Source organism: Schistocerca cancellata, chromosome 7 (assembly GCF_023864275.1).
Source record: "Schistocerca cancellata isolate TAMUIC-IGC-003103 chromosome 7, iqSchCanc2.1, whole genome shotgun sequence".
Taxonomy (NCBI): Eukaryota; Metazoa; Arthropoda; class Insecta; order Orthoptera; family Acrididae; genus Schistocerca; species Schistocerca cancellata.
Genome location: NC_064632.1, coordinates 122,610,360 through 122,682,448, shown reverse-complemented (window position 1 = coordinate 122,682,448; position 72,089 = coordinate 122,610,360). Strand labels below are relative to the sequence as shown.

Sequence of the window (72,089 nt, the reverse complement as noted above, 5' to 3'; positions counted from 1 at the left end):
TGGTGGGACCTGTGTCCTTTGCTAGGATATGACTTAGAGCCTGTGCCAGTCACCTCCTGAACCGTCAGAGGTACTGCTTATATCATCACAGTCACAAAGAGTGACGCGTGTGTGTACATAATTGTCTTGAGTCGGCCGTCTAAACATTTGACATATTCTGACATGCAGTCATGGCACAGAGTCAAATTGGTTTAGCCGGCCGCGGTGGTCTAGTGGTTCTAGGCGCGCAGTCCGGAACCGCGGGACTGCTACGGTCGCAGGTTCGAATCCTGCCTCGGGCATTGATGTGTGTGATGTCCTTAGGTTAGTTAGGTTTAATTAGTTCTAAGTTCTAGGCGACTGATAACCTCAGATGTTAAGTCGCATAGTGCTCAGAGCCATTTGAACCATTTGAACCAAATTGGTTTGGCAGACCAACAAACAGGTCCACCTGCGCACTGGAATCAGAGGCTCTTAGGGAAGTACCTGCATTCTGAATGAACCAAACACGAGACCACGTACTTGCATTTTTCGGGAACGCGTATTTAATAACAGATTGCCGCCGTTCATGACTTCAGTCGTCGAACGTATCTCGGTGTGCCGCCTTGACCAGCAGGATGGTAAAGTATTCGCTGCTGCAACGTAGGGCTATAATATATACTTCTCAGCACCCTGTTCTTTCGAACCATATTTTTCTTTTTTTGGTATGGTAGAATATAGATGATTGGTGGTGGCGTAGTTTGATGCCATAACCTGGATTCACGTGTATGAAGTGAGATAGTGAGTAGTGTTCTGGTTAGTGTCGTGTGTCGATCCCCAGAAGATCACTTTGTCCACCATAGAGCCCATTTTAGTAAGGCTTTTGTTAAATAAATATTTTTTGTATGATGTTTCTTTAATAATTTTGTTGTTTTCTCATGTTTAAGATCAATAAATCTATTGTGAATTAGACTAAAACTCTTCCCTGAGTTCTGATTAAAGTTCCTTCGCATTTTTTTGGCAGTCTAGATCTGAAACATGAGTAGCTTTTTCACTTGGTGTCCACTGGGTGGATGTTTACTTCATTAACAATAATCGTCTTTCACCTGTAAGAGGAAAACGCAGTGCCGAAGCTGTAAAACTCGTACAGTGGATCAATGGAAGAATGTTATTTGGTTGGCTGAGTCGTGCTTCACATTCTTTCCAACTTTTGGCCGAGTTTATGTCCTAACATGGCGTTGGCACTGTGATGGTTTGGGCAGCCATATAGTGGCTTTCCATGGGGCCCATGGGTAGATCGCATTACCGCCAAGGTTTGTGAGACCATTTTGGGTGATCCGGTCCATCAGATGATACAATATTTGATCCCCGTCCGCAGCTCGTGGTCGTGCGGTAGCGTTCTCGCTTCCCGCGCCCGGGTTCGATTCCCGGCGGGGTCAGGGATTTTCTCTGCCTCATGATGACTGGGTGTTGTGTGATGTCCTTAGGTTAGTTAGATTTAAGTAGTTCTAAGTTCTAGGGGACTGATGACCATAGATGTTAAGTCCCATAGTGCTCAGAGCCATTTGATCCCCACTGGTGATGCTGTGTTCCAAGACAACGGGGCTCCTGTTCACTAGACTGGTTTTATGAGCACGAGGATGAATTGTGGCATCTCCTCTGGCCACCACAATCGCCAGACCCCAGTCTTACTGTTCCTTTGAGGTGTACTTTGGATAGTAGGGTGCGTATTACAGTTCAGCTCCATCATCGTTGCCTGAACTTGCTACTATTTTACAGGATGAATGGTACAAGATTCCCTTGAAAACCACACAGGAGCTGCCTTTATCCATATCGAGACTACTGGAAGCTCTTCTGGATGCCAACGGTTTTCCTCCACCGTATCGGGCATCTAAATGTGTTGTATTTGTGGTGCTTCCATATTTTTGTCCACGACTTGTATCGGTTGTCTTTACTCCGCAAGCCGCCTTACGGTGTCTGGCGGAGGGTATTTCTGCTACTACATTCACGAATGGTACATGGAAAGAACGGCTGCAACTTCCGTATGCGCTCTAACTTACCTCATTTTGTCGCCGCAATCATTTCTCGAGACGTGTGTGGGAGAAAGAAGCACGTTTTCCGACTCTTCCTAGAACGTGGGCTCTCGGAACCTCTACAGTATAGGTCTCAGATCACATGTTCAGATGTGTGTGAAATCTTCTGGGACTTAACTGCCAAGGTCATCAGTCCCTAAGCTTACACACAACTTAACCTAAATTATCCTGAGGACAAACACACACACACACACACACACACACACACACACACACACACCCATGCCCGAGGGAGGACTCGAACCTCCGCCGGGACCAGCTGCACAGTCCATGACTGCAGTGCCTTTGACCGCTCGGCTAGTAAAGGTCTCCATGATGCGAACGCCTCCCTTGTAGCGCCTGACACTGTAGCTTGTTTAGCGTCTCCGTAACGCTCTCTCACTGACTAAACGATCCCGCAACGAAACGCGCCGCTGTTCATTGAATATTTTCTCTCTCTAGGATTATAGACAATTTCAAGGGTTACCGGCCCTGTAACATTCCCATGGGGTACTCCCAACAGAATTTTACATCTTTCTGTTTTGTTTCGCTAAGAATGTAAAGGAAGAAACTCCTGAAAAAAAAAATAACACCTGTCTCCTGGACTGGGTTGGAGCGATGGGCCTGCACCCCATGCACTTGCTTTCAGTCCCAAACAGAGGCTTCTGATAGAAAGCATTAAGAGACTAAGATGGCAAAGGTACATATAGGAAGCATCTAACAAGACCAGGTGACTGGGACAAAATAGGCTTGAGGTCGAAAACGGCTAATTCCTAGGGGAAAAGGCCAAAGAAGGTGGAGGAGGAGGAGGAGGAGGAGGAGGAGGACGTGATGATTCATGCTGTCCCTCTTCAACTTTACGTGACAGCAGTTTGTGCTACTTCTGCGAATTCTAATGACCGGCTGTACTAGCGTCGATTAAAATGCAAGATAACAGAGGGTCCTATGATCACGGTCAAAGTTTAATCACGATTGTCTCCACGCTGCACCAACGTTAAACACCAGTTAGCAAAACGCGTTCAGCTAACTGGGAATTTGACTGCGGTTATCTCTGTGTGTTACAAAGGAAAGCACCCGTTATAAATGCAAAGATAATGATAACACTTGTCTGTGGTACTTACACACGCTTTCTAGTTTGTTATCGTAATGTATTATTGCTGCGCATTGGAGAAGAAAAAAAGAGTCCTATTTTCTCCAAATTTGAAACGGATACCCTTTTAGAAGCGGTCGGCTGTAATCTGAAAATTTAAGAATGCGCGAAAAAAAAAAAAAAAATACGGGTTGGTGTAGTGTTAAGAAGAGGTGGGATTCGTCGATGGCTTGAACAGTAAGTAATACTGTATAACGATCTGATACACATACTAGAAGATATCCGTTAACTCAACTGAATCATCAACACATTTTCAGTTTCGAATCAAGTATACGTAAACTATAGAGTCTAATGTCAGTTTGCGCAAGCATAATATCCATATTTCTGTTGTTGCATTGATTATCGTCACTGAAGTGATGCACTTCATTACACAGATTTCAAAATCGAGATTCGTTTCCTAATTTCATTTGAATGGGAGAGTTTTTCGAAGTTGCTCATCGTCACTGGAAAAGATATTTACCGGTAAGATACAAACATGAGTCAGTCCACAAAACTAAGAGATTTATCGACGTTTCGTAACAACAAAAACTTCCAGTGTGTAAATTTTGTTTACTTTTTGACATAGACTTAGTTACGTTAAGGTTTCCGGCCACTATGGTAACATTCCAAACGTTCGCCTTTGCAACAAGAATTGCGGCAAATACGTTATTTATAATAAATAATATTGATTGTTGGATGTAACACTTCCAGTAAATTAAGAAGGAAGACATAGAATCCTTATAAAACGAAAGGAGGAACCAAAGTATTTGGAAGGAAGTGGACACGAACGTCCTACTTTTCTCTTCATAGCTCACGCTGCTATTAATTGTTTTTCAAACAATACTTAACACTATCACGTAATCATATCACATACCAGAATGAACCAGAGAACAGTTAGGCTATGGGTTCAAAATGACAAATTGTATCAAAACGACGCGCTTTTGAAAGATAATCATTGTCCCGCAACATTCAAATCCACTGTACCAATGACTCTGGGAGGAAATCCATACAGTACGCTGATCCCTCTATCACGGAGTGTAATTCTGCTCGAGAAGCAAACTGTATTTATTGTGGAGACATTGTTGCTATGATCTCCGATACATCACTGGTGATTCTTTGCGCTGTTTTACTATGTACATGAACACTGTCACTAGTCACTATGTTAAATTCACCAGTTCCGTATGCCCTTAATGACATTAGAAATCTGTGCATGGCCGAGAGAGGGTTGTTCTGATAAGTAGGAAATTCCGACCTCCCATTGATTTGACGTAATAGCCACGATAAATTTTCTTTAGAAAGACAAAATCTCTCTCCAAATTTCCTGTCCCCATAATCTTCGAAAGGCTTTCCCCTTTTCACAAGTCTAAAACATCAAAACGCGCCGCCGCCTTAATACGGTACGTCTTTATTTTGATCACGATCAGTTCAAGATAAACGAGCCTTCGATCTCGGTGAACTTGGTTATCAGCTCCCTCGTTTAACTTTAATCGAGGTTGGTGCAGGGTTAAATGCCGACATAACCGCTGTTAGCTTTTAATAGTCGTTACGCTATTGGCCCTCAGATGCTGACTATTGAGATTGTCTTGATGGTCGTCTGCAAGTATGGGGTGACATGAGGGGCCCACTTTTTTTTTACTCACTTTTACTCGCTGGTGTTGTCTGTATGGCTTTGAAGCAAAACAAAAAATATTACTGAACTCTCATACACAATGGATAACCATAAATCCTATGGAATATAATAAGTTTCTGTGTCACGTAGAATATTTAGTTGTTGCGGCGTGAGACACTCGAAATTGATCAACTCCTTTACATAAAAATGACGATATTAGAGATTCGTCTTCCTGGGTAAATTTCTGCGAACAACTACGTTTGTCTTACATAATTCCATCTCATTTCTAAAGGACACACTGGCGTGTAGGTACCCCAACCGATCAAATAGTGACTTCCGAAACAAGACACGATGATATGAGCGCTTTATAGTACAGTAGTGAGCCTTCCATTTGAATAATTTTAAGGAAATTTAATTTGTACTAGAAGGAGATCGCTAACAAAACCATCGTTCGATATGTTTCTAAGTACTGCTTGTCAATTCCAGTTTAGGTTAAAACAAATATTCAAAGAAAAGCTGCGCAATATCGCCACAGAGTTTAATCAATTCCGTAACATATGCTGCTAATTACTTGTTCTGGATCACGCATAGTCTTGCTACTAAAATTTTTACAACCCACGTCCTAAGAAGAGTCAAGCAATACGTCGTTTTCTCCTACAAATACGTCGCAAGTTGACCATAATTGCAAAATAGGATAAAACAGAGGTTTTACAGTGTTTTTACAAAGCTCGTTAGCGAATGCAATACGAGAAATCAAAATAATTACGGTGTACGATATAACTCTTGCTACCACACTGCATTGCAAGTTGCGGATGAAATATAGATGGAGGAAAGAGAACGACAGAGTTACTCTGTATCAAGCTAATAATGCTACTTATTTACGAAGTAAATCGTTTAGGTAACTTATGTTCCAACAGTTTCTAAAAGCCTATTTCGATCTGCGTTTCTTGCCGAGCCGGAATATCGCAAGATACGGGGAGATCTAAGAACATCTGTTTGACTGGTGACTGATCTGTCCTCACGAGTTAGAAATTGTGTTCAGTATATCAGTTTCCCTGTTTTGAGGCAAATGCTCGAAATGTTAACGACAAAACGACGCTTGCCAGATATAGGGATACTTAGAAATCGAGATTGAATCTCAAGCCACCTGATTAGACTAAAAAGTTAGTTACTTCGTCATCCGGATCTAGCGCAACAAAACCAGAATTCATGATAGTAGAGTGGTGACAGCAAAGGTCTATGCAGAAATCCCAATACAAAATTCGGTTTGGAATTTTGAGACAGAGGAAGCCAAAACTTTCTTCAGGAGACAAAGGATAAACAGTTTCAGCAGATACTTATCTCTGTCTTTCGTCTACTTCATTTGCCGTGCTGTTACGAAATGTAAATTACCAACACCCAACTTTTTTATCTTAGGAAAATCCCTTAAACTGGCAGTCTCCCAAGATTTTCTTCAGCGCGTTACTGAAAAATTTTCCACCCGCAGTGTTTGCACGCGCTGCTTGTATGGACGCCCAGAATCTGCTACACTCCTGGGACGATAACATAAAGGCTAGACGTTGCTCCTTGTAACAGGAGATTAACGTACGTTGTCGAAATACCAGAACAGACCAATCAAAAACCGCCCGGATTGTAGTTTGGCTTATAAATTCTAATCTGTTGGTATAGTATATCAGACATTTGTTCACTAGACACCCGGCTCTCCAGTGCGTCTGATACTCTGCAAGTGGTTTCTACGTAGTTTCTGAAACCAATTCGATGTTTGCCGCATAGCTGTATCGTCTAGCTAGCGTTAGCCGGTTCGGCTGATTCGTCACAAGATCCAGTTTCCGTTCAGCGGCACTACAATTTCCCATTCGTCTCCGCCAATACTAGATACAGAAATGGGTGAAAGTCTAATAGTATTAGATTAGTGATAAAAGAATGGACTTTGCTAGAGCGATTGTGTACGCTTGTTTGGGGATAATGCTTCCTGGTGATAAGAAGTGAAAATAACACGTTAAGTAGGTCATACGGCGAGTGAATGGAATAGTCGAAACGTGTAACGCGTACTGAAGAGGACCATGTACAGGACTGTCATGAATGTCACGAAACTGCGTATCTGTAAGTTTCACAGTATTTATTTATTCATTATCAGTTCTAGTGACAATATTCACTTGAAAACACTGATTTGCCACTTTATATCGACCGAGGTCTACCGGAAGTGGTCGCGAGTTAACTAGTATAGTCCTGCGCAACTAGCGCTGTTTCGTGTTCAGTTACCCACGTGCTGTTGCGGTCAGCCACAATGTTGTAGCAAACTGACTTTTTTTTATAATAGTCGTAATGCAATAATTTAAGCCGTATGAAAACAAGATTTTCCGTTTCATATTATTCTTTATTGCCAAACGAACAGAAAATACTTCTAGTAATCGAGAAGGTGGAAGGTCTGAGACAGCTCGTAGCGCTGTTGCGCGTTTTCAACTGCGAAGTGTTAACGACTGCAGGCGAAAACAGTAACCGTCTACAGAGACACTGAGGTGTTGCCATAGAGACGTTTACAAAATCGCGTTACATCATTTGTTCAGGAAGTCCCGCGAAGCCGCCGCGCTAGCGCACTGTAACTGTCAGGGATCAACTTCGGCTGTTTCAACTGTAACTTATAACAGTGTACAGGGTGATCAGAAAGTGCCATTATCCCTTATCGCCTGCACACGTATTCATAGACGGCGCATTGTATTAATGTGGGATAATGGCGAGGACAACTCTGAGGTTGTGTGACTATTCGTTATTATTTATTCCGAAGTGTCTGTATGTAGTTCATCGTGTTCATAAAGCCGCGTACACACTGCCACTGGAAACATGTTTCTGCCGGAAACATTGTTTTCTGCGATGTTTCGCAAATGTTTCCGACTTTGTTTCTGGTCTCTGTTTCCGTCCACACTGGCGGCAAACATTTCTCGTGTGTTCACGCCGTCTGCAGTGCCCCTTGTGTTATTGTGTTCGTATCGTCTGCTGCTGCGTTATGTCTGGTGTCGAAGAAACAATAATGATATGTGGAGCTGCATTATTAATGCTAGAAGGTTTACACAAACAAAATGAAAGGCGTCCTCGTCGTTGGTGGAGAAAAACATTCTATAGGAGAACTGGCGGAAATAACCTGCTACATGAGCTGAGTATGGAAGACGGCTCCCAATAGTCGAAATGTGGTTAAGATTGAGTGCCTGTAGAGACTAGGCTTCCATCCAGGTGCAGTTGGTTGGTTAAAGGATTAAAGGGACCTTTGGCTCATGTACATCGTCCAAGAACTGCAGCAGCCGATAGCCGAACCAGTTCGAGTCATATGCAGTGTCTGCACCACTACCAGATGGTCTGCTGGCAATAATTTTCCTTTTCTCGCGCCTGTACGCAACCACGAGCGATCGTATTTTCTTCTCAACACTTCCCTTGTCCGTGCCAAAAGCTGCTGCAATTTTTGCAAGTGCATCGTGTTTTTAACGGTATTTTTGTAATCCTTGCTCCGGACGTTCCATAAACAATCCTCCTCCTGGTACATTGCAATTAAATCGACAATTTGTTGCCTTGACCACTCCATTATTCTACAAAAACAAAGCGAAAACGAAAACGACAGTAAACAGAACACCGCTAAAAAGTTGACGACACACACACACACACACACACACACACACACACATACGCTAGCGCCATGCAGCGGTGACAAGTGGTATCTAGCCGGAAACATTGTTTCCTTTGATCTGTACCGACACTGCTACGGATAGATGTTTCTGTGTTTCCAAACATGTTTCGAAACATGTTTCCAAATGGTGTCCACATCAAGCTACCGGAAACATGTTTTGAAAACATGTTTCAGTCTCAGTGTGTACGCGGGTTAACAGACTATGACTCTCCTCCATGTACAATGTGAAATTCTCAACGTTGCTGGCAGTAAATGCACGTCGAAAAGCATCCTTTAGTTCGTCGACTGCCTGATAACGTGTGGCAGCAACCTTCTGTGTAATGAACGCACATAATGCATTTTAGCAAGATAACAGATCAGGACTTCGAAGTGACCACTTTCCAAGTGCAGGCAAATGGACAGAATCACGTCGAGTCCATTGGTCAGGAAATACCTCTTCGAGTTATTTTCTAACGGAACTAGCATAATGGCCTGGTGCTCCATTCTGCTGGGATCGTACACGACCGAATAGTCCCCGATCTTGCAGATGTATTCACAGTAATTCACATTGCCGCCAAATAAATACAGAACTACGCAGTGGGTTGTAGTCACTGCATTCCAGATCATGTCGTGTGGTGTGTTGTGTTAAAGTTCTTCATAAAATGTGGATTTCCTTGACCCAAGAAATAAATGTTTTCGCTTTTGCGCTGCGACATATTGCACTCCCCTGAGTAAAAAATACTTCCCCTTGAAGGAAGAGTTGTAAAGACATCGAGCATTCTTCCACAAGCCTCATGCCGTTTTTGCCTGTCATTATCATTCAGTCCGAAGGTTTCAATGTCTTTAACTTTAAATCATTCTTCATATGTTTTTCTAATGTCCCAATTCCTGTGACCGCTTACGAATGGACTTTTTTAGCGGACGTTCGCCATGCGCTGCAGTCTTCACACACGTTTCCAGTTGTGTTGGTGATCGTCCTGAGCGAAACGTTTATGATCCGTTCCTCCATGGTGTAAGTGGTGTCATCAGCTACAATTTAGATGTATATCAGCGCCTGCAACAATGAGAAACAATACATTAACATCTATGTAATATAGGGGGGGGGGGTAAGGGGACTTTGCGATCACACTGTACGACGTATTCCTGTTTACGTAATGCATGGCTACTTGATTTAAAAAATACAAAATTCGTGGTTGTGTCGTCGGTCGGAGGGATTTTTTTCTGTAATTTGGACCGCTAACCGTATAGAATGCTTAGTTTACATTAAAAACCTCAAAGTTAATTGAATTAACATTCAATTTTAGCTTGTATGTCCGCTTGTGCCTTGATTGTGGAGACGCTCCTTTTCATTGTTCACCCGTCTGCGCGAATGGACAGAAGTATGGCATCAATTTTCTGAGTGTCGAATACTATTGTACCTAAGTCTAATTTGCTGTTCCCTTTGTGAAGCTACCTTTACTTGTCGAGAATACTATCACGAGCTAACGAAACGGCACAATAACTTCAATTTTCCTAACTGAGATAAGTGTAATATGCATCTTACTAACGCATCTTATATAGTACTGGAAAGATTACACACAAAGGGCTCATTAACCCCCTATAGAAAAATGATACAATGAATAGTATACTGATAGTTTAGGGGGGAAATGGTTCCGACTAGCAAAGAAAATGTTCTGTCGAGGTTGAGAAAAATGACATAACAGTGATAAAAGACGTGATCATACGAAAACCGTTAGAAATTGTCAAATAAACCGTATCCTGTGTACACCTTCGTCGGTATTTTAAAAGACAACGGGTGCTTCTGTTCGTTTTTCCTCCTTACCACTCCAAACGAACTGATTTGGGAATCAACTAAAAAAGTACCATTTCAACTACCTCTCGTTGCTAACTATGAAGGAGCGAGACACAGCCTAACAAAAGAAGCAACAGTGGAAGAATGGACAAAACTGTGTAATTTGAAAAGGATACTTAATGCAGAAGGATTTCTTAAAAAAAAAAAAAAAAGAACTGGAACACATGTTGGTCTTGAGAGAGGCGACTCCGACATTGTTTCATTCAGCTTTAGGAAGGACTTAAGATTTGTTACAAAATTTACGACCTCCCATACTCAATAAGGAGCGTGCAAGTATACAATATGTACGCTGATATTTTTCGAAGAGTCAACAATGTTTTGCTTACTGGTAATCTCTTGTCTTTCAGCGGTGGCGCGATTTCTGTCAAATCATTAACACCAGTAAGACGACTACCCCGTGGCAAATTTATATTATAATGTAGGCCAGAATGTCCGATAGCGAAAATTGAGTTGCTGAAACATTCCTCATTGCCACACTCTGCGTAAAACTGAAGCAACAAGGGCAGAATAGGAGTTTTGAAAAGTCACTTAAACTTTGGGTTTCCAAAAGCAATTAGGGAAGTCCGTTGGTGGGTCTGCCCCAAGAACGCACTGCCTTCCGTATCTGTGTTCACAGTAAAGCACTCGCCATGCTTCTTGCCACATGCAACTTCCCCAAGCTCGTCTGCAGTCGTTATCAAAAAAGTTGCAACGCCCTCTCCTGTGGGAATGCCACACGTTATTTCCTTGCTTATCGAGAGCTTACGGACAATGAGTACTTCACGAATCCGTTGCGAATAACACTTCACATATTACAAAATGTCGCACCAATGGACATTTTGCGGATAGGTGCACTCACACAAACTGCTGCGAAGCGATGCAGGAAATAACAGCAAACAGACTGTCTGCTATTTCATCATTAGCGGTTTCATCTATCTCGTAGTTATTATTATTGTCAACATCTTTGTATTCGCATCATGCGGTGTCATTTCTTGTCCTTGAGCTTCAGCTAGATTCTAACTTCCTCAGGAGTAGCTCCGCTGTTTAGGTGTTCGTGCAATATTTTCGGCGGGAGTGTACGGTTGCAGACTGTATCTCTATTCCATCGTAGAAACTGAGACAGAACCTACTTGAAGATGGTCAGTATTCTTCTCGGATCATCAGTTATGAGGAAGTAGAGCGAGATGGCTACGTGCCATGACTTGTGTATCTCGGTCCCTCTCACCTTTTTATGAGTCGCTTTTGCGATTAAGGTAAGCGTAAAATGCGACGGACCCAGCAAATATAAGGCAGCCCATGTTTTTTTCCGCTTGTAGTAAAATGTCAGCTATACACGCAACAATTCACTTAATGTTTGTTGGTCATAAAGTGTAGTTTGTGCCGTCCCATTGTTGCTGGTGTAGATCTGTGGCCGTTCCATTTTTTTGGAGCGCCTTGGTACTTTGCATAACTGCCGGCGAAAGCAGTAGCTGTTCCCCTTAAAATATTCGCTCTTCGCCAAGTTTATATATACAGCCTGATATTATGTGGTCTGTGCGTACTAAATATATGCCATGAAGTCGACACCATCTTTCATTATTTTCATGTTTACTCGTCCGTAGTATTTTATAAAGGATTCCGTACGATCAAACAAGTAGTCAAACTTTTCTACGTTTACCAATGTTTGACAGTTTACGGTGCTGTTCGACGTGTTCGTCAAAATCAGACCGTGTTTGTGAGAAATTTTGACTGATGGAAAGTTTGACAAGATAGCTGACGTTGTTTGTGTTTACGTTTCGCCGCATATGTTTAGTGAATAAGAGATTTATTACAATTTGTGTGACTGTATCGTGACTATCCACAACTATAGGGTACTACGACCAAGGCTAAAAGCAAAACAGCACTATCAGTTGCCAAATTAGTATACATGTCGGAAGGAAGAATTTAAGAAGAAAATCAATATTCTAGCACAACATGCAAGCGCTAGAGATACAAAATAATCGAAGTTCTCCGGTTCTGCCCCGGATGATACCGGCTAATGTTCCCATGTTGTGGTATTTAAACTCTCATTAGAAGACCAAGTACAAGAGGATAATTTTATTTTTCAATATGAAGACGAAGTAACTCTAAACGAGTTATAAAAAGTTTCACTGTCACTTCGCAGGTAATTGGCGTTACGAGTATAACATTTCCTTTGACAGGCTTTCCTGCGTGTCTTTCTCATTTGAAACCAATCCCTGGACCAGCATGTTGTTTTCTTATTATTATTTACACACAGTGCTAGAAATGCTTTAACCTCATTCGTAGCCGTTCCCACTGGTGTCAACTACAGTACACACGAACTATGTCTGCTTTAACGATGAAGCTGAATTGACAAACTTGTTAACAGAGATGTATTGAGATGTAGACGTAGAAACAGATGTAGATCTAGATCGTGCCAGTTTGTTTGACAAATCCGTCGATTGATAAGAGCGAATTTGACAAATAAATTGGTCGTGAACGGCGGCTTAAGGTAGATCTTGTACGCCTATTACGAGGGTATAAGTTCTCGGTGTCATTCACATCGTATTTACGACTCAGTCAAATGTTCAATTCTCCAGGTGGCACCAAACAAGACCATAAAGAGGTTTCTCTCTCTAGAGTTATTTCTGTCTTTATTGACACTCGTTTTTATTTTACCTAGTGCAAGTGAGTCAGATAATGTATTACAATTTATTAGCATTGCTTATGCTACAGATTTACAGCCTTTATCAAAATGTCTACGTAATATGTATTTTCGTGTTCCAGCCGCCTACTGCTCATGATTGTTCCTTTCTCTTCACATGTCCAAACCGAATCGGCCTGTTCTTTTCTACCCAGTCTAAGTAACCGCCTGTCATCTTCGGCCTCTCTTCTTTGATCGTCTGCTGTACATGGCCTCACCGCATGACTTAGCAAATTGTTCTCATTACATCTACCTCCTCCCTACGTAGTTTCACACTAGTTTCTCTTTACGCCAATCTCCTGTGTTTTAGAACGATACACAATAATAGCTCCAACAATTCTAAACGCCATTTCCAGAGTCAAATGGTTCAAATGGCTCTGAGCACTATGGGACTTAACTTCTGAAGTCATCAGTCCCCTAGAACTTAGAACTACTTAAACCTAACTAACCTAAGGACATCATACACTTCCATATCCGAGGCAGGATTCGAACCTGCGACCGTAGCGGTCGCGCGGTTCCAGACTGTAGCGCCTAGAACCGCTCGGCCACTCCGGCCGGCTTTCGAGTCGCCTTTTTTAAGTTTCATTTGAAGTTCTAGAACATGTGATTACACAGGTTACTGCTAAACAAAAGTATGTGCAATCACTTTGCAATCCCATTATACGACAGCTTTCTTAACCATATGAAGGTGAAAGGAAAAACGAATTGCAACATCACTTGTTGAACTGAAACTAGTTTATTCAAGACAGACAATTCTGAAGAATTATAGACACTTAAAACTGCTTCTGGTTTCTGTGAGAGTGGATTCAGAATTTGTCATCTTCATAAACTAATCAGTGTATAGAATGCAATATTTAGTATGAGGCTTCGATGACTCCCCGAATTCTTAAAAAAAAACCGTAAGATTCGCTTCACTTCAGGAATGCGCGTCTTGCCATAATGGTATAGCAGCATCATACGTCAGATCAATCCTGGTACCTTAAGCATTGTGAGATGTTCCGCTTCACGTCTAATATGTGCGGCTTTTACAAGAAGTCAAATATGATATGTTGACATCTAAAGCATTGGGGCCGATTTTGAATTGAATTATTTTCTAATGTTTCTTAAGCCCCACTTGGTACCGGTATACAAATTTGCTACAGCATTGTAAATCTGCATCAATATCACTAATCTCTGCAGCGTGCGACGAAGTCGCCGATATTATTATAGATGCAGTTGTCAGTTGGTTATATAAATTTTCTCTCTTTACATTCCGATTCTCCCGTATTCCGCAGTACCTTGGTTTTAAAAGTGCCACAGCGGCTTGTCAACTTATTTGTGAAAATGAAGTTGCGTGATTATTGCGCATGCCAGCCATTTTATTCTCTGGTAATTTATTCGTATTGATAAGAAACTCATTTTTAGAGTTCTTGTAGGACGTCTTTCAAGAGTTCATTGTAAGGAGAAACCACGACTTACGACTTCTAAAACAAACGTCGCAAAACTATGAACATTTTACTTACAGATAGGAAGCTCAGTTTTGTATTACACTGCCATGTATCAATTCTGTCTGCAAACGCATTAAAATTTGCTACTTCTTTCCTCCTTGACTGTTGCAGTGTGGTAGTTTCTCAGTAGTTGACATCAAATTTTCACATAATTCTGTATTATCGCGGAGGCCATTTATGATCGTCATTATTTGTTTTGATGTGCATTAACGCTAGGCTCTGTCCGTAGCTACTTCAGTCCTACCGCGGTACGGAATAGTTACGTTCTTCGTTCAGAGATGGCGCACGCATCAGCTCTCCGTCCGTCCGCGTACACAGTTTTCACGCTGCGGCCGAGAGATGGCAGCGGCGTTCACTGCAGCGTCGCGGAGAAACTACAGCACGGGAGTCGTTAACGAACTGTTGTTCATTTAAGTAATAATGTTTCCTTATAGTTTCTAAGCAATTGACACGTTACTTTATCACAACTGCATTATTCTTAAGCTAATAATAACTGAATTCGTGCACTAAAAGTTCCTTTCGTGTTTTTTTATTCTCTCATGATAACACGATTTTAATTCGCGCATGTTAAAATAATGCACAGTACATATCATCTAAAAACTTCTTCTAGTCACCATCGATTTATGGCGATGCTATATTTTACTTAAACAAACTTTAGAAATAACATGAAATGCAGAAGTTTTGTACGTGTAATAGCTTGAAAGGAATAACCGTACTCACCGGGTAACAGCGTTGCATTTGTTTGAAGCCTTGGGAATTTATGTCACCAAAATTGATAGATGACAAAACATTCGATAGTAATAATCTCCAAGTAATCTTCTTGCGAGGCAGTTAATTTCAAATTACGCGCCAAGAGCGTTTATTAATTGCCTGTTTGTGTCGCAATATGAATAGTATATACCTGATGACAGTGGAAATACCGATTATAAAATTCTCTGCGAAATGCCCTTGCCCTGAAGATTGCCACTTAGTGTTTCGGATTATGACGACAGTTCTGCAGCGAGCTGTCCGCGTAGCTCCGCCCATTGGTGGGATTTTCCCGTCCCCCCCTCCCCACCATCCTCAGTTCCCCCACTACGGCCGCCCGAGCGATCCATAGGCGCAGACGTACATGGCTATAGTCGAAAGGTCGTGCGAAGTCCCGAAGGTCGGAGAAAAATATCACGGACCTGCGGCGAGCTGCTCAGAGCATTACTGACTTCGGAAGGGAGCAGTAGTGTTGTTGGAGGACAGGAAAGTGTTTCGCTCACTTTGTGTACATTGTGACTTGAGAATGACCAGGCGTGCAGTAGCTTCGTAGTGTTTCTTTCTATGAAATTTCGGCTGTGCTACCTTATACATCCGTTTTCGTACATTTGTTCTGGAAGTGCTGCAACGAGATAGTGCCTGCTTTGTAGTGATACAGTGTGGAGAGGAGTTTAAGTGTGCTGTGCGTTTTCTTGGGATGCTTGCGCAGTGAATAGTAACGATGTGGCCGCAACAGCAACCGTCGTCTGGCCATACTGACAGAGCGGAATTGGTTTCAGATTGTGCTTCCGCTCGAGCCAAGGCGTATCCCCATGGAGTTCAGCCATCGACGGGTGTGGAACCTCATCTGTATTCGAGTGCAAAACGACAAGATGTGCTGTCCAGCAAAGAGCAGTCGTCTGCCGGTTGCATGAAGAACTACGGGGACAGCGGTGCTTGCCTCTACGATTCAGGCAGGACTGATTCAGGTTTTCTGTCGGGTGCGAATATAGTTTCTGAACAGTGTTTGTCGTCCGATGACATTTCGTGTTCGAGGAAGTTTACAGACAGTGCATTACAAGAGTCAGTTTCTGAGGACAGGTTAGAGGACAACTCAAAGAGCCGTATGAGACTGGACAAGGAAGATTCCATGAGGCTGGACAGTGGTGTTGACGTGAACGAGCAGTTCAGTAGTCTCAGTATAAGCCCTACGAACGATCTGAATTCTGGCCCTTCAAATGACCTGAACGCCCCGTTTTCTAAGTCTCGGAGTCGGGATTCGGCGGTGGCGACGACATTTACGAATATCTCGCCTCTGTCTCCGACGAGTAAAGTATCTCTCACGCAGCCGCAACAGAGTTCCGAACAGCTGCAACATCATCAGCAGCAGCAACCTGTTGCTGCACCTGCGTGGGAACTGTACTATCAACAGGATGAAGATGGCGACACGTAAGTTGTTTGAATGTAATTCTTTTTTTTTCCTAGCCGCTTAGTTTTGTTGTCATGTGTGTTGAAGGTGGGAAGATACTAACTGTAATTTTTTGGTTGCAGGCAACTTCATATTGCAATTATACAAGGCTTTATTGAAGTTGTGTACGCTCTCATCCAAATGGCACCTCACCCATGTTTCCTAGATATTGTAAACTACGAATGTCAGGTATGTTTCCCTTTTCTTTTTCGTTATTAGCTTTTAGACATTTTGTTTTAGTGTTCTGGCATTAAAGACTTCCTCTGTCTTGCGCCTCTGTAGGCTAGGTTATTGTGTGAATTAAAACGGTAGACTGGTCGTATTGTGTAAACAATGTTAAGATGGTGCTGCCGTTTTACTTTAAACAGGTTAAGAAGGTTAGGTGCATAGAACTAACGTCAAGCTTCCATCAGCAGTTGTTTTTATCCCAAATCAGTGGTATTAGTTACAATGTTTTACCATTTCTTTACAGTCGGCACTGCACCTGGCAGTGCTTACGAGACAGCCAAGGATAGTCCGGAGGCTTGTGGTCGCGGGCGCGACGGTGGATATTCGTGATCGTTCGGGAAACACTGCTCTGCATTTAGCGTGCCTCAATGGCGACATTGACTGTGTTCGCGCTCTTACTGAGCCTGTGACTGTGGCGGAAGAAACGATGGCAGGCCTCAGGTATCGCACGTACCAGCACCATGTTCCGCAGGACCTAGAAGAGAGAAACTACGATGGTGAGTACACAACACGCTCGTACCCCACTGCATATTTATCACATGTCGCATCTGTTTTGGAAGGGCCTATGGGAAATTGTGTAGTAGGTTTGTTCTTCCACGCCTTCGATTGGGTATGGCGTTCCTTTTTTTATTTCATTCTCACAACAGCATAATTGCTACATGTTTGTTTTGTGTTGTTGACATTAACTACCTCGACAGACTTCGACCTCATGGGGAAAAGCAATTTAGAATTCCAAAGAGCTGGAAAAGAGCTTAGTAGTACCTACTATTTTTGTTGATGTTGTTTGTGTTCATTGTTTACAACTATACTGTGATACTGCAACATCCCCTCCAGACCCTTCCCCCTTGCTCCTCCCTCCTGAAATTTTGATTGTGATGGCTGATCTGTAGAGTGGCCCGAGGCGTAGGTTAGGTTGAAAGGTATTTATGTGGTTGAGAACTGGAGAATCTACCGAATGTGAATGCCAAATACCGCTTGTGGTAATAGACTACCCCGTACTGAAGCCTCATGTTGACGTTCACACATATTCATTTGCACATTTCATCACAAAAATTAATATTGCCAGGTGAATTCAGTAATCGTATATTAGATAATGGGCAAGTGTCCGAAGATAATTTTGATGAACTTATATCGTACATAAACTACGAAATGTTTAAAGTAGTGGCCACTACGGAACTTTTAGCTGTGTGAACAGTTATTTCCACACCTGTTAATGTATTTCATACATTCTCTTACTTCCGTTTGCGTAGTTGACCAGTACATTTGTACTTTTTTCATATTGTGTGTATCAGTAACCGTTATCATCAGAGATGTTCTTAAAAAGTGTGGTGCAGCTCTGAAATATACGTAGAGAACCCTTTATTATTTTTTGATCATGCTATAGTGGATTAACTCGTGGGTGGAAATGAATCAGCACTGTGCAAATTGTTGACATGAGCCTCATTTGGTAGTAGGAGGATATATTGTTGGCCTTCCTTGCAATGAGAAATGATTCGTGCCATACCCGCCAATGAAGCTATTAATTCTGTATGTTGTGTACATTGTTGGCAGTTGTTCCCTGCAGTTTCAGCGTTTGAAACAGTAACAACCTCAGACCCATAGTGTTCTTTCCCTAATATTTTATTTATAGGCGTTCTTCCCTATTGTTATTATTATTTCGGCCATTGTTTATCATTCCAAACAGATGGATGCTAAACTGTAGTGTTTACCAGTTTAAACATTAGCTGGGAATACACATCAACTGTATGGCTAGCTGCAGTTAAGCAAGCCACGTGTAGGTAATAGATTGGAAAAAACAGCTTATTGTGAGTAGGCGTGTACTTCCCAGAGGTGAAATGACCGGTGCGTGAGTAACCGGGGGAACTGTGAAAGAGGCAGCACTCAACCCGAGTTCTTAGTACCGCACCAATGGTGCGTCGCCTTCCACAATGCCCGCCACTTCCTGCCCTTAGACGACCAAGAATGCAGGAACTCCCCAGTGGTCATTGGCAACAGTTATCTGTCTTTTGGTTGACTCAAAGGGGCCGGGCCGTTTCCAGCGGACGTCAGGGAATTCCAAATGCCCTGCACGTCAACTTGTTATTCCACTGCGGTTTTCCTTTGTTTCCAGGTCGACGATGGGTTTGTCCAACCTCGTCAAAAGTCTATCGAGCCTTGCTGTTATCTGATGTGAAATGGGGAAGTATCAGATAAGAAACTAATCGTGGAAATACACCTGATAATCAATTCATATTGCAGCAGTTTTGGTTTTCTGTAGCGACAAGGGCACTGAGTAGGATGTTAATCGTCTGTGCTGGGACCCACTCAAGTTGCGTGGATGCGGAAGCGTCCGTGGCACGTAACTCGAGTTACTATCTAGGCGGAGAGGCCCAGAGTGTTTTTTTACGGGGGCGCAGAGCTCGGCATTGCGTGGATAACCTAGTTGCTGCGCTGTTTCCCCCCAGCCAGGTTTTCCCGGCGAGCTCTCGCAAGCGGTCGTGTCGCCACGATGGTGCCTGGGCTCTTTCCACGGCCTGTGAGCTCGCTACAGCCTGACTCGCAAGTTGCGTTCCCAATATGCTCGCATGTCCTGGCCAGTGTTTCTGGGCAGTTGCATCATGTTTTGCTTGGCTTCCCGTTTATGTGATTGCAAAATGTGCTCTCCAACATGTAGCAGATTTTATTGTAAAAAGTACCGAATTACTTCCAGTTTATAACACGCTGCACATTGTTAAACAAGACAACGTTTACTTGTGTCGTTCCACAATATAGAATTTTCATTAGCGTGTTTGAAATTATAATCAGTCGACCCCCTCGTAAGTATTCCAAATGTCACATAATACCATACTTTTGCTTATTTCCTCTTTCAAACATTTTGGCATTCTTCGGCCTTCGCTTGACATGTTGTAAATAGTTATGGTCTTGAGTCTGAAGAGTGGTTTGATGGATCGTTGGTCGCTAATCTGTCTCGTGCAAGTCTCTTCATCTGGCTTCTCGTAACTTACACACATTTGAAACTGATTATTGCATTCATGCCTATTAATAGGTCTTCCTCCATTACGGAATTGACGATTCCCTGATGCCTCCGGATCCTATGTCAATCGAACCCTTCTCTCATTCAAGTTACCGCCTGTAAGTCGCTGACTACGACCCACTACTGTGTGCTCGTTTCTTTGTTGTATGTTTGTTAAGCGGTGAAGGCAATAGGCAAATTAGACGTAAAATTTCCGCTGCACCACATAATAGGTGTGACTGGGATGTCTTCTTTGGTGCGGAGGGACAGCAATTCACTGTCAATTCTTCCCAGCGAAATGATTTACTTAGTTATCGGTATTCAAAGGTAATAATACCAGCAGAAACTTCACGCTCGTTGCTTTGCTGAGTAATGTAATGCAGTATGCGGCAGTGGTATTGGTCGCCTGTGTCGGCTGCTGGAGCCGGCGTATTTCTGTCGCCAAGTTTGCATTGCGCTCCGCGACCTGGATACGAAGGCTGCGGAACAGGTTTCTGTCGCCGATACCGGCATGTTAGCTGGCTGTTACGGCGATGAGCCATTTTCGCCGTGCCACGAGTGCGGGAGAAGGCGGTCGGCTGGTAATTGACTGCGAAAGTGGTCTGACCCAGGGCTGCGCCGGTTGGTCCCGTTGCAGTGCGGGAATCCCCCGCCGCGTCCGAGGTTGCCGGCCACCCATCGGGTGCCCCCGGGCCGACGTGACGTGACGCAAAGTCAGCCAGGCCTCGCTGAAGCGAGGTCCTCGCCGCTTGCTTTTTACGTTCCGCCAGGCGGCGCCTGCTGGGGGGGATTCACTCAGCCATTTCTCGTCTTAGTTACGCGTGTCAAATCTCGTTGCTGAGCAGTACCACTTTGGTGTAGCCTTTGACTTACTGCTGGCAAATGATCAACTGAGCACTTCCCTCAGAAGAGATAATTGGTACTAATTTGTCTGTATTCCTGCAAGGCATCCAGTGCGCTTGAACCATGGCGGTTATAAGAGCAGTATAGATTTATTTACTTATTCACGCGGAAGGTAGGCATAGGCTTGGTATCTGTCCATTGTAGCTCCTTCCACCACTTTCCTGTTAAACTAATGAAGTCTGTTACGTGGATTATCTGAACAAATTCTACCATTTACCTACCTGGAAGTAAACAATTGGTCTTTCGTCTGCAGGACATGCTTGGATTTCAGTGTATTTTAGCTGACTTATAAGCCTAAGTTCTAACCCGTGGTCTAGGGGTAGCGTCTTTGATTCATAATCAAAACGTCTTCGGTCCCGGGTTCGATCCCCGCCACTGCCTAAATTTTGATAAATAATCAGCATTGGCGGCCGAAGACTTCCGGCATAAGAAGTCAGCCTCATTCTGCCAACGGCCTTGTCAAAGAGGGCGGAGGAGCGGATAGAGGTTCAGGGCACTCTTGTCCTAGGGGTGGGAAATTGCCCCTAAAGGCGGAAGAATCAGCAATGATCAACGAGATGAGGATGTCAATGGAAACCACTGCATTAACGACACGTAACGTGTATCCACAGGACATGTGGCCTGTAATTGAAGATGTCATGATGATCTCTCCATTGGCAAAAGATTCCGGAATAGTCCCCCATTCGGATCTACGGGAGGGGACTGCCAAGGGGGAGGTTACCATGAGAAAAAGATTGAATAATCAACGTAAGGATAACGTTCTACGAGTCGGGGCGTGGAATGTCAGAAGCTTGAACGTGGTAGGGAAACTAGAAAATCTGAAAAGGGAAATGCAAAGGCTCAATCTAGATATAGTTGGGGTCAGTGAAGTGAAGTGGAAGAAAGACAAGGATTTCTGGTCAGATGAGTATCGGGTAATATCAACAGCAGCAGAAAATGGTGTAACAGGTGTAGGATTCTTTATGAATAGGAAGGTAGGGCAGAGGGTGTGTCACTGTGAACAGTTCAGTGACCGGGTTGTTCTAATCAGAATCGAAAGCAGACCAACACCGACAACGATAGTTCAGGTATTCATGCCGACGTCGCAAGCTGAAGATGAACAGATAGAGAAAATGTATGAGGATATTGAAAGGATAATGCAGTATGTAATCTAATAGTCATGGGCGACTGGAATGCAGTTGTAAAGGAAGGAGTAGAAGAAAAGGTTACAGGAGAATATGGGCTTGGGACAAGGAATGAAAGAGGAGAAAGACTAATTGAGTTCTGTAACAAGTTTCAGCTAGTAATAGCGAATACGCTGTTCAAGAATCACAAAGAGGAGGAGGTATACTTGGAAAAGGCCGGGAGATACGGGAAGATTTCGATTAGATTACATCATGGTCAGACAGAGATTCCGAAATCAGATACTGGATTGTAAGGCGTACCCAGGTGCAGATATGGACAAAGATCACAATATAGTTGTGATGAAGAGTAGGCTGAAGTTAAAGACATTAGTCAGGAAGAATCAATACGCAAAGAAGTGGGATACGGAAGTACTAAGGAATGACGAGATACGTTTGAAGTTCTCTAACGCTATAGATACAGCAATAAGGAATAGCGCAGTAGGCAGTACAGTTGAAGAGGTATGGACATCTCTAAAAAGGGCCATCATAGAAGTTGGGAAGGAAAACAGGTAGAAGGAAGGTAGCTGCGAAGAAACCATGGATAACAGAAGTAGTACTTCAGTTGATTGATGAAAGGAGGAAGTACAGACATGTTCCGGGAAAATCAGAAATACAGAAATACAAGTCGCTGAGGGATGAAATAAATAGGAAGTGCAGGGAAGTTAAGACGAAATGGCTACAGGAAAGATGTGAAGATATCGAAAAAGATATGATTGTCGGAAGGACAGACTCAGCACACAGGAAAGTCAAAACAACCTTAAGCAACGGTGGTAACATTAAGAGTGCAACGGGAATTCCACTGTTAAATGCAGAGGAGAGAGCAGATAGGTGGAAAGGATACATTGAAAGCCTCTATGAGGGTGAAGATTTGTCTGATGTGATAGAAGAAGAAACAGGAGTCGATTTAGAAGAGATAGGGGATCCAGTATTAGAATCGGAATTTAAAAGAGCTTTGCAGGACGTACGGTCGAATAAGGCAGAAGGGATAGATAACATTCCATCAGAATTTCTAAAATCATTGGGGGAAGTGGCAACAAAACGACTATTCACGTTGGTGTGTAGAATGTATGAGTTTGGCGATATACCACGTGACTTTCGGAAAAGCATCATCCACACAATTCCGAAGACGGCAAGAGCTGACAAGTGCGAGAATTATCGCACAATCAGCTAACAGCTCATGCATCGAAACTGCTTACAAGAATAATATACAGAAGAATGGAAAAGAAAATTGAGAATGCGCTAGGTGACGATCAGTTTGGTTTTAGGAAAAGTAAAGGGACGAGAGAGGCAATTCTGACGTTACGACTAATAATGGAAGCAAGGCTAAAGAAAAATCAAGACACTTTCATAGGATTTGTCGACCTGGAAAAAGCGTTCGACAGTATAAAATGGTGCAAGCTGTTCGAGATTCTGAAAAAAGTAGGGGTAAGCTATAGGGAGACACGGGTCATATACAATATGTACAACAACCAAGAGGAATAATAAGAGTGGACGATCAAGAACGAAGTGCTCGTATTAAGAAGGGTGTAAGACAAGGCTGTAGCCTATCGCCCCTACTCTTCAATCTGTACATCGACGAAGCAATGATGGAAATAAAAGAAAGGTTCAGGAGTGGAATAAAAATACAAGGTGAAAGGATATCAATGATACGATTCGCTGATGACATTGCTATCCGGAGTGAAAGTGAAGAAGAATTAAATGATCTGCTGAACGGAATGAACAGTCTAATGAGTACACAGTATGGTTTGAGAGCAAATCGGAGAAAGACGAAGGTAATGAGAAGTAGTAGAAATGAGAACAGCGAGAAACTTATCAGGATTGATGGTCACGAAGTCCATGAAGTTAAGGAATTCTGCTACCTAGGCAGTAAAATAACCAATGACGGACGGAGCAGGGAGGACATCAAAAACAGACTCGCTATGGCAAAAAAGGAATTTCTGGCCAAGAGAAGTCTACTAATATCAAATACCGGCCTTAATTTGAGGAAGAAATTTCTGAGGATGTACGTCTGGAGTACAGCATTGTATGGTAGTGAAACATGGACTGTGGGAAAACCGGAACAGAAGAGAATCGAAGCATTTGAGATGTGGTTCTATAGACGAATGTTGAAAATTAGGTGGACTGATAAGGTAAGGAATGAGGAGGTTCTACGCAGAATCAGAGAGGAAAGGAATATGTGGAAAACACTGATAAGAAGGGACAGGATGATAGGACATCTGCTAAGACATGAGGGAATGACTTCCATGGTACTAGAGGGAGCTGTAGAGGGCAAAAACTGTAGATGAAGACAGAGATTGGAATACGTCAAGCAAATAATTGAGGACGTAGGTTGCAAGTGTTACTCTGAGATGAAGAGGTTAGCACAGGAAAGGAATGACCAAAAAAAATAATCCTAAGTTTTGGTCGCGTGATGAGCAATTGATGAGGGATCTTGACAGGCACTGAAAGTTGTTCGGTCAAAATTAAGACTGGCGGTTAACTGTGTCCATTCGATATCTGGTGCAGATTGATCATTTGATTGGCCATGTGACATGCAAGTACGCGTGGTTCCTTTTGTTCGCTCATCAGTACCTTCCAATGTTTCTATTGCCCGATATGAGTTTTATCACCTCTTCCTCAACTTAAGCGCAACTATTTTAAATGCTTCTTCGTCTCAGTAAAACTGTACACTGTGCGGCTGGTCCCGACGGCGATTCGACTCCCTGGGGCATGGTTGTGTGGGTTTGTCAAAATAAATGGTTCAAATGGCTCTGAGCACTATGGGACTTAACTTCTGAGGTCATCAGCCCCTAGAACTTAGAACTACTAAAACCTAACTAACCTAAGGACATCACACAATCCATGCCCGAGGCAGGATTCGAACCAGCGACCGTAGCAGTCGAGCGGTTCCGGACTGTAGCGCCTAGAACCGCTTGGCCAGCCCGGCCGGCGTGTGTTTGTCCTTAGGATAATTTAGGTTAAGTAGTGTGTAAGCTTAGGGACTGATGACCTTAGCAGTTAAGGCCCATAAGATTTCACACACATTTTTGAAAACTGCACTCGCTCGTCTTCTTTCCTTCGATAGTTATATGGAAGTCGTAGTACCCTAGTAATTAGAACCTGCAATAACGCCATCATTGCACAACATATTAATGGATACTGAACACCTTTCCTGCAAGCCGCACAAGAACACCCATACGATAGTTTGTTAGGAGGAGGGGCAAGACCTGGGGCATGGTGTGTAATACTGACTTTTCAGTCATTTTCTTGAAGAAAATCACTTGACTGCACTATATTTTTTTTTCCTTTCCCTGAGAGCTACGGGTGGGGGGGGGGGGGGGGTGTCGGCTTGGCCCCCGTTGTTTGCTTTATGGGCGCCCTTGATTAGCCACTTCCCCCAAAAAAATGTCAGCAACATGCTTCTAAACAGTGTTCGTAGCTCCGTACTGGCGGAAAGTCTCCAAAAAATTTGAGGATAGTGGCTTGTAACAGTTCTACTACGGATGAGAAAAGGTAGTCTTGGGCACGACCCTCTTTCTTCCTTCCCACTGCGAGGTCTTATAAGAAATGCACAACTTCAGCAGAGTTGCTACGTAATGCAGATCTTTACCAGGCAGGGATAGAAACTTAATTCTACGCAGGGGAAACGCCTGGGCGATACAGAAATCTGAAATTGGAAGCAGCCAACACTGTGGACGTACGCAGTGTCGGCGCTGGCGCGGCGTTGCTCGCCCACGTGGCAGGGCGGCAATGACGCAAGCGTCGGGAATGCGCGTGTTTACAATACAATGGGCCGCGGCGCGCTGCTCCAAGTATCGACCGGTGGCCCGAGACGGGCTGGCTGGGGAGGCGAGGCGTCTCCAGCCTGCGGCGTGTGCCGCATCCGGCTGCGGCCGTTCACCCCCTCTGCGGCACACCCTGCTGCCTCCATATTGTCCAGCCTCGCTTGCTTCCTTCGACCACGGCGTACCCGCCATCCGAGCTGTCACAACACGGTTTCGTATGCACGTGTGAATTTCCTATATCCTGTACGATTCTACCTCCTGAATTTCTTCAGACAGATGCTGACCTGGTACTTCTGTCTTGGGAGAGGAGAAGGGGCGGCACGGGAGAGAACGATTTGATTTCCAACGTTCGGGCTCTCGCTGGGTGCAAAACCTGAGCGACTCCAGATTGCTTGCAATGGGGGTGCAGTGGAGAATATATGCAAAACACTTGAAAGGAGACCCGTGTTACCGATCTGGTAGTTATGCGGTTAACACTAGCAATACCAAGGCATTATCCGTGTGCACACCCCTAATTTTTTAAAAATACGCTAATTGTTGAATTATATTAACATCGAAATTTTTAGAGATGTGCTGATGTGAAAGTAGAGTCCAGAACCTGAAAATACATTTCAGCTCACGCATAGCAGTATCAGTGCACTTTCAGTAACATATACTCCGACTTTATGATCATCACAAAAATTTGAAAAATTGAAATTTCGTTTATTGTTGTTGACTTTCACTGTCAAAATACTTTAGAGATACTGGTTTGTAAGAAAGAACCTGAACCTGGAACTACTGAATATGACATTCATTGGAGGAAGTGACATCTGCTACTGAGACATAGTGTTGAATTAAATATAACTGAAAAATTAAAAACACACATTGAATCTGGTAGAAGAATTAAAAACACTCTTTTTTCAAAATCTTATTATCTAAAGTAGCTGACCAGAATTCAATTTCGAAAGGTGGGTAAAGAAACCCCCCCTGTTTTACGCGGGTTCACTATAACTCGAGCTGAATGTGTTGCACTAAACCGCTAGTTAACTATAACTCGTGCTGAATGTGTTGCACTGGCATGAAATATCTTTATTATTTTCTGATAGCTGATAATGTTCGTATGTTTAAACGCATATAGAAGGGTGTCACATTTCTAAATGTTCTCGTGGACGTATTGTGAGTTCCAAATTTTGAATGCTGTGAGAGTGTCACCGTATTATACGGTTTATAAGTATACAGGCGTTTGCTATATTTGTACTGAGCATTGCCTGCTATGTTTATGGTGGAATTGTGCTATTGACGCTGACATTTTGGAGTTTTGCTCTAGCTAATTCTGTGTTCCATGTCATCAAGTTGTTAAGGCGTTTGCATAGACAATTCAGAAAATCTGTACACCGTGAATTAAATAGAAAACTAGACAGCGAAAGAATTTGTAGGTAATTTGTTTTATTCGTGGCATCTGCTTGATTTCACAAACACTTCACACAAGCGAGAGTGTATTTACGACGGTACAGTTGCCTATAACGGTTGAGGGCAACAACAGTTTACAGACGTCTCCCATACCAGCAACCAAACAGCTCCTTTTACGATTAGTGTTCGTTGTGAGTTTTGTTTCTCTGTGTGGCGAGTGTACTTTTGCCATAGAATGTGGAAAAGAGAGACTAGATAAGCTTATTATATCCCAGCAAAGCACGTTACTGCGTGGATATTTACAATGCAGTTGCACAAGTGTTGCCAACACATCCATGCTGCACGAGCAAAACTACCAATCGTCGTCAGCTTCTCCCACTTCCATGCACGGCTATGGTACTCTGTCAGTCGCTTCATTAACCTGGTCCAGGCTTAACTGGCCTTTTGGTACCTGCTGCCAACTCAAATAAGCAAGCTTTAACGAACCGGTAAGAGAGAGTATAGTTTGTGGCCGCCAGATATATTTCGAGCGCTACTTAGGGAGGATATTCGCTGACGGCTGGTGTTGTGCTAATGAGCGTGTGGGAAGTGAAAGTGTCACAGTAGATGGATCCTCTTTGAAGGAGTTGTGCGAGGTAACCTGCGGCCGGTTGGTGTATCGGAGCGGTACACGTGCGCCGAGATCGCGGTGTCCGCAATTCGCTGTCGGGCGCGCGACTTGGGAACCGCACTGTGGCGTGCAGGTGAGAGCGGGGCCGTCAGCGCCCTCCCCTACTCCCCCCACCCCCCTACCCACCGCAGAGCCCTACGAGGTCTCGGGAATCCCCAGGCCTCTCGCTGCACATCTGCCGCTTCCAGCAGCTGTAAAAGGTCCCTACCCCCTGCGCCTGCTATAATAGATATTTCTCTGTGTGTGTGTGTGTGTGTGTCATTTCCTGTCCACACGTAAGTGCTCAGTAGAAGACGTGATGCAATTACCATAGAAAACGCAGCTCTATACATTCTCCTCTAACGGATATCTTGCTGTACTGAAGTGAGAAAGCCAAAGAAATTGTGACTGGATGGGTTCTTATTCAGACTTAAGTAAATAAACATGCTAGTCTTCGTGGACAGCTGTCAGTCTGAATAAAGTAATCAGGTTTTGGGTATCATTAATCATAAACAATCAACACTTCGATCCTCTCTCTGAGGTCGGCTTTTGTTCCGATTTGAGCACTATTTTAACGACAAGCAAAATTGTAACACAAAGCTCGAGCAAGAGGTCGACAGCTATATATTGTGCTTGAAAACGACATTTCCCCGCGTGGTTGTGTGTGTGTGTGTTTTTTTAAGTGTTTTTCGCTGCATCTCACTGACTGCCGTCATCGCGACGGGCAAATTGTTGACACTATTTTGTATGCAGGCCGTAGCTGCGACTCCGAGACGGAAAGGAATAGTCGGCGAACTCCCGAATGTTTCATAGTGACACTCCAGAATTTAGTTTCGGTAGTTAAGTATAGGTACAAATATTGCTTTACTACTGCACATGCATGGTTGTTCGAAAGTATTTCATGCCATGGCAAGGCTATATGAGGAGAGGAAACAATCTCAACATGTGTGAGAATCACGGTGAAGTGCGTGCACAAGAGAGTGTAGAGACGCGAGGATGGAGGAAGTGTGCTAAGGTGATCGCTCGCGAAAGGCGCAGAATCTGGGTTCCAGTCCAGGCCTGGCATAGATTTTCATTTGTTGCGTAATACTTCACAGCTGATACTGTACAATAATGGCAGTTTGAGAGCTCATTCTTGAAAGTGCAAGTTGTAAAAGTAAATGGAATATTACGATACTAGTTGTTCTTTTAACATCACGATTTGGGCAACCACAATTTGGCGTAAGTTTACAGAAAGCTGTGCAGATAGTGGCGCCATCTTATAGCATTGTCAAGTCGGTACGGGGTTATTTCTTGTATTTTTTAGTTTCGTTGGAAACGTTGTTAGCCTGTAAGATGTTTTATTTCAATGCACTGGTTGATTCCATTGCATGTGTCTTTTTGTTGCTGTAAAAGCGCAGAGCATTATGTAAGCTGCAGCTCTACCTATTCAGGAGACTGCTGTCTCGTAGGTCGCGGGTCGTTTTCCGCGTTTGAACGCCAGCGGCGGCCGATTGTGATTCTGGTCGCCAGAAGGAAGTACGCTGCCCACCAAGGTCCGAGCGGGTTTTCCGACCACCCACTCGCGGCGCCAGGGATTTCCTGCGCCAAAGTAGGCCTGCTAGAGCCGGCTTGCAGCCCACCCGACACCTTTCATAGACTCGCGTCAGGAGGCTGTCGCCACGGTACTGTGCCGGGAAGTCGATAACAATAACTTTGGGAATAAGATTACGTGTGACGACTATATTTATGTCTTCTCTTAGTAATGTGTCAACTTCCTGACTGATTAAAAAAAAAATGGTTCAAATGGCTCTGAGCACTATGGGACTTATCATCTATGGTCATCGGTCCCCTAGAACTTAGAACTACTTAAACCTAACTAACCTAAGGACATCACACAACACCCAGTCATCACGAGGCAGAGAAAATCCTTGACCCCGCCGGGAATCGAACCCGGGCGTGGGGAGCGAGAACGCTACCGCACGACCACGAGCTGCGGACCTGACTGATTATTGGAAGGAAGGAGTGTAAAGGGAGAACTAACTAAATATCTAACGAGCGAGATAGTAGTTGTACATTATTACGAACAGTTGCATCACAATACGCTACAGGGATAACGACGATTTTATAAAGACTACTGTACGGCATCGACCCCTTAGCTGGTATTTTTCGGATTACTTTCCCTAACACAATCCAATCGACTGGTAAAATGCCGTAGGTGACTCCAGTGTATAAGTCCATGGAAGATATGAATTAGTAAAGACGGCTGATGATTCTCGTCCATAGTGGAGCGAAGCTACTGTGAGGACTCTTTCGTTTAGGAGCTGTAAGGGTGTTCACCCTACTTTTAGTTCTGGTATAGATCTGGTAAGTTTGTTGTTGCTTTTTTCAGTAGTCTACGCACAACTTAGGCTATACCGCTTGCTCTCCAAATGTGATCTATGCTAACAAACTATTGCCAATGTCGGAAGTAGCTTGCGCCAAAAAGCTACAAAATTCCGCTATTCCTATTGCGCATGCGCATATGTCCTCGGGTCTGACAGCGGACACCGCGTGGCGTGCCTCTTGGGCTTGATTTTTTCGTGAGCGGGCTAGTGGGGGAGAAGGGAGAGGAAGTAAGCAACGGCGCGAAAGTTATGCGTCCGCTGGGAATCCCTGGCAGCCGAATAGAGAACGGGAAAGCTGCGCTGCGATGAGCTAGCGGCACGTCTGGTAGAAAGGCGACCAGGCCACGGAGCTGGTAGTTGGCAGCCCTGGACTGGTAATTACCGGAAGACGGGACGAGTAACGTTGTTACGGCACTAGCGAGAGCGGTTAGTGCTGCATCTAAGGTAAAAGCCGAGTTGGACCGAATATGCTCGTCATTGGTAGTTAAGAGTGAAAGATGTGGGTACGGAGTCGTGATGGCGGATTTGAAGGAAAGCTGGCAGGAGTATGACTTTTTTTTTCATTCTATTTCCTACGTTCCGGGTTCTTTTCGCTATTGTTGGTGCTACAACAGCCCTCGGCTGTTATTTAACTTAGATTATAACGCTCAGCGGTCAGGCGTTGAAGGTTTCTAATACACAGCCGCAAAAATGCGAGAGTTTACCGATTCCCTTCTGCACTGTTTTCCTCTGTAATTAGCAACTCATTTTACGATTTCGTACAGGCACTGCCCGCATGACCACGGCATTTTATTGTATCTTATAGTTGACACTCGCAAATAATGCGATGGGTATAGCCTTATGAAGAAGGGCACTAAGTGCCCGAAACTTGCCCGCATCTCGTGGTCGTGCGGGTTCGATTCCCGGCGGGGTCAGGGATTTTCTCTGCCTCGTGATGGCTGGGTGTTGTCTGCTGTCCTTAGGTTAGTTAGGTTTAAGTAGTTCGAAGTTCTAGGGGACTGATGACCATCGATGTTAAGTCCCATAGTGCTCAGAGCCATTTGAACCATTTTTTGCCCGAAACCGGTTAAAATGTGGGTGAAATCTTATGGGACTTTACTGCTAAGGTCATCAGTCCCTAAGCTTACACACTACTTAACCTAAATTATCCTAAGGACAAACACACACACCCATGCCCGAGGGAGGACTCGAACCTCCGCCGGAACCAGCCGCACAGCCCATGACTGCAGCGCCCAGACCGCTCGGCTAATCCCGCGCGGCAAAACCGGTTAAAAAAGTAAATTTCTTTTATGCATCTGGATGCTGATTATTTCGATATAGATTTAAGCTATGTTAGATAGCAGCATAAAGGCTTCTGCTATAGGCAGGAGAAATTCGTGGACGTTCGTAGCAGTGTCTAGCATCACCGTCTCCCGCGCGGTTTCGTATCCGTGTCCGACGAACTATACAGGCTCTGGGAGAGAGGCCGATTGCTGGATTCTGCTGGAGGGAAGCCCCTGAATGTAGCGTGACCTCCGCCAGAGGTCCGGGTCCGCCAGGTGCGTGGGTGGAAGAGCGCCGCAATTGCGGCGCGGAGCCATTCACTGTTCTGTTCTGCTCTGCTCTGCAGTGCGGCCTGGCGGAACTCATTGTGGCGCGTAATTATTACCGGCAGGCTTCCGCAACACACCGGCCGCAGTTCATTAATTAGCCGGCGTTCCGTGCCTACGGCACTCCCAAGGGCAGTTCCACAGAACTGTTCCGCCCGAGTCCGGTCGCCACTTCCGGACGCGACGGATGTTGACGATCGGTGGGATTTCACAGTTCCCGGCACTGTTTGTCTCGCCGAGTTCTGGGTACAGCGTCATTCATGCTCACGAGCGCATGTGAACGGCGCAGCGCCTGGCTTACGTCATTACGGCCTCATCTCACATTCATGCACCACTCCCCCGCCCCCGCCCCCCCTCCTCTCCCCGTACACTGTCTACTGCTAAGTGTGGACTACTAGTAGTACTGTGGAATGCTACGGCGCATGAGTGTACTGTGCAAGATTTCATTCAGTTTGCGGTGGCGATTGGTTGGTTATCACGGTACTTGTTTTCTTCACAGATGCAGGACTGGAATTAAACATAAGATTGCCTGCGCGTACTGGACAAATAAATCCACTAGAAATTGTGGCCACATATTTCAGTTTTAATTCAACATACGCGCCATTTAATAAGATAAATTCCTTCTGGTATACAAGGAACGGGCCGATGTGTTTTGACCTGTGGAATTCAATTCCATTTTGGACTTCACACCTGTACTGCAGGTCATGACTGACAGGAAACACACACGCATACACGCAACGATGTATAAGTAAAAGAGAAATAGCGTCTGAGCAGATTGCTTGTTCTATCCCAAAGAATAAAAAGAGTTCGGTCTCTCGTACTGAAAATCAACTTCGACTCAAAATGTGGCATAAGGGAACTGTAGTTCATAAAAATTACACACGCAGGTGTGTGTACAAGATAAAGTGCCACCTTTACGTAATTTTACACAGACCAAATTGACGGATAATTTGATATCCACGTACAGGACATAGCAAATTCCCCCGACATTGCTGTTTGCTATATGGTCATACTTTGTGATTTAACAGTGTCATATTCACTTCGGCCAATACTTCTTGTATGAAATTGTAGCCCCCTCTTCCCAACTCGCCCCTCCCAGTATTGTCGTCGGTCTGGATGTTAATTTTTCCAGGAGCACGGTTACTAAACCAGCTTTACTGCTAGTCGTGTGACACTGCAGAAAGAAGTGAATAGATGGAAGATGAAGGGAAAAAAATAATCAGAAAGGAATTTGTGAATTCCAGCAACATTACTGTGCTTTTTTTGTATTTCAAATCCGTTATTTTATTTTGCTGTGTGGTGCAGGCAGTTCTATGTAAACAAGCTACTCAGCGACGAACTCAGACTTAATCTGCCGAAGTAATGTAAAGAATACAATACTCTGCCGGGCGAACCCGTTGGTATGTATAGACAAAGTTAAAAAAAAAAAGAAAAAAAAGATCGTACTGTTATCCTTAATATATTTGTTCCTTTGTTGAGAGCAGATGTTAAGTGACTACGAATAACCTTGGTATGCTGGTCCAGTCGACCATTCCTTTGGTGTTCGTCCGCAGCTCGTGGTCGTGCGGTAGCGTTCTCGCTTCTCGCGCCCGGGTTCCCGGGTTCGATTCCCGGCGGGGTCCGGGATTTTCTCTGCCTCATGATGACTGGGTGTTGTGTGATGTCCTTAGGTTAGTTAGGTTTAAATAGTTCTAAGTTCTAGGGGACTGATGACCATAGATGTTAAGTCCCATAGTGCTCAGAGCCATTTGGTATTCGTTGTTAGTCGCGTAACTCGTCATTTCAAGCCACCTGCAGAGTATAATTTGGGACAATTTCAACTCAGAATGCCTTTTGTACATCACTTGGGAGAAGATTGAGGAGCGGTTACTTGTATGCAATACCCATCTGTTGACCGGCAAGTGGATTGCAAAGTTCCGGCCATTGAGTGCAGGCAAGCCTTGGGGAATATTGCAAGTGCTTGATAGCAGTTTGTTTGCTGCCGCTGACGGCCGGTGGGAAAACCTGTGACGGCTGTTGTTTCGTCGCACCCTTCCCCGCAGAAATGGGAAACCTGTCCCCTGCAGCGAGCTTCGGACTTCCCACAGGCAGCTGAATGGCGCGGCTCTGACGCACCTGCACCGTTAAAACAACCTGCAGCTGGTGTCCACGTGTGCTGGCCGGACCTTGAACGGCGCAGCTGCGTTCACGAACTATGGCGGACATGAGCGCTAGGGCGTAGTTTCGCGAATCTGTACCGTGCATCCACAGTGTAGAAGTTACGGATGGCGGTTATTTCTGGCCAACCGTTTTTCATTTGTTGTTGTGGTCTTCAGTCCTGAGACTGGTTTGATACAGGTCTCCATGCTACTCTATCCTGTGTAAGCTTCATTTCCCAGTACTTATTGCAACCTACATCCTTCTGAATCTGCTTAGTGTATTTTCATTTACATCGGTTATATTCATCATATGGCTAAGCAGGGATGGCTAGAGCACAAATGTAAGGATGTAGAGGCTTATCTCACTAGGGGTAAGATAGATACTGCCTACAGGAAAATTAAAGAGACCTTTGGAGATAAGAGAACCACTTGTATGAACATAAAGAGCTGAGATGGAAACCCAGTTCTAAGCAAAGAAGGGAAAGCAGAAAGGTGGAAGGAGTATATAGAGGGTCTATACAAGGGCGATGTACTGGAGGACAATATTATGGAAATGGAAGAGGATGTAGAAGAAGATGAAAAGTAGACATGGAACGTAGATTTAATAGTTCTAAGATTCCTGCAAAATTTTACTTTGTGAGTTCCAAGAGACATAGAACAAAAATATCAAATAAAATAGGTAAATAAAAGAAAACTTTGTCCAGTTTTTGTTCCTTTTCTCGCGAGGGGGTGAACACTACAGTAATTCACCAGTATTCTTCTCTGACTAATTGTTTAAATCTCTGCTCGCAAGTACTGTTGTAATCGAATATATCACTATTATGGAAAAGCGAATATTCAATGCTAAAGGCTGAAAACCATTTCCAATGGATACAAGCAGACAAAAGCATATTACACACACACACACACACACACACACACACACACACGGCAGATAAGTGAAGTTATATTTTTATTGCAAGCTGTGAATGAATTCTTTATTTGTTACTGTTGCCGTAACTCCCTTTGTTTTGTATTATTTCATAGAAATGACATGTTTAATAAGCTTTTGGGTAAAATTTGCAGCTTTTTCTCTTTATTACTTCGATGTTTATTAGTCAGATGTGTGTCTTCCATTTTTAATGGCAATGTGAATACAATTGATTTTTTGTTGACAAAACCAAAAATGCTCTTTCTAAAAGTTAAACAATTTAGATAGTAGACAAAATATGGCATTTACCAGGAACAATTACGTGACCATAGCTAAATTTTCAGTAATCCATTAATCCATAGACCAGTATTTATTGTCCACTCTGTTCATAAATACTCTATAATGTCCTGGTGTGTAAGTAGACTCCTTTCATCAATATCATACACAAAGACAATATCTGTCTTCCAGAAGCCTCAGAACATCCAACCAAACTTTGTTTTTGTAAAGAGTTTTATGAAAAGCAAAAATTCTGGCATCACCGCAGTGGTAGATTGATATATCGATATTATACCCGGTTTTCAATAAAAATAAAAATACCTCTTATAATGGAGATAAAACAGTTACCGAAAAATACCGTTATTCAGAACTAAAACATCGGCATCAGTTTTAACCGCTGTTTTTGCCATCGCTAGTAAATGGTGGAAGTACGACGTACCATTTTTGCATGTTGAATACTCTCGATTGGTAATCAAATAGTCGTCCCTATGCAATTCGATGATATGCGTAACCATTAATAGCGCCACCCGATGTGGACACGCCCGAAACAGTGTCCTTAAGCTTTCGTTTTAAGAAAGTGATAGCTTACAGAGAATGTGCTCTTAACACGTGTATCTACTGATATATTGAAGTAACTATGGCGTTTATTCATATAACGCTCATTGTTGGCGTCTAAACATACAGCAGGAAAACAGGTTGACACTAAAATGTATTAGCGAAACAGAGATTCTCCTCCAGTGGCAAGTACAGATTGTCCGATTGACATCAGTTTATCACCGACACTCTTATGCACATTTTGTGGTTGTATGTACGAAGGTTTTAACTAAGAGCGTCGTATCACTACGCCGTTCTTATCGGATGGCCTAAAATAAAAGCACGTGTGTGGATTTGAAGGGCTGCACGTTTCTCGACATCTTAATAGTGTAACCTACTCGTGTTACGACGGCTTGTGATCTTGGCGCTTTCAAGAGAGCTATACGAGGGGAGCGAGGATACAATGCGGCGTAGCCAGTTTTCTGTCTTGCTCACGTTACCCACATGCTTCTGCTCCCGCTTCGTAGCAGCTGGCAACGCTTGCGCATGTTCCACGTGGTGTTCTGTTTCCGACTCTCACTTGTCCAATTGAGTCTGATACACCGCAGTCTTGAGACTATGAATAAACTCACTGCTTCAGTGGAATCCTTCATGTATGATAAGGGTTTCCTCGTTTCCCCTCACTCACACTACCCGTGTAATACGTGCGACAAACGGATCCACCAGATTTGTATTACTGGGTATAGTGTGCGTGGTTTGTGCATGCGCAAATTCTCATCGCCTCCATACATTCCAACAGTGCTTAAGATATGTGGAGCTTGGATGATAACGATTTTCCATCGTGTTGAGAAAAATGAGCAGCAAATCTAGTGTGCGGTGTAATGACTGGTTTATGGAACGGAAAACTTATTTCACATTAAGTTACGCTTCGGTTGAATATATAACCAAATGATTTGATATAATTAATTCAGGTCGATGGAGGTTTGTTCGAAGGTTTGTTCGAAACTGCCACTCGTACCACTGTAACATCGCGTAAAAGAGTCGACTTCACATACCTCATATCTTACTGGCTGCAGTGATATACTAATTTCTTCCCTTTCTGTATTTGGTTCTAGGAAAATTTGTTTTTAATCAGTGTCTGTAAATTGTTTTGAATTCCGTTAACAGTATTATGTACGCGACAACTCTTTTTGCCTTACAGTGACACGGTTGAGATTTAATCTCACGAACGAAAACTGACTGTCATATACTCGAATAAAGTTTTCTGCCAATTAGCAATTCATAGCTTCATGCCTCTTGCCATACTCCGCTACGGAGATAAGTCAAAACCGACGTTTGCTTGTTCACGCCAGCGCGTTATCTGTACGCAGGCACAATCAAATGCCTTTGCTTGCAGAGACTTGGGTTAGTGAAAATCGATCTGTTCTGAAGCAGATTGAACAGGGTGTGAAGCGTATTTCCACAAAGCGCTTGTCAACGTTAAGGTTTTGTGTGGCCACCTTTACCAGAACAGGAACTGTGGCGTGATAGAAAAACCGCGTGTTTTCCTCATTTGTTATGTTTTACGTTAGTATTACGTGTAAGCGGCACATATTACTACAGTATAGCGTGTAGGAGTAAGTCCGTCCATCGAAAAGTTTCGCGCTGTGCATCCGATCGACAAAGATAGCATCGCTTCTGATGAGAGAGGCGTGTTGTAGAAGTAAATGGTCGGTTGGCAGAAGGCGAGGGTCCCAGAATACCTGGGTGCCTGACTCAGCTGCTGCTACCCGTTGTGCCTTGGCATGGTTGGGCGTGGGTTATTTCGGGTGCGTGCTTTTGTCGGTTCGTCCTGTTCTGGAATGCTGCCCTCGTCACGTCGCTCCGATTCGGTTATGGCGCGTGCCCTATGGCTAACCAAGTCTGTCATTACCGGGAGAATTTTAAATTTTCTTGTCTTGAGCCTCTACTGAGTAAAAACCTCACCTGCTGCTGCCCCTGAACTGCTAATAGTTACAGTGATGCCCATTAGTATCTTCTCCACAGTATCCCATTCGTTCGTTCTTAACCTCAGCTGACGGAAGTCACTATAATAAGTTTATTATTCAGTTTCCATTGCTGTTTCTTGCCGTTTGATATTTGGTTACAAAGCTCTGTTCATTTAATGAGACATGAGATAACGTAAAACTTGGTCAGGTAACTGTTATCGAAGAGTAGCCTTCTAGGTACTGCATTGTCGTATTGTTGTAGTTAAATGACACTGTCTCTGTAGTTAGCTTGGAAGTAAATAACCAATTAATTGGGACATACTGTCCTAAATTCAGTCAGGGTCCAAGGCTCCAAAGTAACGAGGCTTTTTTCTCCTTTGTTGCAGGTCAGATGTGTATACACATGGCAGCGCTGAGTGGCAATGTGGAAGTCATAAAGCATCTGGTTGTCTGGTGTGGTGCAGACATCAATGCCAAAGTAAGTGATCGATATACTTCTGTGAATTCTGTAGAAGTTAATTGACAGTAATGCGTAACTAAACTAAACATATTCCTTGAGACTCGTGAGGAAAACAGCAACTATTGCTGTTTTAGGAAATAAGAGTCCTTATGTTATTATAAGGACTAAGCAGTTCTGCATTCACACTCAACGCTTTCTTCTTTTGTTCATATGACACATTAATTACTGTGGCCAATTTCTCTCCTGATATGTTGTGATAAGACATACATGCTTCGACTGTCATGGCCTATGCATCAGAAATGTTTGTGGTTCAAATGTCTTCATGTCTTCTCCCCCAGCAAGCTTTTGGGCTGATAGTGTTCAAATTTCTATTCCTGTTAAAGGCAGAGGCAAATATTCTCTCCTTAGTAACACTTTATAAAACAATGAACACATTGTAAGTTACACAATTCCATATTTAACTTTACAACATTTTTGAAGTTGTACTTAATCACATTGTTTGTATGCATAATTCTCAAAGTGCTTGGCTTCAGTGTCAAGCAGATTTCTAGGGGGTAAACTGTTTAAACGTCCTAGAAAATAAGGGAGATGACTATGTAGAGTCAGATTTATAGATGTGATATTGCACTATTCTGTAAGTTGTTCCAGTTGTATGGGCACTATTAGGTTAAATTTACAATTTTTACCTGGTGGTATTTGTACTAGTGACTGAAGAAATGAGGCAGTTTATACCACAGTGTAATTTGACACCCAAAAATGTAGAACTAAGCAGTGAATTCTGGTATGTTTTGTAGGACGGGAAGAGTGGTCGCACTGCACTACACCTGTGCATCGAGCTGGGCCTGGCGCATGTGGCGCGTTTCCTGGTGGAGGAGCTGGCAACGGGTCTGCAGCTGGAGGCAGCTACGTATGCTGGCTACACCGCTTACCAACTGGCAGCTGCCGTAGACTCGGCGCTCGCAAGGCAGTTGAGAGAGCACGGAGCGCAGCCCAGGCCGCTACCGGACGACGAACAGAGTGACGAAGAAGACAGTGACGACAGTGACGCTGAGGTGAGCAGACGCGCTGGAGCTGCCGCCTGATCTGGCACGGGAACTGTGACCTTTCCTTTGCTCCGTCTCGGGTCCCTCTGTGCACAGTCGTGAGGCTCCCGTGCAAAGTTTGAAGGGTTTTAGTATCCCTTCAGGGTTTATGGTAGGCTGATGTAGTGAGACTGTCACGCGTGGACAGAAATAACTCATTACGTCGGTAGCACTTCTAGATCTCCCAAGAGTTGTCTTTCTTGCTTTTGGTCAGAAGTATTTTGGCGTGTATCTAAGTCTCAGACATGGCTTAAAATACTGAGAGGTCCTATGTTCCTTAAACAAATTTTGCTGGAACAAAGGAGATGCTGAAACTACTACAAATTATGCATTTGTGATGAATGTTATAGTAGCTACTCCTGCTTGCATCCTTTCATGTTGTACCTGATGATGAAAGAGTACAAATTTGATTAACACCACAGGTACAAGCAATATAATGAAAGAGCTTGAAAGACGGGGCTCTTGAGTTGTCATCTGTGATAGCAATTACTGCTGCACATCCTGAGAATGTTACCATTCTCATATTTCTTTACCATATATTATGGTGTGTAATATATATGCATGAAGGTCGAAGTAATCTGTGCTAACGTTTTGGCTCAGTATTTCTTGTGCAAATCTGCCATTCCTATTTATTTGACTGTCCTGTATGTAGTGTGTTTGTTCAGTGTAAATGGGTCCTTTGTCCGTTAGTGCTGCTTTTAGGCTGTTAGGAGGAGGAGGGGGTGTTTTGAGATCTGAGGAACTGATTGTGTTCTTTTTTTTCTGACCAGCAGATGTACCAGGTTGGGCGCGACATTGGTTTTAGCAGTCTGAGAATGAACGGGCAGCCTGTCGACATCACTGCCTAGAGAGGCACGAAAAGACTGCGGGCTACATGTGGCTTAGTGAGCCACCAGCTCGGTTGTGACTGAGGAGGTACGCAACTGGGGAAGTTGACTCCTGTGCCATACTCAAATTGTCTTGTGGTGGATGGACTGGTTCAGTGTTTTGGCAGCCATTCTCTGGTAATCACTATTTGAGAATAACTATGTACTTTGGGATCAGAGGACTACAGAGATTGTATAAATTATTGGTCCAATAAAGTGGAAAGAAAAGTGGAAAAGATGGTCGGATTGTTACCTATGTCGTTCTAGTTTGTTCTAGAATGCTTATCCGGATCCTGGCAGCTTAATGTGCACTAATGAGAAAGTAGTATTGTGTTCTCTTCCACATTAAATGAACTGCTCTATCCGTCACCTACCCTTTGAATCCCATTCTAGTCTCGGGATGAAAGATCTGGTTACAAATTTCTATTTGGCTCATTATTAGGAAAAGGTTTCACTGCCAATAAATTTGTTTGCAGTTATGAAAGTTGTAATTTTAAACTAATTGTAAGGGTCTTAAGACATATTTGTAATGTGATTCAGTGACTTTTCCTGAGATATTGTTCAATAACAAGCTGTTCGCAGGGATATTCTGCTTGTTAAGAACTGTACCTGCATATTTTAAACTAATATACATACTGTACATTTTCACGCATTTCAAAGTGACATTGTCCATTACAATTCGGTGCTCATTGTTATTTATTACTCATCTAATGCCTATACTTATGCGTCTTTTTCTGAGATGCACAATCAGTGTTGCAAAGTTCATTGTATATTGTTCAGGAAGCAGGCAGATTTTTGCAGGCAAAATGATAGTTCAAAACTTGAAGTTGTCACTGCCGTATACTGTTGTTAACCTTTGGGAAATAATTTATGACTGAATTACTGTTAAAGTTTGTGATATCTGCCTGTGTAAAGTAATTGTTGTTTGTTTTAGTAAGTTGTTGAAGCGTTAATCTATATTTACACGTTATATGAAGCCACATTTTTGTGGTTTCTTTATGAACTTGTATTTGCCAGTCAGTATAACATATTTTTGTGTATCATCTTGTAAATACTGGTATGTAAGTGCAACTATTTTAAGATGAAGCTAGAGGCATTGAATAAAATGCTGTTAATTATAATGAGTGTTGTTTTTCCCCCATTCCTAAACTGTTGTTGTCATAGAGGCAAAATCTATTTGTATGTAACTTCAAGTGTCTGATAAGGTGCCCACATTGAACTATCTATTATTTGTTCTGTTATGAAGAAGAGCATAAGTGCTGTATCACAATTCATAGTTTCATTTATTTTTCTAACAAAGGTTATACTGTCCCTAGATGTCACCAAGTAAAACTATGCTAATTTTTCAGCTATGTTAGAAGGCCTAGTCTAAAGACTGGGAAAATAATTTTTTAAAATCATTATTTGATACATTACAGTACCTTCTGTTATCTTGACACATTACCAAGGCTGATCATTGTGAAGGTTACATATTTTTGCATTTGTGAAACATAGATGAAGATAGTGTCGTGTCAAGTACCTTGCTAGTATCTCTCGGTTTTATACGTGAATGTTTGTTTAAAACAGTTTCAGGCAGTACATGCTTGCATGACATGATATCATAGTTAGATTCCAATCATTGCAAAACAAAAGTGGCATTTTACAGTTGGAAATAAATTTTTGTCAACACTTAAAGTAGTAAAGGAGTTTTGCTATTTGGGGAGCAAAATAACTGATGATGGTCGAAGTAGAGAGGATATAAAATGTAGACTGGCAATGGCAAGGAAAGCATTTCTGAAGAAGAGAAATTTGTTAACATAGTGTATAGATTTAAGTGTCAGGAAGTCATTTCTGAAAGTATTTGTATGGAGTGTAGCCATGTATGGAAGTGAAACATGGACGGTAAATAGTTTAGACAAGAAGAGAATAGAAGCTTTCGAAATGTGGTGCTACAGAAGAATGCTGAAGATTAGATGGGTAGATCACATAACTAATGAGGAAGTATTGAATAGGATTGGGGAGAAAAGAAGTTTGTGGCACAACTTGACCAGAGGAAGGGATCGGTTGGTAGGACATGTTCTGAGGCATCAAGGGATCACCAATTTAGTATTGGAGGGCAGCATGGAGGGTAAAAATCGAAAAATCGTAGGGGGAGACCAAGAGATGAATACACTAAGCAGATTCAGAAGGATGTAGGTTGCAGTAGGTACTGGGAGATGAAGAAGCTTGCACAGGATGGAGTAGCATGGAGAGCTGCATCAAACCAGTCTCAGGACTGAAGATACACAAAAAAAAGTAATTATTGTGTCATACTGTCATTGGCATTATGTAATGTGTGGTGTGATAGTTGAGATATTAGTAACCAGCAGATAATTTCGTGCTAGTTACTCTTCTACATAGAAAATATCTGTAATTCAACTCTTAGACTGCCCAAAAACAACAAAAAAACAAAAAAATTAAACTATTTATACATTTATGAAACTACAATTTTCATGTACAGTTTTACTTCTTGGAAGTAGATATGCCGACATTATGTTGCTGCTAAGGCTTCAGCTTGTGGTTCAAAATACTGGAGGAGATAATGTTTTGGAAAAATGTTGCAAGAGTGTGGAAAAAGAATGGGAAAAAGTATATAATGTAGGGTCCCAACCTGGAAGTCAGAAATTTGGCAAAACAAACAATATGAGGAACACAAATAAAACTGCTGTGCTGTAACATGCATGTAGACATTCCTAAACACGTCTGTACACCTAAAAGGAGCAGGAGGATTAATGATAAATGGTTACAAAATGGAATCAACAAGTATGTTAAGAAATTCAAAAGAATGTTCACTTTCTCAAAAATTTGTTATATACTCCCACTGTAAAGTTGTACCTCAAACATGACAAATTCGTTCGCAGAGACTGCTACACATGTGGAGGTAAGTCACAAGATTCACGAAGTAGTTCTATGGGAAATATGTGTGAAGAAGCTGACACTTTGGCATATTTTATTGTTGTGCAATGCATTTGTAATAACAGTAAACAGTTCCAATAGTAAACATAAACCTTTACAGTAGTGAAACAGAACACAATGAATGGTGGATCTTCTTACGTTAAGTAATCACAGATTGTTCTTGATTTTATGAGACTGCACCCTAAGGAAACACTCTGATTTACATCTAATTGTTCACTCAGTCAGATAAGGAAAATAGCGAATAAATTCCAGCGCTGGTGCTGTGTATACAGATGTTTCTGTATCTCTCTTATTTTTTTCTTTGTTTGAGAAATCATTAGCCATACATAAGATCAAAGTAATTGGTCATAGATTGAAACTGACTGCAACAAAAATTTGACTGTTGCTTTTTGTGGGCAACATTTTTTCCGGCTGGTCTAGGGACACATCAGAATCAGCATGAAAGATTTTAATCTTTTTTTTCTGCAGCCTCAAATGTTTTGATCCAAACATCTAGGTTCCTTTTTTCCCTTTCTACCACGCAGTTCAGCAGTGCCTGCGGAGTTGCAGTTCTTTTCATTCCTGTTACATGATCCTGGCATATGTGGCATGAATGATGTATTATTTGGAAGGTACATTGCATATCTTTCATTTAACTTCCTATCCAGTGTAGTCCAAAGTAACACCTGTAAAGCATCAATGTCATTTGCTGGCTGTGTTGAAAATCTCTCAGTTGTGCCCCACACATTCTGGAATTTTTGGGCTTTCTGCTTGTGTTCGTGTCAGACAGGTATACAATGTAGCTACTCAGGTGTGAAAATTTGTTGACCTATTTTGTTCTTTGCCTTTCTCACTTGTAATTGGGTCACTCGTTTGAATGCTGTACGGTTTTCATGTAGAAAGATCTGTAGTATAATACTGCTGTGCTACTTTCATCCATGTGTGTAGCATTATTCATCTGAATCAGAAAAATTAAACAGGTCATCTGCAGGAAGAATCTTATGCACATTGTCATAGTTTTCTTATGCCACTTACATGTGTTGACAACATGAAAAAGAGATTGTAGACAAAATTGCTCAAGGCCAAGTAGTACTTCTGCATGTGTACAATGTGCACGCTTTCTGATAACTGTTAACTCGTGAGGCACGGTTTCTCACTGTGGGAGAATTATTGAACTCATTCTTGAAGGTAAATTCAGGTGGAGAACTTGTGTACTTAACTTATCCCCTTAAATCACCAGTTCTATAATGTTTTATTGTTAGTTGCATTACTGCGTTCTTTATTAGTTTCACGATGTGCTTTTGACACATGTTGGGGTCTCCTTCACCGTGCCTTGTGAACTACGTACATGTTTTCTTAGTGTAGCACAAATCGTGTCTGCAGGAATGTCAAAATTTTAATAATCTTGGGTCTGATGAAGGTGGTAGTCGGTGAACAGAGGAACGTGTAAGTGATAGAGATCAAGAAAATAGACGAAAAAGAGGACAATTTGTACGGTGAGTGATCACAATTCTGCTGGCAAACTGGAGCATCATCAGAGGAGGAACTTCAGGACAATGTTGTTGGGCACCTTATTGTTTCTCCAATAAGGTACTTAGTGTTAGTTAACAGCAAATGTATTCTGAGTGGTAACAAAGGGAAATGTAGATCCCAGTAGTGAATGTCAATTTTGCAGACTTCTTTTTGTCCTACAGATTGCAGTCTTTATGTGCAAGTTTCATCTCTGGAATTTAGTTACATGGTAAAATTTACATGCTACAGAGATACCGTAAGTGTTTAGAAAGTAAAATTCAGTTTTCTAACAGTTTATGTGTAATATTTTTAAAAAATGCGCGAAAGTTATTTTTTTTGACAAAGTGCAATAAAATCGCTGAGGAGTATTTAAACACCTCTAGAATAAATGTTTATAACTTACAGGAAAATTTTCAAATGATTTATCTCCTTAATCTCATTTTAAATCTTGTAGTATATGGCACATTACAAAATGTCACCCCATGGGGTAAGGGTTAAGAGCCAAGGCTCCATAGGTCTCCTTGTTCGATAGAAGTTGGAGCAGTTCATATTGCAGATATTTTGTGGCCTGTCAGTGCCAACCTTAGCACTCAAACAATCCTGGGCTCTAGTGCAGTAAAAGTATACTCTTGCATTACATGTTTCATATAAGATGATTCTCGATATGGTGGCTAATTGGAATAGCAGAACCGATCAAAATAGAATTGTATATAGTTTCCAGTCACCGCTAGGGGCGTCCGCCCCCGGTAGCTGAGTGGTCAGCGAGACAGAATGTCTATCCTAAGGGCCTGGGTTCGATTCCCGGCTGGGTCGGAGATTTTCTCCGCTCAGTGACTGGGTGTTGTATTGTCTTAATCATTATTTCATCCCCATCGACGCGCAAGTCGCCGAAGTGGCGTCAACTCGAAAGACTTGCACCCGGCTAACTGTCTACCCGACGGGAGGCTCTAGTCATACGACTTTTTGTTTTGTTACCGCTAGGGGCGATTCCAGAAAATCAACGTCCCATTTATTGCCCCGCTTCCGCCCTTTTCAGTTTTCGCTACTAATTGTGAACCGCACTGCACACGTATCTTCAAGCTGTGCGCTGGCCTCACCTTGGCGCTCCAAGCAGCGTCTTGTTTCGTTTGGGCGTTACGTACTGGTCACTGCCAGCCATTTTAGCAAATAACACTGTTTAGTGCAGCTATATCTACGAAAAAGTAGAGGTGACATCTGGAGTTAACTCTCACTGGACGCAATGCTCGCCTGCGTTTGAAAGGTGTTGCCAGCAACTGGAAATTGGACGTGTTTACATTTCTATGGGTTTAACCTCGCCAAGAGCCTTCTCAGTGTGTGTCCCATAGTACATTACGGAAACGGCGTTTGTTCACACTTAAGTGCTCCACACCTTAGGCATTCTTTGTGCAGTATAGGGTCTGTTTCTTCTGATACCCCTATCTTGCAAAACTTGTCTGTCAGTACCCGTCATCTGGCAGAATCATGGTTCGAGTCCCAGTCCGGCAGGTATTTATACTTCGTTGGGAATTGCACCGCAACGTCCACTCGCCTACTTTCTAGGCGAGGACGGGGGAGATAGGTTGCACTACGCACAAGACAAAAAAGTCGTCGTGGCTGGAGTCGTTTCGGCCGGAGTGGTTAGGCGAGGCTTTCCAAAGGGAAATTCCGCGCGGTTCCGGCCGCTTGTGCAACGGCTGCGGCCAGTGGCTGGGCCCGGGAATCCCCAGGTTCAAAAGAGCCAGCCAGCGGCGCAGCACGCCGGGAAACCCAGCACCGACTGCTGTCTGCCTGGCCTTTCTCAGGCCGTCAGAGCGCTGGAAGAAACTCCAGTAAAGACCTTACAGCAAGAGACGGTTTAAAGTTACACGGGGTCGTAGCATTGACATACAGCGGGCCTCCTATTTAAAACCGAACGTCCCTAGCATGTTTACAAAATAGCGATATTGAGAGTTTGAACATCTATATTCCAACACCGACACCAGATTCTGACAGCCGCGATACCGGATCACCGAGGACACTCATTAATACGAAACTAGTTTCCGTCTGACAGTTGAAGACACTTTAACATCCCTAGCGGCAAGGAAACTATTCAGCACTTCACGTCATATGTGCTATAACGTCACAATCTAAAGTAACAGTCGCGACACTCCAGTCTCTTGTTTTGTTACCCACTGCGACTGCAGCGCGCCAAGCGGCCAGGATGTTACACTGTTGAGTTCGGCGAGATCTTGCGAAAATGAATCCTAATTATTGGTCTACAGATTAGTTTTTACAAAGGAGAGCGACTGTAGAGTAATAAATTCCAGCAATAACAAGACCCCACTTTTTTTAGGTTTCCAAACGATCATCCACATTACAGAACAGTTTATTTACGACTATCTTCTAACCTACAGATATTTACTGAACTATGTCGTATTCTTTAGAACAAATAATTCTAGTAAACAGCAGAAGAAACTATCTTTTTCAGAAAGGCGTCGTGTAGCTGCTCAAAAACGTGACGTTTTCTTCACTATACTTCATGTCAAATCAGTGAATGTGGAGTATAGCAAACGTGTATGGAATGCAATACTTACATTCTAGAGTACCTACATTATTTAACGTAACATGTAAGTTACGGTACCGAGACTGTAGATGAAGGAAAATCTACATAGGCGTGGTAATAAAAGAAGAAAAGCAATAAAACTGTTTCCCAACAGAGGAGAAACCAATTCCACAATTGAGCCTGATTCTGCAACACATTCTCTTTTGAATCAAAAGATATTACATCTACAAAAATATTTTGTATTAAGAAGTCGAGTGAAGTGAAAGACTGCGAAACAGTAGGTTCCCTACAAAGTTGTTGCGTGTCAAGGAAAGTACCTGTCATAATAAGAACAGACAACATAAGCAATATATTCTTCATGCATGAAATATATGTTTATATTCTCTTACTATGAGAGGAGTAAGCTGCAGTTATACACATAATCCAAAGTATTTCTTCATTATGGAGTTGTAGGTATTGTCACAGAATTAGGGAGATTCGGCTGTTTTTACATGTATTTCATGATCGTTCATGTCTCTTGATAGTTTGCTAATGTTGAAATGCGAAAGTGTAATAATTATTTCGCTAATTAACCATAAAAATAATGAAAAACAATTTAATTTTACGTTTGCGTTTCGCCTCTTGGGGCGCTAGTGTCGTTTTCACAGCAGTGAGTGTCGCGAATGTCTATGTTCTGTAGTCTTAACACACACGGCCGTTACATCGAAAGTGCAAGATCCGTGTTACGACACGGAAATAGAGAACGACAGCAGCGCTCCAGACGGCGTGGCGGTGAACTTTGAATAATAGAATTTCAATTATTTTTTATGGTAAAGAGTTTTCATTTTTAAAAAACAATATTGCAATTTCGATCGTTTGTCTGTTACCAATGGAATTTATGTTCCGATTACGACCTTTTGTGCGTATTGCACTCTATGAATTACAACGTAAATATGTTGCCCATATTCAGTTTAATTTTTGCTGTCATCCGTGATGTTGGCTGAGGTGAATGATTCCATATTTACTTTTGTTTCATACGAAACAGAAACTGGTTTCATTATATGGTGTTCTGTGGACCAATGTTTATTACTACTTACGAAATCTTGTGTGAGCTGCTGGATTTAAATGCACTGTAAGTATATTGCTCGTATTCTACGTTATGTTTGTTAGCATCCCTTTTTCGTACTCTTGCATTTAATGGAGGGCACTGAAATTTTCATTAACTTCTGTTAAAATGTACTGTTTGTAGTAGGCCTACCTGTTAACTCGTGAAAACTTCTGCGTAACTATTGTTGCATTTTTAGAATTCGCAAGAAAAAATACTGTAATCACCAAGACTACGAAATGAGCCTACTCAACTACATCCATACTCTGCAAGACACTGTGAAATGCATGGTACTCAGTGGCTAGAAGTAACACCATTGAAAACAGAATTACATATTCATTCTGTGGCAAGATAAAGTCAAGTTGAATACAAATAGCGTCATAAAATGCTAACGTGGAGTTCTCCATTAAATCTGAGAAAGTACGGGAAACGGGGCAACCGAAAATAACGTAGAATACGAGCAAATACTTACAATGCGTTTGAATCGATCAGTTCATACTCAGATTCATAAGCATCAACAGATTCACAGAAGCCCGCAAAACGCAATGCAGCGGAGGCAGTTTCGGTTTTAAATGAACAAAAACATGTTTGGAATCATATACCCCACTCAATGTGAAGGATGCGATAAGAACGCCTCCATAATACAAGTAACACATTTACAATGCAGTTCAGGGTAATTTCCAAGAATGATTGCCTATCGACGTTGGAGCGCTCCAAACGATACATATCGAAGTTGCGATGGTAAATCGATTATGGAAGTCTCGTAGAGCGTGTTACGAGTATGTATGAAGGCGTCGCTACAGAACGACAAAAGGAAAGCGTTAGAGAAGCATTCGCAAATGGAAAGGAGACGACTTACCTTAGTCGTCGGTGTTATCGTCTTGCGACAGTCCGCGTGATGTATAAGCTACAGGGACAAGTCCTTTTTTCCCATACCCAGGGTAAACTCTGCCAATCGCGTAGGAACATCGGCAGTCTCGCATGCGTCGACTTTCCCCTGCAAACGCAGATTGTGAAAGTGTAGGTACTGGAAGAAATACAGTTCGTCCCTCTATCCTGGACGTCCTTATCTTTTTATGGTTGACTTGACAGACTTCCAGAGGCGTTCTATGTTCTGGGTATGGACACTGGCGTCATCTGAAGAGACACTCGACAGAGTGGTTCACAAATTCGTGATCGAAGCCTTCAGCTTTGAGACTGTGGTATGACTGAAACCCGTCGGTGATGACTTTTGTTCTTGGCAGTATGAAATGGTTTATAAGACCCACTACAGTGAGCTTGTCTCGCGACAATACCCAGACAACGAAACACTTGCGTGACTCCCTTTCTCTCCCACCAAAAACCCAAATATGATGTACTTCACTTTTAGAAGGTCGTCCTCTCTGATTCTTTCGTCTAGCAATGTGAGACTCGTCTACTTCCACTATTTTATTCGGTCCACCAATTGGCACAATGTCATTTGTCACTATGACGTAGCACACTTCTCGACAAAACCCGAAATAATCACAGACGGTATTCGCCGATAGCTCAGTTTCTGATGCTATGCCTTGCAGAGTATAATCACGAATCCAGCACGACACAAGAATTACACTCGTCTGAATCGATAATTTAGAGGACTCGAACCACCTATTTTTCCTGATGCTGGTTCGCTTTCCACAAAGTCCGCAATGAAACTGCAACGGAATCTCAGTGTCCGCACTTCTCTTACGCAGTTTCACAGACTTCGCAGCACCACAATCAATACAGTCTCTCATGTCGTCGTCCGGCAGAAGTCGATATTTCCGGGAAAAAGTCTTATATTTGTCTACACTGCATATGCATGGAATTAAAGTTTTTCATGTGAGGCAATCCGCAGAAGAAGCAGCACACATTTCACTCGCTATGAAGAGAAACTGTCAAAAACAATTATGGCGGGAACGTAATGGACTCAAAGTGAAGAAACAACGCAAAACTGACACAAATGACGATCACAAGTAATTTATCATAAGGCCGCCACAAGACTTCCATAATCGATTTACTATCGCAACTTCGATATGTATCGTTTGGAGGGCTCCAACTTTGATAGGCAATCATTCTTGGAAATTACCCAGTTCTGAGTGCAATACACACGAGAAGTCGTAATCAGATGCGCATTGCGACGAAACCAACTTCTGTTTACTATGAAAGGAAAACGAACGTGGAAGACTACAAAAACAGCCAATAAGAAAGCGAGATGATGGATTGATGAACTTGCAGCGCTCCTAGTGGCATGGCAGCGAACCAAGGACGTATTACTAGAAGTTCCTATATGAGTGAACTCAGATAGTATAGAGATCACTGGTTTATCTCCTGTGTGCGATATTATCTGCTGCGGAAGTCGTTACCGTTTTGACAGCTGGAGCAACACTAGCGCTCCAAACGGTGAGAAAGCAGTTACATGCGTCGTAAGAATGTTTGTTTTTCATCTCGTTTCAACTTTATTTATGAAATATTTATTTTATTTTCTTGCATCCAAGAGTTTGTGTAATATCAGAAGACAAGCGTGATCTGAAACACGCGCAAACACTACAGAATCCTCTAACATGCTACAGCGTACTCGTGAAAAAAATACATGTAACGTTAGAGAAAATTGCAGCCTACCACATCCATACCGAAGCAATATAAACACCCAGATTGACACATAAGAAGTACGTACATGTACCTTCTTCTGATACATTTTCCGTTGCTGTCTGTTGCGGTAGCTTATTTAGTGTGTCAAATGACGTGGGTACTACATTCCATACGAGTTTATTTTCTACGTTCATAAACTGGTTTGTTTCGAAGTGTAGAGAACACAACTTCACATTATTATATAAGTAAACACAGTCTTTCTTCGCGATGTCTTCTCTTCTGCTATTTATTAGCCATTTTCCATTCCTAAAAGAAACATTAATCATTCATAAACGCATGTAGGTTGCAGGTTAATGCTGACGATACAGCTCGTTAATATGATATTACTCGCTCCTTACGAAAGCAAAAAAAAAAAAAAAAAAGACAAATGTGGTACCTTCCTGTTGCTGCTGCAATTTATTGCGCTAAGGGCACTATAGTTTGTGAAAACGATTCTACAAGCCAATATAAAGAATTGCGATTCGCGTTCACAAGATCACGCAGAACCCAGAGGGTAACTTGCTGGTCATCTGGCATGCTGCTATCATAGTGAGTAAAAAAAAGCGAGAGGAAGTGTCGCGACTGTTAAGATTGTTTATTGTTAATCCCTCTACTTAATTTACAAAATATTTATATATTTGCGTTACAAGCGTTTGTAAATTTCCAAGATATCGTCAACTGGAGCTATTTTACACACATTTTCTGTGTTTTATTGATTTTATAAAGTGTAATTAGTTATATAATTGCTAGTAACAAGTTTATGTATATCATCAGATTTCTTGAGGGCAATTACAACCTAAAAATGAATGCAAATCATGTTTATAACATGTCTTAAACAAATCTGTGTGTAATTACCCTCGCCAAAGGGTCCCTAAATACTTAGCAAGTTTTTCGACAGTATTTGCTTCGCAATGGCTAAATTTAAACACGCCTGGAAATTTTAAGTGATAGTAAAACAGAAATCTGAAGTGGCGTGACACTTTGCATAGCTTTCTTGACTTGTTGGAACACATTACAAGAATAAATGGAGTATGACGAGTCATTTCAATATCAAGTTTTTTTCTTCAACTTGAGGAAACACTGTCTTCCAGGGTTTTTCCCATGAAGTTTCTTCACTTTTTTGCAAGGTTTTCACGGGGATAGGGAACTTATCATTAGATGGGAACTGCCCACAAAGACAGGATGTAGTCTCCATACATGCGAGGACCAGGTTTCCTAACGTTTCTTCTCAGCGTTATCTGTATTTTAATCTGAAACAACAAACTTGCTAGTGTAAGTGTCCTTGTATATGGAAGTGACCTAGGAAAATATGCTTAGACCGTTTTGTTGTCTGCAGCTCAGAAATACGCCAGAAGTTCAGCATGCAGTAGTTCTAGCTTTTGTTTGCATGTAACAGCCTCTGTAAAGTTATCCCCACTCATGTGTTAGTGTGCACCTGTTTTCGGCTTGTTAGTAACACGCCCCAACAAAAGAAGACTTTCTCCTGCAGTTCTCACCTCTCGAGGCCTTATTGAAATGCATTTCATACAAACAAAAATACAAACTAGAACGTAATTAAGACATAACAATGAAAGTTTCTAAGCAATATAAAATACATAAAGATACTCCTTCAGTTAACTGCATTTATCACCCAGCAGTATGATGCACGAACAACACAGTCATGATATTTCTGCCAGTAAAGTTCACTTTGTCTTATCTAGGCAGATAATGTACTCAGAATTTCAGAAATCTGCCACGTGCAGCGCTCAATAGAAAGAACTTCACGGGAAGCCGTTGAATAACACGGGTTGTGTAAAGTAACTGTTGGTGACAGCAGCTGACTAATCTTAAAATAAATTTAGCCATAGCCAGAACTCAGGACTGAAATTATGTAAGCTACTACTTATCCCTGTGAAAGCAAGAGAAGATAAACGCAGTGTTTCATCTACAATGATTCGTTTCTGTTGTTAATTGTTTTTAAGACTGGCTACGATTTTGTGACGAAGTCACAAGATTTGATTATTGTTTCATTTCACTCGATGTTCCAATCGACGAACATTTGTTTAAAATAATTTCTTTTTCCTTAAAAGACGACTGTGGCGAAAAATTCCGACGTTCGTGATTCTGACGTAACGACAGTTGCTGAATCGGTTAAAGTCGAGGAGCAGTTTCATTGTATTTGTCGTTTTAACATCAAGTGTATGTGGTAGTTTCCTTTTCAGTTACTTTTTTTTTGGGGGGGGTGGAGGGAGGGGGGGTGTCTTTGGTCTTCTGACTGGTTTGACCAAATTATCTTTAAACGATCATTAATATTATCACTATTTCATAAGAACATAATACTGATTACATTAAGTATCAATATTACATTTTTTTCCAAATACTAGTACTAACGGTTCTAGGCGCTTCAGTCCGGAACTGCGCTGCTGCTACGGTCGCAGGTTCGAATCCTGCCCTGGGATGGATGTGCGTGATGTCCTTAGGTTAGTTAGTTTTAAATAGTTCTAAGTCTAGTGGACTGATGACCTCAGATGTTACGTTCCATAGTGCTTAGAACCATTTGAAATAGTATTAACGCTTGGCACAATGTGGTGGATGTCACAGCACAAGTGTTGCAATAACAAAACAGATTCGCGCAATTTGTCATTCCGTAGGTTTCCCAAGGACCACAAAAGGTATGTAACCTACAGATATCTACTAAAAAATAACGTGTCTATTTATGAACAAGAAATACATAGGAAACAGAAAACATGATATAGTGCAGAAAAAAGTTGAGCTGTAACATATCTATAAAAACGAGTTCTTAAATGTCTCATGAAGATGTCTTGCCGAGTACTGCTTTCCACACCAGTTTCCTATTTTACGCACTCGTAAACTGGTCTGTTTCGAAGTGTTGTGAAAAAATCTCCATGGTATTGTGTAGTATACGTCTTTCTGTAATATATCATGTTTTCTTTACTATCTATTTCTTGTTCGTAAATAGATACCTTATTTTTTTTTTAGTAAATATGTGTAGGTTACATATCTTTTGTGGTCCTCAGAAAACCTATAGAATGACAAATTTCGCGATTCTGTTTTGTTATTGCAACACTTTCTTGCGTCGCATACGCACGATTTTGTACAAATCACAAATAAATATAAACGACAGTACACGCATTCATCTGACATCATGATAAACCGTATAGCTTACTGTCTATTTGGTGCTCCGCTATCGCAGTGTGTACCAAAAACGAGCAGGAGTGTCGCGAGTGTATTTGTTAGACTGTGCTGACAATGAGCTATATGAAACGTAGCAACATCAAGCATCTTCCGTCGTTCATATTAGACTGCGGTTTGAAAACTGCAACTCTCCGTGCCGTAAAAGACAAAACACATCCACGATGCCTTTTGAGGGCTTACAACCTCGTCTCATGTGGATCAGTGGATTATGTTACGGTTTAGTTTCCTGGATGACGAGCACCTAAAGTGAATATAGTACAAATATCATTCGGCTGAAATCGACGGATTAAATATGGTGTGAACCTAAACTCTAGACTACGCTACAGGTCAATCTGTTACCACAACCTTTATTTAGCATTCATATTCCTAGGCTTCTCCAACTCACAACCAAACTATCACCATACAACCTAGCCTAGACCTTGGGCTACGATATATTTTAGTCCTTCCGCCACAACGACCAAATTGACCGATTTCAGCCGAACGCTGTTTGTACCAGACTCATGTAAGGGACTTATTGCTGGGTGCAGACAGCTGTCTGTTTTGAACTTCATGTCACTAGAAATAATTTATGATTTGTCACATGTTACCGTAATATAGGACCGAAATTATAAATTTTAAACAATAACAAAGTTTCTTACGAGATTTTTCAGCAAAAAGAACCCCGAGGGTCATTATACGTCTACATTTGCGTCTTTAAGTGGCACACAGACACGAAACAAATTGCAAACAGTTCAGAGATTGTAGGACACCGTCTTTTTATTTTTTTATCTCATTTTGGTTATATACCATTCCGTCATTGTTATGTAATACGAGGGTAAGTCAATTGAAAACCTTAATTTTTAATAACAAATCGAAATTTCGCGCCGTTATCTTGTAAGTTGGTAAGTGTGCTACAAACAGTGTGCAGAATGGCCTGTAGGTGGCATCATAGTGCAGATGCACACACACCGTCGCAGTATCAGTATAAAGATGGCCGCCGCACTTGCGACTTGCACCAGGAAAGAACAGCGTTCTGTTATTCGGTTTTAGCGTACGGTGATGCGTGTTTGTCACAGCAGCAAGTCTACGAATGGAATAGGAATTTCGCAAATGGTGTGACTTCAGTGGAACATGCTCCTCGTCCAGGTCAGGAACAACGAGTTGTGACTCCACAGAACAGTGCAGCAGTTCAAGCCATGAAGAAGGATTGTCAAAGAACTACTAAAAAGAGATATAGTTTATAAGTCACATGTACATCTGTTATCATAATTTGTGCAGAAAAGTTATTAATTTGCATCGAGTGACATAATTTAATATGTTATTAAAATGACAGACAGATTTGTTGACTGGACAGAATAACTCTTTGTTACAAAAAGGCCGTTTTTTAGAAGTTTGTCAATTGACTTCTCTAATTTGCATAAATAAGTAAATAACATGAATTATTAAGAATTACATTGGTTTTCGTCTAAAATAGGATTGCTTACGTGAATACTGAGTGAAAACGCTCCTAGTGAACAAATAGGTTTCACTGGGTGATTTTTATTTAAGGAGATCCAAAATACCTAAGTTGGCCACTATTTTTCGTACTTCATATTAATTATTTAAGATGAACTTAGTGTTTTTACATGATGACATTTGCTGTATCAGTGATCAAGTGATATAAACTTTTGTGTGGGTCAGTTACTCAGTATAATTTAATGGGTTGACTGTTTATGCAGACATGTTATGCAATCATTGTTAACATACACAATAACTTTTCTATAATCATGAATACTCGTTAAACTGGTTGAATTTGGAGGGTATCGCATACTTCGGTACAGTAAAGCCTTTAATATGTTCCGTTACAATACCCCCCCTCAGGTAATATCATTTACAGAACGTTAATGATATTAGCCGACTAGGACAAATGTGTCAAATGCTTAAAATTTGGGAAAGTACTACTTTAATAATTTTTTTGTTTTACTATGCATAATGTGTATGTATACAATGACCGTTACACCATTTCAAAATGACTTTTTCCTGCAAATATTTTAGTTGTGTTGTTTCAAATGCACTTTGTGTTATGGCTCTCAGTATGACAGTGTAATAAAAATATTTAGTAATATATGAAAGTAAAAAAAAATGTTAATCTTTGCTCCCAGTGAGCTACATGGAAAATGATCAAAAACAGACAGAAATATATCACATGCGATTTTAAGATATATAAAAAATATATGTAAATTATTTCAAAGTCAGTTCTCATTGAGTCACAGATTAATCAAGATAATAGAAGGAACATAAATATATTACATAGATGGACAGGTCATATGTCCATAGGAAAATATTGCAACTGTCTGCTCTTTTTGAGCCACATAAAAGAAGTGAAAACAAAGAACATAATTATAAGTATGGACATGATATATAAACACAAACACTAGAGAAGTCACATGTATGAATATAGTATGCATTTGAAAAAAAGGAAGAGTTTTTTAAATATTGTCTCCCATTGCGACACATAGTCAAGACAGTACAAGAACATATTAATACTAAAATTGGACACTTAAATTGGTCACAACATAACACAAACATCAAACTTGGTGAACATCTGATTAGCTGTAGAAAATTGTACACAAATCTTATGCCTAAGAACACAATAGTAACAAAATGATGGGTCTTGCACAACAATTTTTACATTGTCTTTTATTTGGTGCAAGTATGTCCCATATTCAATAATACAAAAGGAAAGTAATAAATGTTTGTCCCCTTCTTACCCGTTGCAAGTAAAGAAGATGTCTCAAAATTTAATATTCAATAGTGACAATAAAAATATAAAAACATTCTCTCAGAGATCTGGAACTTTTCCAGGGCCTGTAGGATGAGTGGTAGTTGCTATTTGACACACTCAGTAAAAACTTTGCTGATAACATGCTTTATGGAAAATGGGTAAGTAACTGTATTCAAACAGGGAAATGTGCTTAATCATGTTTATATGGTTTCAATTCAGTGATGTTTCTTAATCCAAATAATCTTCTTGATCTGGGAAAGATAAGTCTATACGCATTAGGATGTGGGCTTTCTTTTATTTCCAATGGACCAATGTAAATATAAAAAAACTTGGTAAGTTTGGCTGACAATAACTTTGATTTCTCGTGTGTCTTGATGAGTACAAGGTCCCTTTGTTTGAACTTTTAATCCAACAACTGGCATTTCAGGAAAATGTTGACAATTTCTGAGCTTATCTCTAAGTCTAGAAGTGATGGCAGAAACAGGACTTCCTGTGTCTACTAACACTCTACCTTCCCACTTGTCAATGATTAATTTAACATACGGACAACCTAGCTCAACATCTTTGTCTATTTCAGTATTTTCAAACAATAGATCATTTTCAATTTCTTTAGTTCCTAAGTCTAATGTCTCTTTCCTACACGTAGACACACCCCTCTCTGTTTGCAAAGCATTGACATTTAAACATAAACCTTTGTTTTCATTTGTTCCTTTTAACACTGTGTTGTCACTTAACAAACTACTGTGTTCACCCCATTTTTTATAAAGTCCACTACGGATTCTTGTCCACCATGTAGGATACAAGGTTGCACTTACCTTTGCTAATTCTTTCTAAAAGGCATCTTTGTTTATACAGTTTCCATAGTTGTTCCACAAAACTTCTAAAAACTTTTCCCCTTTTTCTTGAAAACACACATTTACCTTCCGTTCCTTTATATTTTCTTTAATATTATTATTATTACCATTCTAATAGATTAGTGTTTCATAGTTCCCAATCGGCAATAGCTTGTCCTCAGATACACATTCCCTAGTCTGCATTTCACTTAAATTAACCTCATTATTACCCATGTTTGTCACATCACTTACCTTTACCACATAATCACTTTTCAATTCTACAAACACTTTTATTTCTTCCTCCACACTCTCATCAATAACATCACTTGATTTAGGATCATTATTTAAATGTCTCTCTATTACTTCTTCCTCCTCCTCCACAACAACCCCATCTTCAGTTTCCCCCCTATGTATCTGAATCTCAGCAATTGAGTCTTTGGCTCCATTAAACGCTTCGTCATCCCCCTTCTTATCAAATAAACCCCCCAAAATAGATTTTATTTGTGGTGTGCCTGACTTGTTATTAACACCAGTATCTTTTTCAGCCCAACTATGGAACTCTGCAATACCTTCAACTTCTGCACTTTCACTAACTACCTGTGCTTGAACACAGTTTTTATTAACTGTATCACTTTTACTCATAGTATCCCAAAACCTTTTATTAAATTCTAATTTATTCATTCTAACAACATCAGTATTTTCATGGTACTTACTCTTTACATTGTATCTTCTCCTTTTCCAGTTTCGGTTATGTGTTGTCCTGTCATAATATTGTCTAGCCCCAAAACTACGGACATCTAGTGGGACTGTCCACCGTTTCCCGGCTGGTTCCCTCGGTCTGTCCGTTTGTAGTTGTCGTTTTGTTCACTAGTTTCAACAAACCCCCTTCTTTCTTGTGCTCTTCCCCAATACCTATTTCTATCATTCCTGTTATCTCTCCTCCCTCCTCCCTCCTGTGTATCGTTTCTGAAATCATTTTCATATCTCCTATCTCCCCTATTTGGAGCATTATTTCCAGAATTTTCAAAGTCTCTCCTCCAATAATAATCTCTATTTACATTCCTGTTCTACCCCCCATACTGGTTGTTGCCAGAGCCAAAACTTTGGTTATTTTCTCTTTCCAAGGCCCTATCTAATCTATCTACAAATTTCAGGAACTCTTCCATTGAATCGTCTGGTCCATGGACCAAGTCCCACTGCAGTCTCTCTGGTAATCTTCTTTTTAAAACATCAATTTGTGTCATAATATCAAAAGAGTTATTCAAGTGAGCAAGTTTTTTCAATTGATCTCTGCAAAATTTTTGCATTCCCCCTACTTTCCCTCTATACACTGGTCCATTTAGAAATTCTGACTTTAATCTGGCTTGTATGGATTGTGACCAAAATTTGCAAATAAACTTAGCTTCAAACTCTGAAACGTCCCCTTAGAAAAATTGTACACGACTGTGCTTAAACTGACACACAATGTTTTTAGCGCAACGCAATCTGACTATCAAAGATCCCTGCAAAAGAATGGCGCTGAGTAACATTAAACTATACCTTTCAGAAATCACTTACCTCACAAAAATCTTCATTACTCGAACTACTGCAATACAGCGAGCGCCACTACTGCCAGCTAAATAAAAGAGTCAAACTACGGAAGGCTCTAACTACTGATAGGGATAGTTAGCAAATGAAAGATTTGAATAGAGAAGAAACAATGTATTTACCTTATTATCATCACAAGTCATAATATATAACTCCGCCATCTCTCTCCTCACATCCACCACTGCTGGCGGCTCACCTCTAACTGCGCAACGCTACGCGCTGTTCACATTCAGCTGCCGCTGCCCAACACTACAATGGCAGACAACAATGCAAACTAGCCACAGACTGCACACAGCACAGCCAGTGATTTTCATACAGAGCGCTATGTAACGTTGCCAATAAGAAAACATAAACAGCCTACTTACATAGCCCCCATGCTCGCCACAAAATATTTTACAAATTTTTTTTTGGGCAGTGGCCAATAATGATTTGATAAAATTTTTCATAATTACAGTAAGAAAGATATCAAATGCACACACTTATTGATACAATGTTGGTCAAAAGCTAAAATTTTCTCACAGTCCATAAAGACAGTCCTGATCATTCATCACAGTGAAACTGCCATTTCTTTTCTCAAAGTCTGAGCAGTAAAAGACAATGCACACGAAAGTAGTGGATTTCCATACAGTCTTGAAGAAGTAGTGTTGTCCTTCCAACGGAAAGACAGTGCTGACTCTTGACATGCTGACAGGTAATGGGCCACAACAGAGCAAACCCACAGCAGAGTCATTCGACGTTTTGAAGAATATTGGTAGGTAGGTCATCACAGAGCAGACCCACTGTAGTCCTGGTAGAGATTACGGTATTGGTGGGCCACCAGAGGTGCAGACCCACTGCAGTCCTTGTAGAAATTGTGGACAGGCCCACTGTAGTCCTGGTAGAGGTGATGGTATTGGCGGGCCACCAGAGGTGCAGACCCACTGCAGTCCTCGTAGAAAGTGCGGACAGGCCCACTGTAGTCCTGGTAGAGATGGCCAGCAGCCATCTGTTGTGACTGTGCGGGTGCACAATCACCATCGAAGAGTCTTGCAGTTAATATAGCAAGTCCATAATCACCACTTGTGCACTCACAAAGTTTTTGGAATTGTCCTTAGAACCAGCAATGCTGTTATCCAGTCCCTTGCTGAATTATTAACACACATGCAAACACAACAGTCCCAACTTTTCACATATTGTGGATTACTATGACCAACAGAAATGTGTGCAGTGAAATGAATGCTTACAAGTTACTTAATTTGATGAACAGGTGTCAATTACAATATTATATCATGAGAATACAATAACAAAGGTACAAAATACATCATTAAAGAACATAACAATACAGATAACATTTGTAGTACAGGCTTTACAACAGAATAGAAATAATCATATACATCAGTGTTACAGGAATTATGACATAAGTAAATAGATAAACGATCAGAATAACGTTTGAAACATCAACTTTACACATGAGCATTAAAACAAACCAGAATAAATAATGTCTAAGCATCTTTAAAAGGTAAATAACATATTATTAATGCCAATTATATTTGAGGATAACAGTATTCCTCATCATAGTGAATATAGCTTAGTATTAGAAGAAGAAAAAATTATATGAAACTACACAGAGACAGGAAGAAAACAAATACACAAGGGTACACAAAAACATAGTGGGATAACACAAAAGGAAAGGACAGGGTTTGTTTTACTGCAGTATTTTGCATGGAGATCTCCCTTCGTTCATCATTATTCCCAAAAGTCCTATCTAAGCCTGCTTTCTGTATTCTGTTCACATCCTCTGTCAAAAATAGTTTTTCTCCACTGTACAGTATCCTTTTTTTTTGTTGTTGCCCAAACCATTTTCATATAGCTTCTCAATACATTTCTTCCAAGTCTTCATAGTTAGTTTCTTATATAGTCTACCCCTCTTAAGCTAACTTAAATCTACTGAGCTCAGATATATATACCAAGGGACGAGGCAATGCAGCATCACATAAAACAATTAATATAAACAGCAATGAAAAAAAATGCAGATTTGCGAAGCAAGCAGCATTAAGAAATTAGCAAAGCAATTGTAATATTACAACTAATATAAGGCAATGTGCAGCAAACAATAAAAATAAGTCATAGTAAAACTGGCTTAACAGAATAATACAAAGTCAAATTCAATAACACTATGCCTGGCAAACAGCAGCAACTTATACCTAAACATGACATAGCTCAAGCAGAAAAAATATTACAGTAAAAACAACAATGCAGATAAGGGAAATGTATATTCACATCTTAATGTCTATGTAATTAAAGTGGTGCACCACGAAAACTAATTCTACAAAAAATTACCAAGCACTCGAAAAGAAAATTATATATGCAGTTACTGTTATTAGTCCCTTCTTATTGTTCTTTCCATTCCAAAAGCTCCTTTTTCGAAGAATGTGGATCATAAAATAATTATTTAATAGGTCTGTTGACAGAAAGTGTTCACATTAGCAAATGCATCGAAGTTTATTTTATAAAACTAATGCTGCAACACAGCTGGAAACCAGATATTAAATGAAATAAGCAATTACGCAAACCAAAGCATAAAAATATCATTCAGTAGTCATGTGACATTTCAGAAGTTAGTAGAAATTCTCTCAACTCTCGTAGAAAGACACTTGTCATAATCAGGTGTGCAGATGTAAGTATCTTTCCAAGTAATGAGGGTGTCGCATTTGCAATGTTTTCTCTAAAGGAATGTCAATGGCGAGGATAATGGCCTCCCTTTTTTTTCACCTAATGGCTTTCTTTTGTCAGACGACTACCTCTCAGCTGGGCGCCCAAAACGCATTACGTGCAGGTGGTCACTCAACTTTCTTACGGAAATATTTACGACAGCAGTTTCCGCTACAGTGACAATCTCATATAAAAATATTTCACAGGTCAAGAATTTGCGTTGCAAATGTGTAGAAACAAAATCTTATGAATATAACAGTGTCCAAAAAATTTTCGCCGACATTGTGATACATTCATGCATTTACACACATTTCATAACTATTAAAGTACGATTCTTGATTTCCAACATCCTTTTTCACAAGTCAAGAGTCCCTAACTTCTATTCATTATTCATATACATATAAACACGTAATCACATTCCTCATATATGGTAGCATCATCTTATTGACATAAACATACCTCAACAGCATAATACACATCGTCGTCGTAAAAATAACATCATAACACCTCAGTCAAATCTCAAAAAAAGTCGTAGCTTTCTGCAATAATTTCAAACCATAAAAAATATTCTCTGCTCATTTCAATAGTGTCATCTGCCTCAAACGTACTTTAAAAATCATGATCTCATACCAAATACATCACTCAAAGCTCTCATAGTATCACAATGGTTCCGAAAAAATATGAACAGTTCACAAAGTACAGACAAAATACAATTTCTTAAGTCTGAAGTTATCCAACGATGTAATCACGTAAACATCTGTCACTGACATAATAAAAAAGTTTGTCTCTCTCAGTTAAATGACCAGATAGCTGTGTAATTTGTGTTTTAGAGAAATATGGTACCGATGTGTAAAGTTGTATAAGCAAATACCATATTAGCTAGGGCTCCTTGTGCTTGCCAAACACATGGTACACAAAGTAAGCGTGTACCACCCTTAGGATTAATGTAATTATACCCTCGGGTGTTACAGATCACAAGAATGGAATGAAATGTGTTACGGAAAACCTTTGTATCATTGTACTTCAAATATCTTTAAAAATATATGATTTAAGTACAAAATTAATCACTCAAATACGTGTCCTGTAGCGCTAAATGTGCATCTTGCTGTAAGATAATCTCTGTGGAAGTGCCGTAGTTATCGTCCTCCAAAAGCTAAGTTCTGCAGAAGTCAATGTACTTACCTCATGATAAACAAAAGTGAAATGCTTTGCGTATCTTACTTATTACGCTTATTGCCGTGATGAAGAAAGTACTGTGCTGTAACGTATTGTTGTGCTACACAAAAGGCTGTCTCCTTGTAGCTATACCACAAAAGTTACTACTAAAACATGTTTTGCTTTCCAGAAGAATTCAGAAAAACCGTGCAGATATAAAACAGATACTCCGCAAAAGCAACAATGTAAATTGTGTCACACATTAGTAACGTCGTGATATAATCGTGTAGCTGTCACATAAACTAGCCACTGTGTCATCTGGTACCTCTCAGAAAGTACTTTAAATCCGGAATGTATTTTCAAGTAAACCAAAATGTTGCATTAGAATCTCATTAGCAGTATTGGTAAGTGTTCTAAGTATGTGAGCCTTATAGTCGTTACGTAATCGTGCAACTAACAAGCAAGAATGTACACACACAATAACACAGTGTCGTCTGTTCGCAATAACAATGCAGTCGTAATTTCTGTTTAAATAAGTTCTCTTGGTTCTTGAGTGGATATTGAACTTCAAAACATTGTTGCATGTTAACAGTTTCTCAGTGTGACAAATTGAACAAGTAGCGTGAAGTGAAAATTGCAAAGACTAAGTTAAAAAGCAGATTATCTGTCAATAAATGGTTTTACACGTGAAGTGTGGTGTAAACCTTTACTCTTCCTAGTACGCAGAGTTTCAACTTCAACGCAATTATCATGTGGTATACGTTGGATTCTGTAAGGTCCATTGTAAACTAGAAATAATTTGTGACTCAAGTGTTTCTTCTTATGTGACAATGAATGAGCTTTAATGAGAACTTTCTGACCAATACATAATTTCTGTGCATTTGCTTTACCGTGTAGTTTTCTCCTTTTGTCTGCTGCAGATTTTATATTTTTAAGAGCCAAATCAATTATGTCTTTGTGTCGAAGTTTACATGTATTCGGGAAAGGTACAAGCTCTCTGATTCTGTTCGGAGGTTCTACATTCTTCAGTACAAGAGTAGGTGGTAAAGCAGTGAAATCATGAGGCGTTTCATTCAGCACATTTTGAACTAAGTGTAAATATCTGTCCCAATGCTGATGCTTTCTGTGACAATAAAGTCTGCAAAGCTTATTGATTTCTTTCATAATCCGTTCAGATGGGTTACAATGTGACGAATACAATGAAATAAAAACAGGTTTGATTTTATGATTCCGAAGCATGCGTGACCAAACAGCAGATCTGAATTGCGGTACGTTATCTGAAATGACTTTACTAACATGTCCAACCTCACGTAAGAAATTTTTAACAAAGGCGTTGGATACAAACCGTCCAGTGGCTTTACGTAACGGAGTGAAAGAAACAAATTTTGAAGTAAGTTCAACAGCGACTAGAACGTACGAAAATCCATTCGATGTACTGACAAGAGGTCCCAAGAGATCAACAGCAGCAAATTCTTTTAATTTAGAAGGAATAATAAGAAACAATGGAGCATGATGTGAAATAGTAGATGGTTTCGCCTTTTGACAAAGTTTACAAATAGACAAGACTCTTCGAATTCGCTTTTCCATATTGTTAAAATAACAAGTCGTTCGAAGAATATGATAACATTTTCGTGGGCCAAAATGTGCGTAGCTGAAATGAATGTACCAAATGAGCTTATTAACAAAATCGTCTGGAATGCAAAGTACCCATAGCTTGTCATCAACAGTGCAGCGTTTGAAGAGTATGTTGTTTCTAACCAGGTAATAATGCCGAATCTGAGTGTGTGTCTTTTCATGCCATTTACTTTTGATGTCTTTCCAAATCGGATCTTTATCTTGTTCATGAGCAATGTCCTTTAACGATGTGGTGATGAAGTTTTCAAAGGCGACTTTCTGAATGTAAAGAATACTGAAATTTTTCTCGAGGTTGCTTTCTGTGTTACTTTTCTCAAGCCCAGCCGGTGCGCGTGACAGCGCGTCCACAACAATGTTCTCCTTGCCGGGAATGTAGACTATTGTGAAGCGGAATTCTTGCAGAAACAATGCCCAACGTTTTAACCTATCATGATTTAATTTTGAAGACATAAGAAATTGTAATGCACGATGATCACTGTATACTTTTACGTGCTTACCAGAAAGAAAGAAACAGAATTTATTAAATGCCCAAACGATAGCTAAAGCTTCTAATTCAGTAACGGAATAATTTTTTTCAGATTTTGTTAGCACTCGGCTACAAAAGCAATGGTTTTCTGAACAGTAGTGTCATTTTCTGTGGCTTCTTGAAATAAATGAGCACCAAGACCGACTTTAGAAGAATCCGTGCTAAGGCAGAAATCTTGTGACAGATCTGGATGAGCTAGTATTGGCGCGTTAAGTAGCGTTTTTTTCAAAGAATTGAATAAGCTGTGCTTGTTCGTCCCAGTTTCAAATAATATTTTTTCCAGTGAGAGAACAAAGTTTTGGTGTAACTAGAATTTACATATTCAGAAAACGACGGTAAAAATTTACGAGACCTAGAAAACTGCGGACTTGTCTTTTTGTGGATGGAACTGGAATGCCTCTGATTGCTTCTAACTTTTCAGGATCCGGCTGAATGCCGTCAGAAGAAATAATATGTCCCAAAAACCTCACCTTTGACCTACCGAATTCAGACTTTTCCAAGTTAACTATAGTTCCAGATTCTGCAAAAATACGTAACAAACTGTTGAGGATGCGATTGTGTTGTTCCCATGAAGCTTCTGCTATCAGAATATCGTCCACATATAAGGTGATGTGACGTTTTAAGAACTCAGGTAATATGGAATTTAACCCACGAATGAATGCTGCCGAAGAAATGTTCAAACCAAAAGGAAGTTTCCGAAACTGATAACAAACGCCGAAACAAAGGAAAGCTGTGTATTTTCTACATTCTGGATGAAGTTAGATCTGATAAAAGCTGGATCTGAGATCAATGGAAGACAACACTTTTACACCATTAAAATTTTGAAGAAGTTCTTCCATCGTCTGCGGCCTGTCTGTTTCAGGAATGATGATAGTATTGATTTGTCTCTAATCTAAAACAAGCCTGATCGATCCATTTTTCTTCTCGACAACATGTAATGGGTTGTTGTATGAGCTTACTGCAGGCTCAATAATGCCCTCATTAAGCATAGATTGTATTTCTGTTCTAACACGGTCCCTATAATGTGCTGGAATTACGTATGGTCTAACACAAAATTTAGTATGCTCACGAACACGAAATTGGTATTGAAATAACTTGATTGTTCCTGTTTTGTGAGTAAAAACTGTGGAATGTGCTTGTAAAATCTCAAAAAGGTCCTGCCTATCAGTGTCATTACAATTCTCAATTGTTTGAATTTTATTCTGAATTAACTCATTAATTTCAAATATGCCATCGATGTCATCCCTGTCAGTACTTGCAGAGTGATTGTTAGTGTCTAGTTCTGTAAAAAATTCCGAACTGTTGTCTAACAGAAGGAAAAGCCGATTAATTTCCTCATCATGGTTTGAGAGCCAGTCTTCAAATTTCAAAGCTATTGACTTACCTTCTTTCTCTAAACTTATTTCAGCATCGTGAAAGCTTAAGATTGCTTTGTATTCATTCAAAAAGTCTACTCCCAGTATAATTTCCGTCGACAATAATGGAACAATAAGAAAGTTCATAGAGAAGCTGTGGCTTTGACAAAAGAATTCTAAGTTGGTTTGTTGGCGTACATCTACACTTTTTCCAAAGATTGCACCTTGTAATTTAATATTACGTAACGGAAGTGTGGGGCAATCGTTCGATTTGTTGCATTTTCTAAAAGCTGTTTCACTAATTACCGAAATGGGACTGCCAGAGTCAAGTACTGCCGTAAATTTTACATCATTTACTGTAATGTGAATCACAGGATATGCATTGTTGTTATGTTTTACGTCGTGTTCCTGGAGTAAGATGTCTCTAATGTCTTCCATTCTTACGTAATTACTAGCTACGGCACCTGCATCGTCAGTTTCATAAGTATGTTTTGTGGCTGCCAGCGGTGTGAGTCATTGCCTATTGTCTCTTTGTTGGCGCGCGTCGTTATTGGGATTTGGAGACCTAACTTCTACAAATTCACCGTGACGAGAATCCCGCCAGTTCTGATGCAGTTCAGGTCTGTCGTTACGATCATATCGTCTGTCATCATGTCGGTAGATTCCATAGTTTCTTTCTTGTCGGTCACGTGGTGGAGAATTTCTCCCTGAGTCGTAACTGCACGCTGGATCGTTGTGTCTAAAGTTATTCTGTCTCCCTTGACAATAATTGTTTTGGTTCCCATATTGTCTGTTTCTCTGATTGTCTCTGTGATAGTCATTACTGCGGAAAGGTGATCATTCCCTGTAACTATTACTCTGCCAGTGGTTGTCATACGGGTGGTGTCTGTTTTGGTCACGATTTACGTTGTAAGAATAGGCTTGTCGTGGCCATTTATTGTTTCTGTCGTCACGGAATTGTGACGGATGTGACCTGTAGTGATTATTTTCCTGTTTTCCCATCCCACGACTGTCTGTGTCAATTTCTAATTCTTGTAAGAGTCCCTGAAAAGCTTCATTGTCGGCTTTGCAACGTCCTGCCAAAATAATATGCCGTAAATGTTCAGGTAATTTGAGTAAGCAAATGCGGATGAGTTCTGAGGGGCTGTATGGGTTTGACAGGTACTGATTCTTGTGCAACATGTCTTCAAAATATTTGATAAGACTGGAAAATTCAGATTGTTCAAAGTGTTTCATCATCATGATGCTATGTTTTACTCGGTCTTGTGTAGCCTGTGACCAATATGCTGAGAGGAACGCATGGTAAAATTCTCCTTCACTGTGACAATCGTGAATGACCGATCGCATTCTTACAGCTGGTTCATTCTCCAAGTAGCCACACATAAATTCTAACCTGTGCTCCAATGACCAGTTGGGAGGAAAGCAATGAGAGAATTGATGGAGCCACGCTTGTGGATGAATGTCGTTGGCAGAATTCTTAAACGTTTTGAATTTACGTGTAGTAATGAACAGCTTATAGTCAAAATCATCGTGTCGGCGAGTAGCATGTCGGTCATTGTTACGTCGTGTCGGCGGTTCCATCTCAGAATTCGGTGTACATTGCCAATTTCTTTCATAACTTCCGAAATGCCCTGTGTTATTATTTTGTGGCTGTTCCGTATTTCTATGTCCCTCTTCCCGTATTGGAGCGCGAGTGTCCTCTGAAATACGTAATTCTTGTATTACCTGTGTCAGCTGATCTTGTACTTCCCGGATTTCTCTTTTGTACTGTATATTGATTTGATTTTGATTTTGTTTGAATTTTCTTATTTGTTCATACTCTTCTGTGTCATTAAAGACTACCGGTTTTGTGTCATTCAGATTATCATCTACCTTCGCAGAAAAATTATTTAGCTGATCCGAAAGTTCAACTACTTTCTCTGATAATGAACTAATTTCCTCCATGTGTCTTTCTGAACCAATTTTCAGAGTATCTACTGTGTCCTTTAAGTTTTCCTGAGTTTTTGCAAGTTGCGTAACCGAATCGGTAGATGCAACTGAGTCCATTTTAGCTTGCAAGGTCTCATGATTTTCATGAACAATAGTTTGCAGTTCTTTTATTCTTCGTGATTCTGTAATGCATTTTCATGACGCGAATAAATAGGTTGGAAATGCTCACAAATTTGTGTTTTTACGTCATTACAGACTTTTTGACATTTCGATTCAATGTTATGTAACTCAGTAGTTAAATTTTCACGTATTTGTTCAAGTGTTCAAGTGTGGTGTCTAATGTTTGAAGATTTTGTTCCATTGTGTCTAACTTTTTAAGATTTTGTTCCACTATGTCTAACTTTTTAAGATTTTGTTCCACTGTGTCTAACTGTTGCTGTGTTTGTCTCTGGTATTGTTCCATTGTGTCTAACTTTTGAAGATTTTGTTCCATTGTGTCTAACTTTTGAAGCTTTTGCTGTGTTTGTCTCTGATTTTGTTCCATTTGTTGCATTAGTTGTAATAACAATGCATTAGTGTCTGGAATCTGTTCCTCTACGCTTTTCGGCAGTGCATTTGCACCGGCAACATTCACATTTTGACAAGCTGAAAATGTGTCTTGACTTATTTGAGAAAACGGTGAGGACGCAAAACCTGAATCTACAGTATTTGTAAAATTGTGTCCTGTCATTTCGGATTCCTGAGGCGAGCTGTTGCCGACCGATCGATCGATAATGCTTCCTTGTTCACAACCTGTTTCACTGTCTGCACCATTATTTGCCGCCCGCTCCGTTTCCCTATGCACAATTACCAAATTACTACTTGGAATGTCTGTTAATTCACTACACAGTGGTGCTGATAAGCTACGCTCGTCGTCACTATTATTTCTCAGTTTACTTTGGAGCCTAGTGTTACGTTTTTCACACGCCATTATTGTGACAATATTTCACACGAAAACACAGAAAAACACAATTTGAAGAGCAAAAATAAGAGAACTGCAGCTGCGAAATACTTGGTGCAAATCTACATGCGTGCCACACCTGTTGTACTGTACAACAATGAAAGACTGCAACTACAAAGGTATTCTCTCTATAATTACGCGCTAGCAATAAACAATAGCTACACTAATTGCACAAACTACAAGAAAAAAATCAGAAGATTCCAGTGAGATGTCCTTGGCTAAGGGTCGACATATGAAACGTCCCCTTAGAAAAATAGTACACGACTGTGCTTAAACTGACACACAATGTTTTTAGCGCAACGCAATCTGACTATCAAAGATCCCTGCAAAAGAATGGCCCTGAGTAACATTAAACTATACCTTTCAGAAATCACTTACCTCACAAAAATCTTCATTACTCGAACTACTGCAATACAGCGAGCGCCACTACTGCCAGCTAAATAAAAGAGTCAAACTACGGAAGGCACTAACTACTGATAGGGATAGTTAGCAAATGAAAGATTTTAATAGAGAACAAACAATGTATTTACCTTAATATCATCACAAGTAATAATATATGTAATTTCAAAAGTCCGCCATCTCTCTCCTCACATCCACCACTGCTGACGGCTCACCTCTAACTGCGCAACGTTACGCGCTGTTCACATTCAGCTGCCGCTGCCCAACACTACAATGGCAGACAACAATGCAAACTAGCCACAGACTGCACACAGCACAGCCAGTGATTTTCATACAGAGCGCTATGTAACGTTGCCAATAAGAAAACATAAACAGCCTACTTACAACTCTTCAAAAGTATTCCAAGAATCATTATTCTCATTTGCCCAGGATAGGGCCCCCCTTCTAGAAACCGTTTTACTAACTTAATTTTTATGTTATCTGACATTCCTACAACAAACATATCCTTACATTTGTGAATAAAGTCAATAGGGTGCAGATTTTCACCAGGAAAGCATTTCACTTGGATGTGCCCATACATTGTATTTTGATTGTGAATCGTTTGTTTGGACATCAATGCGTCCTCCAATTGTGTATATTTAGTGTGTATATTTTCTACTTTTGTATCTACATTAGTGGTATACAGGTTGTATTCTTGTTTAAGGTTTTCTGATGTTTTGTCTATTCTCTGATCTAATCTTTTAGCTTCAGTATTTACTCTGTTGTAGATGACAGCAATGCTGTCTGTGTTCGCTTGTATGTTTTCATTTAAACTTTGAACTTTAACATGAAATTCTTTTCCGAAGTGTATTAACTGTTCTCTAGTGTCTTTACTGAGGGTAGTTTTAATTTCCTCACACTTCTCATTGAGATGAGTACTTAATAGATCAAAATTCAAACTTACTTGTTCACTCAATTGTTTAAGTTGCGAGCTTATTTGAGTTGCAAAGTCTGCTAGCCACTCTGTTAAGTTTAACTGTTCACCATCCCCTGGTTCAATTTTTACATTTCCTACGATCTCATCCCTCTCAGGTAGAGACATGTTAACAATTAATTATTTTAAATGACAACAACAACAAAATACCTTGCTTTATGTAGCTATGCTATGATGTCGTGGTCGGTGTTCCTGTTGGCTTTCTTCACTTCTATTTGGTTTTATCGAAGTTGAAGTCTTGATTGATGAATTCCATTGACATAATCCAGACGTTAATCTTCCGAGTGGTGTGATGATAGTTTTTTGTAGTCACACTAACACACTTTATTTTATTTATTATTTTTTTTACTTTGACATATTTTCACTGTTGCCACACTGCACAAATAAACTTTTTTGGAGTGGTAAGCATATACGAAATTTATCGCTGCGCTATTATCATCGATGCACTTAAAGATCCCGGCTGAGCCCCCACTTTTGTAATGGTGGCCTAGTCGTAGATATTGCTAATTGCTATAATCGCACTATTTCACTCCCATTTATGGAGCTTGTTAGCACTTGATGTTAGGTTGGCGCCATTAAAATACATTGTGTTGTGGTAATCGCTGCTACTTGCTGGATCGCTGCCGTGTCTCGATGCTGATGCTGGCTCTAAATCTGGTTGTCTAGGGTTAAAAACATGAGGTCCCGTGTTTTTTTATGTGCTTTTGATGATAAAGAACGAGCGAAACCAACAAATATGTAAACTTCAAATATTTATTACTCTGGTGGCCATCTTAATTCCACTGTCTACCAAAGACCATGACACAACACAAAGTAGTACTTCCTTTACATGTTCCTTCCATTGTTCATCCACCTCAAACAATAACACACAAACACACTTTACCAAAGTGACATTCCGACTGCCTCCCGACCCTTCTTGCTGCTTGTGTTTATAACATTGTCAAAGAACTACTAAAAAGAGATATAGTTTATAAGTCACATGTACATCTGTTATCATAATTTGTGCAGAAAAGTTATTAATTTGCATCGAGTGACATAATTTAATATGTTATTAAAATGACAGACAGATTTGTTGACTGGACAGAATAACTCTTAGTTACAAAAAGGCCGTTTTTTAGAAGTTTGTCAATTGACTTCTCTAATTTGCATAAATAAGTAAATAACATGAATTATTAAGAATTACATTGGTTTTCGTCTGAAATAGGATTGCTTACGTGAATACTGAGTGAAAACGCTCCTAGTGAACAAATAGGTTTCACTGGGTGATTTTTATTTAAGGAGATCCAAAATACCTAAGTTGGCCACTATTTTTCGTACTTCATATTAATTATTTAAGATGAACTTAGTGTTTTTACATGATGACATTTGCTGTATCAGTGATCAAGTGATATAAACTTTTGTGTGGGTCAGTTACTCAGTATAATTTAAGGGGTTGACTGTTTATGCAGACATGTTATTCAATCATTGTTAACATACACAATAACTTTTCTATAAT

General features: G+C 41.0%; 1 protein-coding gene across 2 annotated transcripts; it reads left to right on the top strand.

Annotated features, from left to right (window-relative positions):
- Positions 1-15,612: 15,612 nt before the first annotated feature.
- LOC126091915 (NF-kappa-B inhibitor cactus) lies at positions 15,613-41,015 on the top strand. 2 transcript variants are annotated; one of them, XM_049907231.1, is made up of 6 exons: positions 15,613-16,599; positions 16,702-16,807; positions 17,091-17,343; positions 37,873-37,964; positions 38,741-38,998; positions 39,799-41,015. In XM_049907231.1, the coding sequence occupies exons 1-6, from the start codon at positions 15,893-15,895 to the stop codon at positions 39,874-39,876; spliced, it is 1,494 nt and encodes a 497-aa protein (XP_049763188.1). In that variant the 5' UTR covers positions 15,613-15,892; the 3' UTR covers positions 39,877-41,015. The 2 variants fall into 2 exon arrangements, with proteins under 2 accessions (XP_049763188.1, XP_049763189.1); XM_049907232.1 differs by having other exon boundaries at positions 15,615-16,599; positions 39,802-41,015.
- The last annotated feature ends 31,074 nt before the right edge of the window (positions 41,016-72,089 follow it).

Coding starts and splice junctions, on each gene's coding strand:
- LOC126091915 (XM_049907231.1), top strand. CDS start 15,893: ATGTGGCCGCAACAGCAACCGTCGTCTGGCCATACTGACAGAGCGGAA. Junction 16,600..16,701: donor CAGGATGAAGATGGCGACAC/GTAAGTTGTTTG, acceptor TTTTGGTTGCAG/GCAACTTCATATTGCAATTA. Junction 37,965..38,740: donor GTGCAGACATCAATGCCAAA/GTAAGTGATCGA, acceptor TATGTTTTGTAG/GACGGGAAGAGTGGTCGCAC.